This window comes from Mytilus edulis, chromosome 8, assembly GCF_963676685.1.
Source record: "Mytilus edulis chromosome 8, xbMytEdul2.2, whole genome shotgun sequence".
NCBI classification, from domain to species: domain Eukaryota; kingdom Metazoa; phylum Mollusca; class Bivalvia; order Mytilida; family Mytilidae; genus Mytilus; species Mytilus edulis.
In genome coordinates, this window is record NC_092351.1 from 45,967,188 (window position 1) to 46,039,276 (window position 72,089).

Consider the following 72,089-nt stretch of genomic DNA (forward strand, 5'->3'; position numbering starts at 1 on the left):
AACATTGCCCATGTGAAGACCTGTGCCTGCTTGAAATTGAGGACTTTATCTAAGAAAGCAATAGAGCTATGAATTGGTTGTGTACTTCCAATCGCGATTTTTATGTGTATGTTTTCACTTTTTGACCGTTTTCGCAATTCCCAGTTTGATTTTTGATATTGTTCGTATATTTGTTATCATAAAGAGGGTGTTTCGTCAGCATATTTAACACATGAATTAATATGTTATTTGCAAAGTAGGGACACCAAAAAAAAACCGATTAGACAATTTGTGCTTGAGAATAAATAACAATGCATATCAACAAGCAATGTTACAGAACCATATGAGTTTTGTAGTTCAATTCGCAAATTTTCAAATTAAAGTTAGTAGTCAAATGATTCATTAATAGGCATATGCAACTGAAAAAGTAGCACTGTCGGCTTCTCACAGTCCATTTTAGCAACAGACAAACACACTCATTATACATGTTTAATATTAAATTACATGGTCCCGAAATTCGTGTCTTCATTGTTTACGTTTGACCAAGGATCATAAAACCTCCTTGGTTAAAATCGTGATAATATTTAGTACAAACTAAATACATTATACTTCAGTTTCTTGAGTAAACACTATGTTTACAATGTCTAAACATTTATTATGTTCTAATCAGGACGACATTCAATCTCTTTTACACCGGGAAGTATATGTGATAAAACTCAAAATACTTATAATATATAAATCAGCTAAAATGTAATTGAAGTTAGTACATGTATTTTGCTTGACAAGATTTATTGAGTTTATACTTTCTTAATTTTTTTAAGCTTCATACATTTAGTTCCAATATGTTTGTTATGACAACAACAGTTTATTTTGGTTATGTATTACATGTCTTATCAATACATTTCATTACTTAAAAATACATATGTTCTTTTAATTTGTATTGTAGTCCTGTAATATTATGTTGTCATTTCAATGTTATATTTAACTTTGCCATTAAAGTGCGAGGATTGGCATGCCACAAAACCAGGTTCAACCCACCACTTTTATTCCCCTTTAAAAGTGTCCTGTACCAAGTCAGGAAGATGGCCATTGTTATATTATTGTTCGTTTCTGTGTGTGTTGCATTTTAACGTTGAGCCGTTTGTGTTTTCTCTTATTTTTGAGAAATTGAGATAAGACGTGGCACGGTACTTGTCTATCCCAAATTCATGTATTTGGTTTTCATGTTATATTTGTTATTCTCGTGGTGTTTTGTCTGATGCTTGGTCCGTTTCTGTGTGTGTTACGTTTCTGTGTTATGTCTTTGTTCTTCTCTTATATTTAATGCGTTTCCCTCGGTTTTAGTTTGTTACCCCGATTTTGTTTTTTGTCCATGGATTTGTTAGTTTTGAGCAGCGGTATACTACTGTTGCCTTTATATACCACACATCTGCATTTATAGCTTCCATTACCATGTACATGAATACGTTATAATGATGATGCTCAACGATTCCTGTGTTGATCAATATTAATAAAAATATTGGATTTGAATCTATTCGGTTTTTTAATTTATTTGTCTTTTGTTTATTTTAATTACATGTAGCATCAATATTTACAACCTAAGTAAAAAGTATAAATTTTGATATATATGTACTTCAATCATAGTTAATCCTTCACTCTATAACAGTGATCGACTGGATAATTGTAGATTATAACGAGTCGGATTTTATACCTTACAACTTTTCAGAAGTTTACGCTTTATGTATGGAGATTAATGTTCCTGTGTACGATATGAACGATATGCATGATTAATAACGATGTAAACTGTAATTATTAAAAAAAAAAAAGAGTTGAAATCCGACATAATGCGGGATTGAAAGACATTTAGTAAGTTTCGAAATTTTCCAACCACGCATCGGAAATTTATTTTTAGTCAGTAATATCTTCAAAATCAGGCAATACGAAATAATACAACTCTCAAAGAGTAGGCGATAATGAACAATTACAACCTTACAATAACACAGCTGGTATACAGTCTGCATGTTTATCTTGACCGACTGACATGTATTAGAATATCTAACTACTTTCAATCCAGATAAAACAAATCAGCATTACAATATGTTATTACCCACCATTCCATAAAAAATAAGATAAGACATGTTTAAAATCAAAACAATCGGAGTGTTACTAAATAACACAAAAAAACAATAAACAAAACAAATATGTAAAATTTAAAAATGTAGACAACTTGGCTATCCTCAATGAAGCATGACTATATTTAAAAAAGAAAAAGAAAGAAGAAACTCATATTGTGTTATTCAAGGTACTACATGGTATTCATATGAAACCATAATTTTATTTCTACAGTTCATGCCCAATTGTGCATTTGCATTTCTGTAATGATAAATCTCAGTTATGCAGTAATGTTAATCAATACGGAAAACTATTTAAAAAAGTCATTAATCAACAAAATTGAGAACGAAAATTGGTAATATTGGTAATTGGACCCGACCAAAATGCAGAAAAACTGTTTAAAAAATACGGAAGGGTTAAACATGATTCGTGATATCTCAATCGTCCCCTGTATCTCTAGCAAATTCAAACATTTCATCAACAATTTTCGTTTCAGAGTTATTGAGTTGCATTTGTGCACTCATTATTGTGAAAATGTGAAAAGGAATTTATCTTTCACCTCTATATTACAGAGAGGAAAATCTATTTTGACGGTTATACTTATAAACATTATAATAATAAATACTCTTTTGAGTATGATATGTGCAGCCAGATTAAATAGAAGGTTTTAGAGCATGACTAAAAATGGAGATCAATTGTAGTTCAATTAATACAGCTGTATACACAGCCTTTGAGTCAACTCCTACATGTAGTTGACTCATTTAAAATTTGGTTCGATGTTTTACTGATCGCTTTGACAAATATTGTGATTTTGTTGTTGTTTTTACAAAATAAAGTGACCATATATCACCACAATAAAGCAAATTATCGAATTAACATTGGAATACAAAAGTTTCATAGTAGAAAAATGATAATGCCCGAATAGTGGTTGCTTAGCGTCTACTAGCAAAGGTTGCATGCATGTTCAGGACGAGAACAAAGTAGCCATATATATATATATATATATATATACAATATGTAGATCCTGTAATTGGATCGTTCGAGATGAAAGTCGGTGAACTTTGGAATGCCAAAGAAAATGAGGGTATATTAGAAAGTGATAGAAAGTTTGCTTTGCAACAGGCTAGCATGGTACTCTTTATACATGAGGCCTTGGATTAAACGACCCTAACATGACCGGAATGGGCTGCAACAAAATAGCTTAGTGTGCGCTCCAGTCTAAAGAGTTGTACTACTGTTTGGAAGAAGTTCTCAGCGAGAATATTTCTAAACTTCAGGGACAGGCATTTAATTTTCTTTATACGTAAATCAATTTAAGGTTTAATATTTTAACATAACGTTAACAATGGAACACATGTAAATAATGGCGACGACAGAAAGACATCTTATAACTTATCAGCATTTAGTTTCATAATAGCTATAGAACCAGGTTTAATTCTCTACACAAGGAAATGCTGTTGCAAATGTAATACACATGTTGAAGTTAACTAACAAGACCTACAACAAAATCTACAAGAGTAGACTTATATTAAACAAGAAGTAATTGTAACAGGATGCTGTTACGAAGTCTCCCAAACAAAGCTCCCATATTAATTTGACTTGTTTAATTGTCCCATACAAGAATATATATGGTTTAGGGGTGGGGATCTTGACCGTTTACAAGTTTTCAAACAAGAGGGGTGGAGTGCCCCCATATGGTCTTCCCTTTTATTTCATTTCATTTATTTTATTGTCCCCTACAATAAAATTGAGAATGGAAATGGGGCATGTGTCAAAGAGACAACAACCCGACCAAATAAAAAAAAACAACAGAGGGTCACCAACAGGTCTTCAATGTAGCGAGAAATTCCCGCACCCGGAGGTGTCCTTCAGCTGGCCCCTAAACAAATATATACTAGTCCAGTGATAATAAACGCCATACTAATTTCCAAATTGTACACAAGAAACTAAAATTAAAATAATACAAGACTAACAAAGGCCAGAGGCTCCTGACTTGGGATAGGCGCAAAAATGCGGCGGGGTTAAACATGTTTGTGAGATTTCAACCCTCCCCCTATACCTCTAACCAATGTAGTAAAGTAAACGCATAACAATACGCACATTAAAATTCAGTTCAAGAGAAATCCGAGTCTGATGTCAGAAGATGTAACCAAAGAAAATAAACAAAATGACAATAATACATAAATAACAACAGACTACTAGCAGTTAACTGACATGCCAGCTCCAGACTTCAATTAAACTGACTGAAAGATTATGATTTCATCATATGAACATCAGACACAATCCTTCCCGTTAGGGGTTTAGTATCATACCATCATAACATATATGAGAAGAACATAACCCGTGTCATGCCAACAACTGTTTTTAGAATAAATGTGTTTAGTTCCGATGCAAAGACCTTACCAGTGACTCAATATTAACGCCAAAATATGCATTCTTTAATGACTTGACAACAGTATCGTAATTATATCCCTTCTTAATAAGTCTATTCAAAGGTTTTGTAAGTTTCTGAGGTGAATACTGACACCTTTGTGCTTTATAAAGAATATTACCATAAAAAATTGGATGTGAAATACCTGAACGTATTAGAAGTCTGCATGTTGAGCTATATTTACGAATTATGTCTTTATACCGATGATAAAATTTTGTAAATGTTTTGACTAGTTTGTGATATCGAAAACCCTGGTGTAATAATTTTTCAGTAATACATAAATTTCTCTCATTAAAATCTAAAACATTGTTACATACACGAGCGAAGCGTACAAGTTAAGATATATAAACACCGTAAGATGGTGACAAGGGAACGTCACCATCTAAAAACGGATAATTAACGATAGGAAATGAAAAATCATCCCTTTTATCATAAATTTTAGTATTCAGCTTTCCATTAGTGATATAGATATCAAGATCGAGAAAAGGGCTGTGGTCATTGTTAGTATTAGCTTTATTTAAAGTAAGTTCAACAGGATACATTTCATTAATATACATACTGAAGTCGTCATTATTGAGAGCCAAAATATCATCCAAATATCTAAAAGTATTATTAAATTTGTTTATCAGATGTTGTTTCGATGGGTCTTTGCTTATTTTTGTCATAAATTGTAACTCATAACAATACAAAAACAGGTCCGCAATAAGTGGTGCACAGTTAGTCCCCATTGGAATTCCGATAATCTGACGATATACGGAATCCCCAAAGCGAACAAAAATGTTATCTAGTAAAAATTCAAGGGCATATATAGTATCAAAGCATGTCCAATTAACATAGTTTTTTTGTTTATTCTACTAAAAAATGACCTAAAAGAGTTTGAACATATATATTCACATTCTGATTTTTTGAATGCCCATTTAATTAGGTGTGTGAATTTTTTCTTAATGAGAATGTGAGGCAATGTGGTATACAGGGTAGAAAAATCAAAACTTTGAACAGATTCAAAATCACCAATATAAGCATGCAATTTATCAAGTACTTCCAACGAGTTCTTGACACTCCAAAAGTAATTTATTCCACTATTTTCGAAGGCCTTATTTGAACAATTTATTATCAGGTTTTTAATTATACCAAGTGTGCTGGTAAGAAGAATAGACAATTTAGTAGTTGAACAATGGCTTGAAGACGAAATAAATCTATATTTGTAAGGGGTTTTGTGTAGCTTCGGAAGCCAATACATAGTTGGGACTTTCATTGTATTTGGCTCTGCTTGTAAAGCGGTGGCTAAAAGTTTATGTTTGTTACAGATTTCGTTTTCTGAAAATGGAGTCAGTTGGAATGTTGGTGAATTGGTGATTTCCTTTTTCAGAACCTCAATGTAAAATTTACGTCAAACAATAATAATATTATTAGCAGCTTTATCTGCCGGGACAAAAACAAATTCCTTGGCTAGTTCTTTTAGTTAATGTTTGATACGAGAAATAGGTTTATTGTGGTTATTGTTTATAGTAAAATATTCTTTAAAATGTTGAATACGTATATCAACTATCTTCATTACTGAATTAAAAAAAGTCCAAAGATGTTTTGTCAGCTTGTTCCCGTTTTATTCATTTCATACAGTAAGTATGGAGTGAGTCGTGAATGATATTACGACACTCATTCCAATTAATAATTGACGGGGGACGATATTTAGGTCCTTTACTGAGGAATGATTTTAACTCTCGGTCTTGAACGATGTTAAGATCTCCTGTTATAACATGGGAAATGGGTCCATAAATATATTCGGAATTACTGCAATTACATGAATTAGGTGTATTTTCACTGATATTAACATCTTTACACAATTGACTATAATTAAACACAAATTTCCGGGTAGATTTCTTGTAAATATAACAAATAAGAGGTAGCTCAGTATTGTCAAAATATCCAGGAATTTGTTCTTTAACAGAATGGTCGTTAAATATACCGGCAATATTTACAAAATCAAAGCCTTTATTGACATACTTAATTTTAATAAAATGTTTTTTATGATCTTCAGGGCGATCAATTTTGGGAAATAATTTAGAATAACAATATGCCATAATAATTTGAACAATTTCATACTTAGGACTGCTATATGAAATTGTGTTGCAATCCTCCAAAATTTTATTTAACTTATTAACCGGTAACGAACAGAGTTTTGTTAACAGATAATGTCTGCCGTTGTTTTTTGAAATAGAAATTAGGTCCGAAATATTGGTATGATTGGCCCGAAATTTTCTTTGATTGCGATTTGTTCTACGACCGTGAGAACGTTTTTTACGAACAGTTTTAGAAACTATATCCAAAATGTTAACGGAATTGGTTCTAGATATATTACCAATTCCCATGATATTATCATTTAGACCGAGAGGGTAAACTGTCTGTAATTTTTTAATCCAATTTAATTCAATTATTTTCCGTGATCGTACAAACTTTGAATGCGATTCACCAGGCTGCTTATTTACTACTTCTAAAGGTTGAACTGCTAAATAATTAAAAGGATGGTTGTGCTTCTTAAGGTGTTGGTAAATGATACTTTTGAATTTATTTGGTCTTTTAAAACGATACAGATGTTCTTGAGTGCGTTTAGATAAATAGCGTCCAGTTTCTCCTACGTACTGAATACCACACCCCGGTTTGTTTCATGTGAGTAAATAAATAATACTGTTTGTTTTTCAAGTTATATCAGTTTCAAAATTTAAAGAAAAGGTGCGACCATTAAACGTGGACCTTACCGTATTGTTGGTGGAAAGACGGGGACATGTAAGTCATTTTTTGGCATGACACTTATCGATAGAAGGGTAACCACGATTTTTATTGTTAAAAATGTTAGCGATGGTAGCATTTTTAGATAACCGATTTTGAAGATTGAGACGTGTGGATACCCTTTGAACAAGTTTAGTATTTAGTAATTTTCCATTTCTAAGCTTCATAATTGTTTTGTTAGTGAATTATATAATAAAGGAGCAAAGATTGGCGTCCAGAATATGAACCAGCATACAATAATTGAAGTTATATAAAATGGATAAATTTGTTCGGCTAAAAATGTCAAACGCTATCAGTATTAAATAGTAGAATGGGGCTGAATATTGAAATACTATTTTTTGATAAATATTCCTAAAGTAATGAATTAGAGCAGTTCTCGCTGGGACACACACTCCATTTAAGAATATATATGGTTTAGGGGTAAGGATCTGGACCGTTTACAAGATAATAGAACATTCTAAAATTGAGCGGGGTAGGGGTAACCCCCATGGACTCTCCCTATATTTCAGTTGTTGTGTTTTATTGTTCCATACATATATATGGTTTAGGGTTGGGGATAAGGACCGTTTACAAGTTTTCAAACACGAGGGGGTGGGGTGACTTCCTTTTGATTTTTTTTTATTAGTTTTATTGTCCCCTATAAGAACATATATTGTTTAGGGGTGGGGATCTGGACCGTTTACAAGATAATAGCATTCTCAAATTGAATGGGGTGGGGGGTGACCCCCCAAGGACGTCCCTTTAATTTCATTCTATTTGTTTTATTGTCCCCTACAAGAATATATATGGTTTAGGGGTGGGGATCTGGATCGTTTACAAGATAATAGCACATTCTCAAATTGAACGGGGTGGGGGCGACCCCCAGGGACTTCTCTTTTACATCATTAAATTTGTTTAATCGTCCCATTCAAGAATATACATGGTTTAGGGGTGGGGATTTAGACCCTTTACAAGATAATAGCATATTCTCAAATTTAAGGGGGTGGGGATGACCCTAGAGATTCATCCTTTATTTGCAGGTTTGTTATATTGTCACTTGATCATTTGTGAAGACTGTGTGTGTTTATCACTTAAAGTTTTCAAGTTATATTCATTTGAAAATTTTCAAAAATAAAATCCCAAAGAGTTCTATAGTAAACCCCTCCCTTCTTTCAGCCCTCCAAAATACCCCTTAATAAACCCCAAGGCACAAACGAACATCTAGACATGTTAGTCTAATATTTTATGAAATCCTAAGTTAATCTGACGAGCGGTTTTGGAGAAACGCTGCGGACAAGTTCATTTTTAAAGTGGTGGAAGAAGAGGAAGAGGAAGAAGAAGAATAATAAAAATAATTAAAAACCAATTGTTCAGAGAACAATTGAAGGTCTTTCCATCAAAACAATGTATTTTGATATGAAAAGTTGTGAAACTAAGTTTAAAATGTCATTTCAATCGTCAAATGATAGCTCCTAGTAAGCTGATTCCAAAAATATATTGTTTCCATACATTTTTTTTTAAATAAGGGAGATAATTTGTTACTTCCGGTTTGAAAAATGTTACTTCCGATTATATTTGAATATTTACTTGACACTAATTCCAAAAATATCTGGTTCTATATACTTTTATATTAATAAAGTACAAAAAAATAGCTACTTCCGGTTTACAAAAGGTCACTTTCGGTTGTTTTTTTCAAGGTTAAATGGTTTGATACCTTTTTCTAAAAGTTGTAAATCTTTATCATGTAAACATATAGAATAAAAGCAAAGGTCAAAATGTAGAACGTCAAATTAAGCTATGACCTTGAGATCAATTTCAAGGTCATAAACCAAGGACCTCAAATCAAAAGACCTATGGTCTTAATTATATTTAGTTAATGAGTTATATCACCAAACGCGTATTTTTAAATACAAGAAGGGAGAAAACTCCCTTTTACATTCAACGTACGCTTGCAATCAAAATTAACATCTTACGACATGTCGCAACTAACAATTTAGTAAAAATAATTTGTTGATATCTTATACAGTCTTTGGATATAAGTGAAAATAAGCCAAATTCAAATATTAGAATATGACCTTGACCTTTGACCTTGACCTAATTTTCATTTTTTGGGACCAAGGACGTCAAATCAAAAGATCCTAGGTCTCTATCACTTATGATTTATAAGATAGAAATTCATATCACTTATATCAGATGCAAAAGGGGAAATAACTCTCATATGGAGCGGTCATATCGCTTCGGTCAAAATAGGACAAATCATGCCAAGGATATAACGAGCAATTTTGTAAAATAAATTTGTCATAATCTTTTACGGTTGCGAAGGAGATGCGCTAACAAGGAAAACAGTGTTTGGGGAGATAACTCCTACAAAGAAAAGTATTCGTTTACGCAGGGTAAATTTCAAAAGCGCATAAACTGTTCGATATCATATACAAAAAATTTAAGCGACATATTGCGAAACAAATGTTTATCGCAAGAACAAAATTAGGCGGAAGAAAAAAAAAAAAAAAATAATCAGAAGAAAAACAATAGGTCTTTCCACAGAAAAGTGGAAAGACCTAATAAGAACTGAGCAAAAACAATAAGTCTCCAAACTTTGTTTGGGAGACTTAAAAAAGATTACTGTATACTAGAATGTACCATGCTTCGATAAACAATGATTAAGAATCATAGCAAAAACTTGATAGAAAACATATCAAGAAACAGTTATCTATCCTTAACTGGTAGAGTAAGCATAATGATAAAACCACCATATCTCTAATATTTAGGTAGCATGTTAATCTATTGTAATAAAAATTCATAATATCTAATAAAATGTGTACATTTAGCTAACAAAGGTCTTATATTTGTATAAAGTAACAGTCGTTTAAAGTGGAAAATTGTTTTGACGTTGAATAAGCTACAATTAAAAATTGCTTGCTAGTCTCTCTCCGGGATTAATATTAGACTAGAACACACCGGCGAAATCGCGGGCATTCAGAGCGTGGTTGAAAGTATGTAAAGTGTTGTAGGAAGATTTAATGACTTGAGAATTTCAGGAAAAGGTACTTGGGAACATGAAAATATCTTTTTTATCCCTTCTTCTTTATTTCAAAAATTCCCATTTTTTTTGTTTTCTATTAATTACAGTGTGAACATATATTTAGTATATTATGAACATGCAAGTCAGGAGCCTGTAAATAGTGGTTGTCGTTTGTTTAAGTGTTACATATTTGTTTTTTCGTTCATATTTTGAACATAAATAAGGCCGTTAGTTTTCTCGTTTGAATTGTGTTACACTGTAATTTCGGGGCCTTTTATAGCTGGCTATGCGGTATGAGCTTTGCTCATTGTTGAAGGCCGTACGGTGACCTGTAGTTGTTAATATCTGTGACATTTTGTCTCTTGTGGAGAACTGTCTCTTTGGCAATCCTATCACATCTTCTTTTTTTGTAATCAATGAAATTTTGTAAAAGATTTAATGACAGGAGAATTTCAGAAAAGGTATCAAAAGTCAAAAGTCAAAGGTACCTTCGGACAGGACACTTGTTTTCTAGCCCGGCTCATCCTTTTTTATTCAAATTATTGAAATTTACGAGTTTCAACAGCGGTATACTACTGTTGCCTTTATTTAACACCACCGGACCGGAATCTCTGCTGGTGGACAATCTGTCCCCGAGGATTCTACTAGTCCGGTAGCCTAACAGCATGAAAACTAGTAGAGTATAAAATATTATACTTGATGACACGCCGCCCAGGATAAAAAGGTGTCAATCGGCTGTTGTCAAGGACACAACAACACCGATTTTATCAGACGACCCCAGGATCATCTTAAATGATGTTATGAAAATGACAGATGTGCAGTCGTCTGAATCCTCATTGTACAATAAATATTTTAGATTTCAATGACAACCATCAATATTGCTCTATTTCCAAATGTAACCGTAAAAATTGTAAAACCTGTAATAACTGATACCCTCTTTCAAAGTAATTTAACCACCAAAATTTACAATACACATAGCCATGAGGATTTGAATTGCACCGCTTCCAATATTGAGTACGGTATTGAATGTACTCTTTGTGGATTGATATCCGTCGGGGAAACTCGACAAAGACTCAATTTTAGAATGAATGATCATCGGTCTATTGTAAACGATCCTAATAACAACAAATTTCTCTATAAACATTTCAATCAGCTTGACCATTCTATTGTTTCAATGAAAGTCCGGATTATAGAGAAAATATATCATCCAACAAATGACCCCACATTGAATCACCATGGAATAAATAAAACTACTGGTAACCCTACATATTCTTTAACATCATTTACCAAGGACGAAACTTTCCAAATCATAAATCTGTCCTTCTTTCTTTTGGTATCAACATAAAAAAAAACGAAGAAAATTTACCTTCATTATACCATTATAATGGATACCTAAATTACACAAAACTCCATATAAAGAACGATACATAGCTGGGTCTTCAAAATGTTCGACTAAACATCTTTCTAAAGTACTGACTACTTTTCTTTCTACAGTTAAAGATGGACTGCAAAAATATTGTGATGAGATATATTCTACTAGGGATGTGGATTCTCAAAAACTCGAATAATCTACTGCTTAATCCTCGATCACAATCTTTGCAATTTTGCAGCAACATAAAGACTTTTGATTTTTCTACGCTATACACTACTATTCCCCGTGCTCAGTTGACAGATCGACTTCACCATCTCATAAAACAGAGCTTTTTTTATATATATAAAAATGGGAATCGTAGATAAAAATTTCTTGTTTTGGGTTACAATAATTCATATTTTGTGAAGAATCACATTGACTCTTCCAGAAAATATACTGAAGAGGATGTTATCAAAATGCTGGACTTTTTGATCGACAATATATTTGTTGAGTTTTGAGGATTTATATTTCAACAGACAGTCGGTATTCCAATGGGTACTAATTGTGCACCCCTGCTGGCCGATTTGTTTTTGTACTCGTATGAAGCAGAATTCATTCAGAACCTTCTAAAAGATAAAAAGAAAAAGCACCTTGCGACATTCTTTAATTTTACTTTCCGATATATTGATGATATCATTGAATACTTACATCTCATATATCCCAGCGAACTTGAAATTAAGCATACTACTGATACTAGAAGGACTGCTTTATACCTTGATATTTTCCTCAATATTGACACAGATGGACGACTTCACACGAAAATCTAAAGTAAACGGGACGACTTCAACTTCCCAATTATCAATTTCCCATTTCTCAGAAGTAACATACCCTCTACCCCTTCGTATGGTGTTTACATATCACAATTGGTACGTTATTCTCGTGCTTGTTCACACTATACGGACTTCATATACATGAGTGTGCTCCTTACACAGAAACTACTCCAACAACGTTATGAGGAGGACAGATTAAAATTGACTCTCCGTAAATTTTATGGACACCATCACAAATTGGTTGATCAATACGATGTATCTTTGACCAATCTAGCTAAGGACATTTTAACCACATGGTAGATTGTGGTTTATCATTACGTCGTCTAATCTTTTAATTACCGAACGTGACTTATTCCCGATTATGACTGATTTGCTGAGTGTGAATTCGCATTACTATCAGGCGTGTTACGGTACTTATCTATCCCAAATTCATGTTTTTAGTTTGATGTTGTATTTGTAATTCTTATCGGATTTTGTCAAATATGCTGACGTTTTTTCTATTATATTCATGTGTTATGGTAAAGAAAATTAATCACTGCCTTCATTTATTTAATTTCATTTTGTTCAACGTAATCTGTACGATGTTTTACGTTTGAAGTTAGATTCAAAACAAACCGGACATAGCTATATAATATAATTAATTGCTACCTCTGTTTGCTATTATTAAGTATTGCAATGTGCATTGTTATTAAATGTAATATCAGTATTCAGTTCAAATATTATTTTGAATCAATCATAATTCTATCTTACTTTTGAGATATAGTTTTAGTCATACATATGTGACGTCATTTTTGTGCTGTTTCAGAATTTCAAATATGACGTAATTTTTGTGCCATTTCACCACTTTGTATGTGACGTCACTTGTTTCACTTTTGCCTTGACTAAGTCGGGTGTGTCTATTTTTTGTGTTGGTCTTTGTAATGTATCCGGATTTTGTTTTCTGTAAGTAGTTAATACTTCAGTTTTATCATGTACTATATCTTTTATATTCATTTGATAAGATTTACTGTTTGCAATAGCATAAATTGTTCTAAATAATAAGGATGTTCTTATCCCAAGCAGAAAACCCTAGCCGTATTTTGAACAATATTTTTGAACTTTTGATCCTCAGTGCTGTACAACTTTGTACTTTTGTTGACTTTCGAACTTTTATATCTGGGGGGTCACTGGTGAGTCTTGTGTGGACGAGGCGCGTTTCTGGCGTATTGAATTTTGAACCTGATGCCTTTTGTTCGCTGTTATTCATGTGTTTCCTTGTCTAATATGTTCTCCAGTTTATTTGTATTGCAGTCCTGTAATATTATGTTGTCATTCTAATGTTATATTTAACATTGCCATTAAAGTGCGAGGTTTGGTATGCCACAAAACCAGGTCCAACCCACCATTTTTTTCTTTAAAACTGTCCTGTACATATTTAGGAATATGGCCATTGTTATATTATAGTTCGTTTCTGTGTGTGTTACATTTTAACGTTGTGTTCCGTTGTGTCGTTTATTTTCTTTTATATTTAAGTGTGAGTTCACATTACTATCCCAAATTCTTGTATTTGGTTTTGATGTTATATTTGTTACTCATCGGATTTTGTCTAATGCTAAGTCCGTTTCTGTGTGTGTTACATTTTAATGTTTTGTCGTTTTTCTCCTCTTATATTTAATGCGTTTCCCTCAATTTTAGTTTGTTATCCCAATTTAGTTTTTTGTCCATAGAGTTTTGAACAGCGGTATACTACTGTTAACTTTATTTATAATGAACTAATAGTAATAAATGGTTAATGTACCAAGTCAGGAAGATGGCCATTGTTATATTATTGTTCGTTTCTGTGTGTGTTGCATTTTAACGTTGAGGCGTTTGTGTTTTCTCTTATTTTTGAGAAATTGACATAAGACGTGGCACGGTACTTGTCTATCCCAAATTCATGTATTTGGTTTTCATGTTATATTTGTTATTCTCGTGGTGTTTTGTCTGATGCTTGGTCCGTTTCTGTGTGTGTTACGTTTCGATGTTATGTCGTTGTTCTCCTCTTATATTTAATGCGTTTCCCTCGGTTTTAGTTTGTTACCCCGATTTTGTTTTTTGTCCATGGATTTATGAGTTTTGAACAGCGGTATACTACTGTTGCCTTTATTCTTTATTCATTTCAATGGATGGAATGAAAAAGCTTGGACATAGTTTGTGAGGACCGAATGGATAATTTGGTTTTCTTCTGCTCAAGGTCAAATTTAATACTTATATATCTTGAGATTTTTTTTTAAAAAGCAACACAATGTTATACAAATCCCCTTATTGAAATTTGACTTTTTTTATACATCATTGTACATATAAAACTCTCTGTATAGATATTTAAATTCAGACCAATTAACATTAAATGCTTACTTTTTATTGATAAATTTACATGAATGTGTGTTTCTCCGAAAACAGTTTTTTGCTTTATATAGCAGAAGGGTTGCATTGTTTTCTGGAAAGAAAAAATAACTCAAATGTCCGGTAATTAGATTAAATATATATTATTTTACCTACATCCTTACCCAAATTGTTTTTGTTTTTTCTATATATGTTTAATGTTAGAAAATGAATGAAAATTTGCAAAATTCAAAATGTTTTGTTTTAATCTTTGCTCTTTTGTCTCTAATCAGTAGGCTATTTTCCCATGGAAAATTCCTCAGGGGATTGTACACTTCGTTAATGCAGTTATTAAGAGTTCACTTTCATAATTAACTGACAATGAAAAGTAATTCATGTATAGCATTTCATAGTGCATGGAAAACCATGTACTATGAAATTTAGAGGGGGGAAAACTGACTTTTTAATGGACGAGAAGGGTTGAGTTTGCCGTGGATTCCTTTTCTAGCATCAACGCTTCATTATTCTTTTAATTCAAATGAGCTCACCAAATTGTATGTGCCTAATTAATTAAATTTCAATATGCCAATTTGCTGATTTCTGTTCACTTATGAAATTTATTTAAGAAAAAAACATTTCTTCAATTTTTGTATTTTGTATAAAATCATGATAATGCCATTGATTGGAATCAATAGTTATCAAAGGTACCAGTATTATAATTTAGTACGCCAGACGCGCGTTTCGACTACATAAGACTCATCAGTGACGCTCATATCAAAATATTTATTAAGCCAATCAAGTAAAAAGTTGAAGAGCATTGAGGATCCAAAATTCCAAAAAGTTGTGCCAAAACCCCTCCTGGAAATGTGTTCCGTGTAAACTACACCGACACATTCACAAAACCTCTGATAAGACAGTTCAAGAAATTTATTCAAAATTACGACAAGAAATAAAACAACAAAAATATTTTCACGGTTCAGCTTTGACTGTTTCATTTCAAGCTTCCAAAATATCATTAACAAGAATAGAAATATAATGGAAAAGGAAAGAAACAAAATCTTGAAATTGTTGAAAACCTGTTTTCAAACTGTGACAAGCTATATTAAATTGACGTTAGTTGTAAACCCGGTTTGGAAACCTTTAAATTACTTCAAGATGAGGCCAAAACCGTGGCAAGTAATCTGTAAGGCGAATATAAAATCAATAAGGTTGAAAACTGAGCACTCCGTAAGTGCATATTAAAAACAAACAAGAAAACTACAACTCAGACACTTTTCAATTCATGCCTTAATTGTCAGCTCATCCATATTATCAGCCATGTCCTACCATGCAACCTGGTTAACTGGTGAACCACTTTACTGAGTTATGCCAAGAAGCGGTTATTCACAAGTATTCCAAAAATGTGCCTTTTGTGGGTGTGGATGTGGTTCAATGCAACATTGGAGAAATATATATCTCTTAACCACGAGATTAGGGCAAACCATATCGAGACCAGAATTTTCGAACAAATATTACGCAATACAAAAAGATCTCCCCAAAAAAGTATGTGGACATAACGTTAAACGAAATTCAATGATCACAAAGCAAAAAAATAATATAGAAGTAGTTAATTAATGCTTGATAAATGTCAAATGTGAAATATTTTTGTTAATAACCATACGTTTAATTTAGGAAGTATAGCAACATCGACGTTACCAATTTCAATATGTTCAATATTGTTACTTGTAGATACTGAAATCAGATTTGAGCACTAACAATAATATGTGTCATATTTTATAAAACTATACTCTTTTGGTGAGGTTTTTACATAGACGAAATTTGACCGCTGTAATTTTGAACACTTGCCTTCTTGTTTAAAATATGTATGCATATCCTAATCTTACCTAAATATCACAGAACTATTGCAGTAGTGATACACTGAGCCTTAACCATGTGGTCTCAGATATACAAAATTTCTATGAATTAGCATTGATTTATGTTTGACGATATGGATAATAGGTCGACTGATTTTCGATTTTATTTTTGTCAATCGCAGGACCATATTTGGATGCTGGGGAAAAATTTGAATATTGAATACACCAAAAACAAGTTCTTCTTAAATTCTTCACTATGATACTAAAAAAGGTTTTTTTTTGGTTTTTTTTTTAACTTTGCACTTTCCGAAGTTTGCCCCATACCTAATCCAAACTCATAATTTTTGTACGCAATTCAACACAATTTATCCAAACAGATTCTCTATGAACTATTCTGTTCTAGTGAAAGATGTCTCTCCTGTAATAGTCGAACGCAGTGTTGTTTTCACTTCGGGTTTACTGCTGCTTCCCATGGAACCATATATCTGAAAACCCTCATCTTCAATCATTATTTCATCACTCTTTTCGCCAAACGCAGAAAATCTATATTTCAGATCCGTGCTGTGTCGCTTATTTCTTATGCTACTGAACCATTCATCTTTATGCGTGTCGTGACCAGCCTTCGTTAAGCAAATACCAAGAGTGTTGCTAGAAAAGTATGGAGATTTCCAAATGACGACAAGGCGCTTTTCTGTGCCTTCTATTAGCCACGAAACGATTCCACTTGATCCGGTCATTGTATAGCCGTGTTTATGTGCTATCTAAAATAAAATAAAATATAGATTTTATCGATATAGATTTTAACGAGATCAGGGCTGATATGTATAAAAGTACTTAAGTTCAGATTTGTTCCTAACTGACTGATTTGTCTGTATGTCCTTTATTCGATTGATTTAAAAAGTGGTTTAATGCATACCAGTCGTGACTCGTAATTAAAAGTTTGTGGATATTACTTGACCGTTATTCATATTAATTGTCACTGGTTATCTATAATCAGTCAGGTGCATTATACTTTAACAGGTAACTTTTAAAATTACATATTAAAGTTATGTTGAAAACGAGGCTATTTTGAATATAACTTGATATATAAGTAGCTTTTGTAAATATTATTTTTAAACATTTCTAACTGTACAGATTTTATTTTATTTAACTTTTCAGGCAATTTGGTAATTTTCCCCATCTTATCCTTCTGAAACAATGAATGCCTTTCTGACGCACTTATCATTCATATCGACGCTTTTGGGTCAAAGATTGGTCCTTGGGACCATTAACATATCATTATTCCTATATTGAAGGAAGACAGAAGTTATTGATTAACTGATTAGATAATTGCCAGTTTACATTATTAATGTATGTACAAGCATGTTTATCTCTTGCCAATAAAAAATCTTAAATACTGTCAAATAAAATAGTAGATGTGGCAAAGTCAGTCCTTATAGTACGGTTACCGAGTAAGGAAAAGTCGCTTATTTAAGGATTTTAATTGTCATTCATACTATATGGCTATATATCACAGTATTGGTAGTTCAAAGGTCAAACTTAACATTTTGATCTGTCGTCAAAAAATCGTCCTTGCAATTTTTGTAAAACGGGCTTTGAAGTACGTTAGTTTACTTGAACAAATTCGACTTAGAAACATTTTGAGGTCTTCATTGTAAAAAAACATCCGTGATATTACTCCTGTTATTATATACATTGTTGTTACACCTTATTTTAACGATTTCAAATAAAGTTTAGCAAACGTAATCCATTATTAAAGAGTTAATGTCACTGGGGTAAAGCTGATGACCGTAACTGCATTCACGGTCATTCCAAGATGTCGGATGAAAAATTAGGTCAGTATCTGTATTGTCTGTTACAGTGTTTCTATATCATTTTCTTTACAAAGGAGACATTGATACGATGTAAATGTATAAAAGATTCACACAGAAATCACAAATTACTACCGAAAAATGTTTAGGAAACGCGAAATTCAATTTGAAAAAATCGCTAAGATGTCCGTAAATCATTATCAAAATATTTTCAAGATGACCGTAACATAAAACAAGGATGGCCATGATAGGTAAACAGATGACCGTAACTTGTAAAAAATTACCGTAATTTGTAAAGAATGACTGTAATTTATAAAGGATGATCGTAACTTTTAAATGATGACCCTCAATTCTAAGAATATCCGTATTTGTATTCATACCTTTTTGTTGTGTTTGTCTCAATAGGGACTTAGTTAGCGGATATAAACATGTTTCATCAATTTATCTTAAACTATTTGAACGTATTTTGAATTCATGACAATGATAGTAAATTGCGGATTTCTCGTAAAAAAAGATATATTTATTGATAACGACTTTAAAATTTTTTAATACAAATTGACAGAGATACGACGAAAAGTTGAAGAAACATGAATGTGTCCCTCTGAGTTGTCTCTGGTACATGCCTCATCTACACTATAATTTTCTATGTTCAGTGGACCGTTAAAATGGGAAAAAACTGTAATTTGGCATTATGATTAGAAAGATCATATCATAGAAAACACGTGCACTAAGTTTAAAGTTGATTGGAAATCAACGTCATCAAAAACCTCCTCGACCAAAAACTTTAACCTGAGGTGGGACAGACGGACGAACGAGCAGACGAACGGACGAACAAACGAACGGACGCAACAACGAGAAAACATAATGCCCATGAATGGAGCATAAAAAACACTAATCAAACATATGAATATCTGGTAATCGAGCCTGTGTGTATGGTTCCAGAGGAAGCAGATTAAAATATTAGTTTGTCTTTATATATGAATAACATTGCTGTATATACAAATTGACAAGGTTCCCCTCAGTGGTGGATCCAAGGAGGGGTCCGGGGGTTGGAACCCCTTTTTATTTACCAATCAGTGCATTTGAATGGGGACACATAGTTTGAACCCCCTTTACCCTGGGTTGGGACCCCCCTTTTCCCCCTTGTGATACGCTATACGCACAAGACTATTTTAAAGATCTATTTTGCTGGAGCTCGCCTTCACTAGTTGGTCGTAGCATTTTAAAAACAGGTTCTGTTATTTTACTTGCAAGACAAAATAGAAGACAAATCAAAGACGATATAATATCAATGGGTGTACATCCACTGGCATTATTTTAAAAAGTGCATTTATTATATGTCATTACAAGGAATTGCAGAAATAAACAAAAATCTTTTGGCTTTTAGTTGGATGCTGTGCAGCACACTGTTTTTTTTTTATTATACTTGTAAGGTGTCATTTAATCGCGCTTTTGTTGCATGTTTTCCCCACTTTTTCATGTGCATGTCTTGTAGTATGTTCATTTTAAAAAACTATATCCTCTACCGTAAAAAAAAATATATATGGTGAACTTTGTATTTAAAGCACGTCTTATTTCCTCCTACCTATAGGATAATACTCTCATATAAATACGTTTTATATCAACACCATTAATCATTTGATGCAAAAAAGTAGTTATACAAATACGGAAATTTCTTGGAATTGACGATCATCCTTTAAAAGTTACGGTAATCATTTAGAAATTACGGTCATCCTTTACAAATTACGGCCTTTTTTTAACCAATTACGGTCACCCTTGTTATGAATTGCTGATTCTGTTACGGTCATCTCGATTGTGATTTACGGTCATCTTAGCGATTATTTCAAATCGAATTTCCTGTTTCATGCACATTTCTCGGAAGTAATTTGTGATTTCCGTGTGAATCTTTTATACATTTACATCGTATCAATGTCTCCTTTGTAAAGAAAATGATATAGAAACACTGTAACAGACAATACAGATACTGACCTGTTTTTCATCCGACATCTTGGGATGACCGTGAATGCAGTTACGGTTATCAGCTTTACCCCAGTGTAATGTGAAAGATTAACACTAAGAATATTTTGCATTTAATAGAGTTAATTTGATTTCATCATCTTTTTAAACGCAAAATGTAAAATACCCGGTAATTAATATTTATATGATATTTCCTACCTTTATTAATCCATTATATCAAATTCATTTATTTTAAAAGCATTACTTCAGCAATTCAAGCCAGACACTAGTCATAACGCTCATATGACGGAGCTATCCGAAGCTCATATACCGCCTCTTATAGATACATATAAGCAATTGGAATGTGCTTTATCACTTACATTCAGATACTGGGACGTGTTCCTTGAAGCAGTAGACATTTTGCTGTCAAATGTTAGAGCAGAAAGGGAGAGAAATTAGTCACGTCCTTGAGATCGTCATCTCTAATGTAACCTTCAGTTTTTGTAACCAACCGTACCAATCACTGAAGGTGGATGTCAGTTAACATACTTGATATCCTTCAACTTTATGAAAATTTTCGACCACATTTAATAAATGTCTACTTTGCTTTTAAAAAGACTCCTGGACATTTTAACGGTACATGGGCCGACACGGCAACAGAAATGACCGTTATAAAAGCCTCAAGGGGATCAGGTGGCACTATATGCATAACAAATCAAAAGTCTGCGCTTGTTAGATGGACCCTTAATAGACACTTCCTAGAATCCTTTAGTCGTGTAACGCTGAAAAGGGCTGTAATTGCTGCAAATAATGCAAATTCAAAAGAGGAAAACAAAACCAGCAGCAATGAAAAAAGACGAAAAACATATCATTGCCATTGTGGACCATCTGAATGATCCATGACTGATCCCTTTGATGTGAAATCCCATCCTCCATGTCTTATCAATATCCCTTCTGTAATGCAATTCTATAAGAGATATTCAAGATGCTTTGCTCACAACTGTAGAAGAAGGTTTAACATGACTAACAAATTTATCAGACTAGTGCTCTTTCTTTAGATCCAGTCAAAGTGTTTTGATAGTCCAATATCAAAGTCAAAACTAAAAACGTTTGAAAACATGACCACAAAAACAAACCTTAAATAGAAATCGGGGGAATCACTTTTAGGTCACATAAATCACTTGTATCAATACGTGCACTGATTTTGGTAAAATGTAGAGATGATGGTACAATAGAGCATGTGCTGTCGCACCCGGTAGGTCCAATTCCAATTTCCCTTTTTTAAGATGACGGCACCATGAGAAAATCAAGCAAGTCTGATTTGGTGAAGCAATTAGAATCTGAAGTCTCTGGTGCACTTTCCCTACATTCATCCAAGACTTACATCAGAGATGGTATAGCATTGGTTAAATATATTGATAATAAGAAAGGTAAAACATTCGGTGACCTTGCAGCTGACTATTAAAAAACTATGTCCAAATGAATTTCTATAACGCACACAGTAGCACATGTTTTTGATCGCTACGACATGAAAAACGCAATAAAGCCTGCCGAAAGGAAACGCCGCACAAAGACTACAGCTTTAACCAAAGTGTACCAGATTATTTAAGGGAGAAGAATTCCTGACTGCCCTATGTGAGCTTTAAATAGCCAGAACGTAGTTAAATTCCGAAATTTTCAATGTTATTTATACCAACACTGTTAACGGCTGTCGTAAATTGTTTAGCACTCAAAAGGAGGCCGATACTCAATGCCTTAAACTTTGACACGAAGTTTTGAGAAATGGGAAAGTCACGGAAAAACAATCAAATGGATCTCTAATACAAATGTGATTGTTCTGTGTGTTCACTACTACATGTATATGACATATACAAGCGAGTTGTGGGTGCAGATGGGAAACATTAGCAGTGTAAAGGATGGACAAATATATTCACCCATTCAATAACTATGTGTCTCTCTTTACCCAACAATTTGTAAACTATTGTCTGCTGTACATGCATTTACCGGATGCGATACAACTTCGTCTCTGTTTGGAGTAGCCATGTAAACAAACAGTCTACAAGACTTTGAAGGACACGCACGACTATTTCAGTGGTTTTTAGAGTTTCGGTAATATTGACAAAAATGAAGCCCTTGATTAGGCATGAAATTTAATTTCAAAGCTTTACAATAAAAAAACTCTTTACAATAATAATCCAATGCGCGTCAAGCTGACCACCAGTAAAGATGTAAGTTTAGTGAGGTTACCTCCCTGTGAAACGGCACTAAAACATTTTACTTTCTTCGTTTCAAACTAAAAATTTCGTCAGCATTGTACATTGGTATAAAACTTTCTATTCCCTTAATTTTACGATACTGTTGGTGAGAGTTAAATGATTCATTAATCTCCCTGTATTTAAAAGGGCATATGTCAGCAGAATTCTTGCAGGATCTTGTGTTTTCATTGAAGGGAAAATCTCCATGTAAAAAAATCATGTTTTTGTTCACAACAAAACCCTACATATCCGGAGTTTTGCCTCCGTAAAGGTGTCAGACCACCAATTAAAAATCCCTATCTGTTCAACCAAATTTTGCAATTTTCACAGCTTTCTAAATATTTTACCTTAAGTTTAACTTCATAGAAACCAGGTATATCCTTAATTGTACATGTATCAGCTTTTTACATGCCAATTTTCACCATACCTTTAAAGCCGTCTAACAAAATAACTGACCATCACACAGAGGTACTCCTAAACAAAAACCTGGTTTTCTGGAAATCTAAAATTAGTATACTATGGAGCGCATTAATCCTCAATTTTTAATGCAAACTCATAGACAAGTAAATTTTGGCTCAAAATGATCTAGATATATTTCTCATTCACCAAAAGTTTCATTTCTGCAAATTTGTTGGTTAGTTTAAGTAAACAAGGACATCAAAAGCACTATTTTGTGTCAGAGTAGGGCTTCTTTTACATACGTTCTAAATTGGAGGGAGTAATTGGTGGTCTGACACCTAAAGAGTCAGATTTATTTAGAAATTTCAAATCATTTTCCTTGACAGATGAACCAGAAGATACTCCAGGCATGATTCTGTTGTGTACATCTCTTTGATTGGATTTTTGAATTGTAACTGTTTTTGAAGTCTTGATTTTTAATGAATTGCATGAATGAAATTATGCAAAATACGCCTTCATGTTAGTAGGCTTTAGGTAAAATTATGATATTTATCCTTTATTGCTGAGGTTGAATGTCAGCTGGAAAGGAAACCACTGTAACTTTAACAGAATATAATAGATAAAGTGTTTTGAAAAACGCCAATTTCCAGAATAAATCGATTTCCTAATTAATTTTTGTTACATTTTCGAGATAGTTCATTGTTAATTGATTGAAAAAAATGTCTGTATCTGAAATTTAAACTAAATTGTTGTATATATCTTCGAATTTCAAAAGTATGGAAGAAAAATAGAAAAAAAACAGAATTTGATCTTTGACCTTATTTTATGCAAACCTGTTACCACATTTCTTTTTGACGACATCGATATTTCAAAAGTAATCATTTTTCCGAATCCAATGATATATAATATAGCCATATACATGTAGTATGTTTGACGATTAAATCTATAACATATTGGGTCTGGTCACCGTACTATTATATTTGAATAAAATAACATTCAATTTTATTGGAAAATTGTTTTAACGTGAATTACCAGATTACACTCTATATAAAAATTGTTTACTAGCACCTCTCTCTGAATATTGTTATGTGACGCTGGTATTTGTTCTTCACATTGTATCATAATGGGGAGATAATATAATTCGTTTTCATTACTAGTCTTTTTCAATTTTTTTTTTAATTTTTCGTGTAGGTTCAATCATAATTCTCACTAAAGCAAAACCTAATTTTGAAGTTTAAAATAATGCAGATAAATAAAACGAACTACTTCATTTAAATTCCGATATTGTAAACCAACGAATGTTTTTACAAGTATGCCATAAATGTAGGTTCCACCACTGCAACAAGTGTGTTACAATATTTCTCTATTCGAGACAGTTCAATTTTAATTAATATTTAAAGTGTGAGGCTTGTCGATTTTTTTTAAATACCTTTATTTAGATTTGAAGACAGTTTTGTTCTGTAAGTGTGATTTCCTCATGCATGGTCGCCCTTTTCCTGACGTCGCAATGCGAAATGCATACGAAATCAAGAAAATATAATGTCATAAATAAACTTCGACCAATCATTTGCTGAGATAAGAAAATTTTTCTAGTGAGGAGCAATATTTTCTCACACTGCTCAAGAAATGTGAAAATAGCAAAAACATTAGAGAACGATCTGTCGACTATACCTTGGCATTGCCAAATGTCATGTTTTTTCTCTGACTGTCTTTACACTAAATACATTGGATATAAGATGTGTACTGATTGATAAATAAGTCTGAGATGCATGATTTTTTTATTATTAGTTGTTACTGGTTTTTGTAAAAGCTGTCAGTAACTGTGAGTACTTTAGATCTGTACTTGTTTTGAAATCGGAACCCGGACATTTTGGAAACTGAGTTTTACTGCGTGTAACCTGTGTGTTTGCTTATTCTTAATAGGCTAGAGATATAGGGTAGGGTTGAGATCTTACAAAACATGTTTAACCCCGCTGCATTTTTTGCGCCTGTTCCAAGTCAGGAGCCTCTTATATTTGCTACTTTTGTATGTTTTATTTTTTATTTAAGTTTAATTTACCGAGTTTTGTCTCTTTGACATATTCCCCATTTCCATTCTCAATTTTATCATAGTCGTTTTGTTGTTGGCAACAGTTCGTTCTTATGTTGTACTGTCCCAGGCTAGCTAGGAGAGGGGTTGGATTCTGGTAACCCCGCCAAATTCTGAATGTATGTGCCTGTCCCAAGTCTGGAGCCTCTAATTCAGTGGTTGACGTTTGTTGCTGTAATACATTTTTTTTTTCGTTCATATTAATTTTGTACAATACCTTTGACGTTAGTCTTTTGCGTTTGCATTGTTTTATAATTATGATTTTGGGAATTTCTACAGCTGACTTTGTGGTAAAGGCTTTCCTCATTGTCGAAATCCTTACGGTGACATATAGCTGTTAATTTCTCTGTCATTTGGTCTCTTGTGGAGAGTTGTGCCATTGGCAATCATACCACATCTCCTTTGTTTATGAATAATAAGTGTATAAAAGTAATAAATTCCAAGCTTAGTTTGAGGTATATGTCCTATCTATACTCTAATAGTAGATAGCATATTCAGGCGCAGTGGTTTTTAAACGATCTTGACTACCCACGAAGGTTTTGCAAGATCGGGGGTAATTTAATGATACGATGTACCCCAATAACATTCATAAAAATATGAAAAATTATTTATACTGCTATACAATAATTATTAAACGTTTCAAAACCAATTAATGAAATAATAGATATACAAACATGTCTTTAATAAATACTAAAATTAAAATTGAGAATGGAAATGGGGAATGTGTCAAAGAGACAACAACCCGACCAAATAAAAAACAACAGCAGAGGGTCACCAACAGGTCCTCAATGTAGCGAGAAATTCCCGCATCCGGAGGCGTCCTTCAGCTGGCCCCTAAACTAATATATACTAGTCCAGTGATAATGAACGCCATACTAATTTCCAAATTGTACACAAGAAACTAAAATTAAAATAATACAAGACTAACAAAGGCCAGAGGCTCCTGACTTGGGACAGGCGTGGTTAAAGTAAACGCATAACAATACATGTTTATGCATAAAGACGAAATTATAAACCTGTTCAAGGGATACAATACTTGCATTGATAGCCGTTTTAGTAAATTACAAAGGGATGTCACTCTTAAATTCAAATTACACATTAAACAAATTAATCATTCCAATATCCTTGCTCCAGCTTCATTGAAGATTCTAACTATACACATAATCAATAGCTAATAATCTATTGGTTAGTGACATATTAGTTTCAATGCACTTTCCGTGTAAAAAATGTTTTGGGTGGCTAAAAGTAACCGTCAAATCCACAATTGACATGTCGTAACTAAAGAGAAGATCATCCATATTGGATCAACACATGTTTAATTAATATAATTGTATTGATACCTTTTTCATAAAAGTACGAATAGTACAAAGGTATGTAAGTTTTCATTTGTATGACGTCACGTTTAGCCATGATGTTTCGCTCAAAAATCATTTTTGAAGTTTCGCGAATTTTTTTAAAATTTCAAATCTATACATTGTGCAGGCTCTAACGTGTTTTATCTTTTTGCAATACATTATAATCGGAATAACAGTACTGTAGTTGGATGGTTACCACCGTCAATTTCTTAAGAATGCTTTACACAGTAAAGTATGTATTTGTTTGAAATACTCATAAAAAGGCACGAACTTCAAACTTACTTGTAGAGCTAATAATCAACCTATTTACACACTGAAGGGGCACTAGTGTCACATTCATGTTCACCGATTTGATTCTCATATTCATAATCAATACATACTAAATCATATATCCAAATTAAAAAGTCTAAAATAAACAATTTACGATGCACATGATGCAGAAGCTCGAAATAATGTATTAGCCTTTCGTGTGTATTTGAGTCTAGACACTGTCTTATTAACCATCGCGGTGACATTCGGACGATTTCCGACGGTTATATTACCCGTTGTAAACAAAAACATATATATATTAATAAATACCGAACTCGTGCCCATGGATTTATCTAGGTCTGTTTGATTTCATATTATAGGTAAACCAATATGATTAATATATATTATAATTGATTTTCAACTCTATAATTATATAAGAATTAGTTTAAGATCGAATCAGGCCGTGTTCACACCAAATTCCATGTACAGTAAACTTGTTTACAATTAGTTTAATGAACTGGACATTTGTTTCACATTAAATTTGTTCACATCTATACACCTTGTTTAATTACCTGTACATAAGATTTGTTCACATTTGTAAACTCTATGTCATTTAAAAATGTTTATTACGTAGAATCGAATGAAACGTTTTCGGACAACTTTTCTAGCAGCAAGGGAACGACCATTTGACTCTAAATAGGGGGGATGGAAATATTCCGAACCCCAATTGGATAAAGAAAACAATTCTGGTTCTACAGATGATAAAAAATATTCTGAATCAAGAGTTTCCCCACACATTATAGTGTTAAATGTTGAAGAGAAAAAAATTGATTACCAGCATCGAAAAAAAAACCGGAATAAAACGTTTGCGCGGCAAAATTCTGATAATTAAACAAAATGCCCCCCCTTTTTTTTAAGTTAAGTGGTTGCTTCTTTATGAAAGCCATTTTGATGATTTGCAGTAGTTTAAAGATACTAAAGATGTCTCGATTAAGCATTAGAAAACGTAGGCTGCAACAGCGTGCTTACAGACGAAGAAGGATATATTAGGGATCACTATATTTCTATCTTTTCTGTTTGTTCAAATGGTATTTCTTCTCCAAGAAGTATTTGGCAAAGGAAGGGGGTAATGTTGGTTTTTTTTACTTTTTAAGTGTAATTTCACGGATCCGAGATACTAGACAAACAATACATTTACCTCACACTTTTTAAGTAATGCATTTATGAGTGAATCGTTGTTTGAGTAAAGACCAGTGGCAAATATTTCTGTGTAAGTCAAGTCGATTCGGAAAGACCTTAATTTTCAAATGAATTATGTGTTTGGCAATGATGCTGATTTGAGTCTTGATAAGGGCTTAATAAAGCTACGTTAAGTTTTATTTCTAAACAAAACAATAAATATATCAAGTTGAGACAAATATTTTTGTAAAAAACTTCATAAATAATTGCTATAAATATCAATTTTATTAAAAAAAATCGTTTCTTCCTTAAATATGCATGGTGAAACTAATGTTTTAAATGCCTAGTTTTGTGTACACTTAATCTACACAAGGCCTACATCGAGTATCGACTGCATGTAGACAAAACATGATTTACACTACATGTAAACATTGAGTTTTATCAATGGGAACGTAATTTTGTTTAGTTTACGTGTGAGTTACACTTACACAACACCGAGTTTAGGTCAATGTGAACACGGCCTCAGTCAATCAACTTCACTTTTAATGTTGACATCTTTTTCCCTATACTTGGTGAACTCGCCTGTTCATTCATAACCCATCTCTAGCCAGGAGGTTCAATTTAATTTCACATGCATACGTATTAGATGATGTCGAATTATAACATGCAAGTGAATAATTCATAATCATTGTTTCTTTTGTTTCATATTTTTATAACCAAACAGCTGCTAAAGCTAGTGGAAGATATTAGCAAGCAAAATCGAGGGAATTATGCAAATGGTGATACAAGCATGAAAATTACCACAAAGCATCATTATTATATACTTTTATAAACTTAAATTTTTAGAAATAACTGCTGGCCATTGAAAATAATATTTTTTTCAAGATGGCCAAGGCCATTTTCTAAAATGGCTGTTTTCTTCAGTTTGAAAATATTGATTTTTTCTGGAAAACTTTTCTTTGACCTTCTTTTAGTAAAAAACAATCATCAGGTTTGGCAGCTACCTTCCTTACATCATATATTTATTAAAAATGAATATTTGACATTTCCAGTATTTGCGCATGCGCGAAAATGTTACAAAATTCTTTCAAAATCATTTGAACTATTTACTATATATTTATTTTTTTTGGATTTCTAATGATATTGTGAAGTGGTTTAATAAAATTTTCAAGGTTTTGATACACATGTGTTTAACACTTTTGCGCATGTGGAAACTATTTATAGACATCAAGAGCAATTTGTATGCACTACCAGGTTATTCTCATGTATTCGATGGATCAGGCGAAAATGTGGTGAATCCCGCAGAAACATCATGATCAATTGTAACTGCAGATCAGCCACTTTTGGAAATGCCTGAGCAAATTCACTGGGAATGGCCTGATTTCTACGGAAAAGATAGGTTTATCGTCATGTTTGGTGGATTGCACATTGGAATGACTTGTTATAAAACTATGGGTGATATATTGCGTGATAGGGGATGGACATGTTGTCTTACTTAAGCCAATATTGCAACACCAAGAACGGCATATTCTTTTTATGTATGTTCAAATGTACCTAGGACTAGACAGGCGCATCAGATAACTGCATGTCTTTTGCTTGAACTGTTAAATACGGATTATGAAAGCTAAACTCAGAATATATAATTATGTCATGGCTCTGTGACGTTCAATGACTTTAAAGACTGGTGCGAAGAAATAGAGTCATCTCGACCACAGTTTCATTCCTGGCGTTCAATTATAAAATAAGAACTTCTTCTGATTTTAACATTATGCTCATTTCATGAGTGAGATTTCGTACTTTACAAGCAGCCCATATAACGCATGATAGGGTACTGATTTAGGTCTTGATCAAGTAAATTATGCTCGATCGTTACCGACCCATCTCCAAGATATGACTTCCCTTCGCGAAAATCACCTAAAGGTGGCAATGGAATTTGAAAATGATACTTGTACTGTACGTAAGACCAGCAAATTTCTTTCTTATAACACAATTGATCAGGCACAACAACAGAATAATACAATTGTGAAAGGCGATATTGGTGCTTTAGGATTAACCGAAGATCCCATTTAGACAAGTGGATGGATGAAGTCAGTATACATGAGGTCATTTGTAAGATCTTGTGGTTTGGGTCATTCTATAACAGATGAACGACCTAATGAAGACTCTACAAAAAACACAAAAAGATGCCTTTAAACAGCTTTGAAGGCTTTGTAAAGTGATGAACAAGTTTAGAAATTCATTTCTAGAAGAGTTGTCAGATTTGTATAAAACAAATACTCCATTTAGGAAATTGTTGAACAGGTAAGATATGTAAATAAATTTCAAGATATTGGTCCAAACAATACGAAGATCTTTTGAAGCAAATGCAAATAACCAAATAACAAATAACCAAATAAAAAATAACCACTTCCTATTTTGGCTGCAAAATGACACTGGAAACGTCTTTGTCAAAAACATACCTAGAGAACCTTAAAAGTGATTGGGAAACTTTTCTAAACCTTTCATTTCTTCTCACAGTTGACACTTTTACTTGGAATATTTCTGTATCTATAAAAACCAAACTGCTCCTCCGTCTTTATCGCAGGATATTTCCTGAAATAGTGGTATTAAATCGCCGCAAATGGGTTTACTTGAAACATTCTGTGATTTGCTGATCCAAATTCGGACGCATTTATCGTCGGTGGGGCAGCAATGGTTCATTCCAGGTCACAAAGTTGGGCAAACATAGTTGATGATTATGCAAATAATGTCATACTGCCTACATATAATCTGGCATCGATAAGTATTCAAGAGTAGACATTGTATTTGATGTTTTCTAAATGAATAATTTCAAGGCTGTGACAAGACAAAGGCAAACTTAATATATATTATAATAGATTTTCAACTCTATAATTATATAAGAATTAGTTTAAGATCGAATCAGTCAATCAACTTCACTTTTAATGTTGACATCTTTTTCCCTATACTTGGTGAACTCGCCTGTTCATGCTTAACCCATCTCTAGCCAGGAGGTTCAATTTAATTTCACATGGCTTGCATAAAGATTAAATGATGTCGAATTATATCATGCAAGTGAATAATTCATAATCATTGTTTCTTTTTTTGATATTTTTATAACCAAACAGCTGCTAAAGCAAATTTTTATTCCACTTTCCACTATCATTATGATTGAACAAAAAATCGTATTTTTTTCTATATCTCGGTGATAGTGCGCCTTTACCACAACATGGGTATTAACAATATAAGACTCACTACAGATCGGATACTTGCAATAACTTAACCATATAAAGATATAATTAAAGCTTTAACATTTGTTTTATCCATGTCGTTTTTTAATATAATTATAACTTCCTGTTAAGATTTGACTAAATACCCATATCCTGATATCGTCTGGTAAATACGCTGCATGTCGAAAATATACTATTAACAATAATTTGAAATTCCTGCAACTTCTTTCTAGTCCAAGATTATAATGTTAATGGTTTTACGATTATATGAGACAACGACTCACAATACGTAAAATGAGTATAATTTTGTGTTTCCATTTTGCAGATATTTGTCGAGTGAGTTCTCGAGTATCGTTTGGTAAATCTAACAAGTTTTCGACTAGTAAATGTTCTCGATTTGACATTTCTAAAATAGATATAAATAATTCACCAAAGTGGCATGAAAATTAGTTTAAACCTTTTTTACCCAAACATTCGACATGTTGACGACGAACGGAGAGAGGATTCGGACAGATCGATTGACAGTCTGATATACGAACGGACGAACGGGTGGTATTCGCAGTAAACAGAAAAATCACAAAACACACGATCACTAAGAAATATTCAAAACGGAACGTCCCTAATCAAATGGCAAATTCAAAAGCTAAACACATCAAACGAATGGATAACAACTGCTATATTTCTGATTTGGTACAGGCATTTTCTTATGTAGAAAATGGTGGATGGAACCTAATTTTATAGCTAGTAAAACCTCTCTCTTGAATGATAAATGACATGTACTTACCATTGCTTCCTTGTGTGCAGGTCCAACTGAAACAGCGGGGCTTGAGATGTATCCTGAATATGTTTTCCATTTTGGTTTGGTCAGATGATTCTTTGTTAAGTTTGTAATTTCAATACCAACAACAATACTGTAATGTTTATTCGTCATTAATGTTGACAAGTTTGTTCCCTGCAAAGATCGTCCGAATTGTGTTGCTTGTTCATTAGAGTTGTATTCTGTATGACAAGAAAGCGGTTAGTTTAGTAGACTGTGTTTGTCAATTTCAAAAAAAAAAACCATGATATGCTAAACATGCTTAACGTTAAAGGAGTCGTACAGTCGTTCTGTATTCTTTGCTATCAATTATTAAAAGCTCGCTCAATAACGTTATTTGCCTATCTTTAACACAAATGTTAATAAAATCTAGAAACATCTAAACATTTTATGTAAATCTCTTTTAATTCTGTAATTGTACTTGCATAAGTAGTCCTATATATGTTGTTATTGTATTTTTTATTAATAAAATTTGAGAATGGAAGTTGGGAATGTGTCAAAGAGACAACACGCCGACCAAAGGACAGAAAACAGCTTTAGGTCACCAATGGGTCTTCAATACACCCGGAGACTTGGACATCATTCGTAACTCCGAAATATATAAAGGAAACTAAAATTAAAAACCATACAAGACTAACAAAGGCCAGAGGCTTCTGACTTGGGACAGTCGCAAAAATGTTTTTGAGATATCAAATCTCCCTTATCTCTCTAGTCAATGTAGAAAAAAAACACACAACAAAACGATAAGACGATAAATTTATGAAACTGTTTTTTTAATCAGTGTTGTGTGCACAGCACTCTACACATAAACATTAAAACTTTGTACCTAAAATTATTGCCTGTATAATCATATGGTGATTGACATGATAAGACGATAAGTCTACGAAATTAAGAATTCGCTTAAAGAAAATGAAAAAAAAGATAACTATCAATAAATCATGTTCAATTATATTATAAATATCAATGTCGGCAAAACGTTATAAAATTGATATCTTTTACAGAATATTGATGGCAAAATCAGTATCATAAACCCTTTCTTTTTAATTTATTCATGTGTCTTTTGCAAATGACAAAATCAAAAGCTTTAAAACATCTAACGAATGAATAACAACTCTCATATTCCTGACTTGGTACAAAAATGTCGAAAATGATGAATTGAACCTGATTTATATATCGATAACTATACCTCTCACCTGTATGGCAGTGGCATAAATCTCGTTATATTGATACTGATAAGTTGAAAAAACAGACTTTATAGGTAAAAATCTCAGTGTATATGTTGTTTAACAACAAGAGTAATGATATATATCAAAATTTTCTGTTTTTACTATTTATTACTAGTATTCATAAATGCTTTGTGAACATAAATTAGAACGTGGTTAACATTTAAAAGTCCTGATTTAAATAAAAGATACATCGGTAACCAGGTATACTTATCATATATCAGTTGTCAATAATAGATAAATTTGCATCAAGGAGAATATATTTACCAATTCTTGTTTCATAATTGTCACTGCCACCTTCTCTAAGGTTTTTGAATCTGTTGCGACGATTATAAGAACCCATAGCAGCCATTCTACCATACACAGCCTGAGAAAATTATATATACCGATTTGTGAATTGAAACCTTTTGAATTCATTCAGAAGGATAATACTCTTAAGGTTTTTACTACAAATGAAATTTACTATCCACATATTAAGTCAATTCTAAGTGATTAATGTGCATCATTGTCTTGATTCAGATCGAAACAAAAAGTAGAAGCGGTCATATATTGCATTATGTAAAATATATAATAAGCGAGCACTATAATCCATTGTCAGATAGTATATTTTTGTTCTGGTGATAAAACTAACCAATTTAATATGCAGCTTTTGTGTTAGTTGATGAAAAATATTAAATAGATCTGGAGTTTACCAATAATTGCTTAAATCATATAACAAAAAAGTTGCTCTCTTTAGAAGAAAAAAAGAAGAAAAAATAGCGCGAGCATAAGACCAATGACTGGACACCAAAATATAGTTGCTTATTATTTGTTTGCATTTTAATTAAAATAATTGAGTGAGAAGAAAAAGATAATGATGATTTTTACACCTTTTATTAAAAATATGTAATTGTGCGTAGATTCTTGCAATCGTCAGTTGAAAACAATGTTGAATAGTTTTGAATAGCAAAATGTATAGATACAAATTCAATTTGAATATTTATTTTAAAGCTCAACTATCTTATTTTTTACGTGTGAATGAAAATCATTTTTTTTTCGCCACAATTTTGCAAATTCTTGTTTGCGTTCATGAAATTAGATATTTTGACAGAAAAATTCTATTAAATGATTTTTTTTTTCTGCTTCCGAACTCTTTGTATACGACTTTCTACTATGCTTTCTAAAAACAGTTGTTGGCATGACACGGGTTATGTTTTCTAAAAACAGTTGTTGGCATGACACGGGTTATGTTCTTCTCATATATGTTATGATGGTATGATACTAAACCCCTAACGGGAAGGATTGTGCCTGATGTTCATATGATGAAATCATAATCTTTCAGTCAGTTTAATTAAAGTCTGGAGCTGGCATGTCAGTTAACTGCTAGTAGTCTGTTGTTATTTATGTATTATTGTCATTTTGTTTATTTTTTTTGGTTACATCTTCTGACATCAGACTCGGACTTCTCTTGAACTGAATTTTAATGTGCGTATTGTTATACGTTTACTTTTCTACATTGGTTAGAGAGATAGGGGGAGGGTTGAGATCTCACAAACATGTTTAACCCCGCCGCATTTTTGCGCCTGTCCCAAGTCAGGAGCCTCTTGCCTTTGTTAGTCTTGTATTATTTTAATTTTAATTTCTTGTGTACAATTTGGAAATTAGTATGGCGTTCATTATCACTGGACTAGTATATATTTGTTTAGGGGCCAGCTGAAGGACACCCCCGGGTGCGGGAATTTCTCGCTACACTGAAGACCTGTTGGTGACCCTCTGCTGTTGTTTTTTTATTTGGTCGGGTTGTTGTCTCTTTGACACATTCCCCATTTCCATTCTCAATTTTATTTGATTGAAACACAAAATATCAATTGATAAACGATCAGAACTAACCGGTTTATATGGGATATAATATATTTATAATCTATGTTCAGGTTTATTATCACAATGCAGATCATCGTGTATCAAATACTACACACACAACACGTACATGTACAAGGACAGTCTCAACGCATGAATTACGAACATAATCATTATACTCGATATTAAGTCAACAGTCACATTATTGAAAACACATAAGTTCTGCTAAAAGGTAAATAGGTTCTTACATATAAATGTTATTTTGACCGAAATCTAGTCTTCATTGTTTTAGTTTCCAATTTTGAATCTCATGTTGTACCATACCCATACTAAGAGAGGGGCCATATCAAAGACGTTCCATACTGACGTTACAATAAAATATTTTGAAATCGACGACCAAATTAATGCTTATCTTAGTAACGTTCTATTTTTTGGCTTCTTTTATCGACGTCCAATTTTAGCCTCTCTAGTCGACGTCAATTTTTGACATGATAAAAACTAGAACTGAACTGATTTTAACTGAAATATTATTAATAAGAATACGGTGAGGTATGAGTGCAAATGAAACACTTAAAAAAATACCAATGAACACAGAAATAAACCACCAAAGGTCATTGCACGGCTTTCAAAATATTATAAAATCCCAAACCATAGTCAGCCATAAAGTACTCCAATATGACACATGCAAAACAGTTTAAGGAGAAAACCAATGGCCTAATGTATGTACAAACAAAAAAATGAACGAAAAAAAAATATGTAACACAGCAACAAGTGACAACTACTGAATAAAAGGCTCCTGACATGGGACAGGCACATACATGTATAATGTGGCGATATTTAACATGTTAGCAAGAGTCTACCATTAACCTGGGACAGTGTTGTTACAGTATAACATAAAAACGAACTATAAAAATTAGAGGACGCTATCCTGTGTCACAAATGAAATCTATCAGGAAGAAGTATTGCTTTTGTTTGTTAATTTTTATACTTATGTTGAGGAAGACAGGTTGTGATATGTAAATTTTAAAGATCACATAAAAATAAGCAGATGTGATATGATTTTGAATAGGACAAGACAACTATTCACAAAACTTATGACTATCATAAAATACAGGTTTTTCAACAATGATAAATACTCATACCGCATAGGGAATAAAAGGCAACGAAATGAAAAATGTAATTAACAGTAATACAAATCAGAAAATTATAACAATATAAAAACATAATGCCATTTCAATGTCGAAATCATAATACTCACAATTTGCCCTAATTCTTTATGTTGCGTATTGTTTAAGACCGACAAATGCTCTCTAGATGTCGTTTGGTTGTTTTTGTCGTTGGGTTGTTTTTGCATTGACTTACACTTACATGCGTGTCGTTTATTCATTTGATTATGAATGACATACTTAAATGTAGATCGATTAAACTGGATTCTTATCAAATTAAATATCAATATTCATGTTACAAATTTCAGGTTGAAAATAGAACACATTTCAGACAATATGGTAAGTATGTATAAATGTATTAGTTGTCGTGATCTTGAACCCTACAAAACATAAATGTACGCTCAGTAATAAATCAGACGTCATTTAAGCAATTCTAACAATAGATGACGTAAAATTGGACGTCGATTAGAGTATATAAAATATTGAACGTCGTTTAAAGAATGTGACGTCAGATTTGATGTCGATTTGAAGAACTTACGACTATAAGAGACCAAACGTCGATTTGAATCTGATGCAAAATAAGGTTTGATGCACACGCAAATTCAATTATTATATGAATGAACTCTGACCAAACAAAGAATTTCTTCGAAATGAGTTGTCGAAAGCAAAAACAAACCCATCTTAATTATTTTTAAAACAACATAGAATTAAGTATGATTAATTAGAAAGTAGAAAAACATGTACAAATCTCAAAAATTGTTTCAAACACATGTAACAGATTTACATTAATGATACTGAATAAACACAGAAAGGAGCGTGGTCGGGTTTGTTGACAAGGCATGTTCTCACGCCGTCATCCTCGGGAATAGAAAAACATCAATAAAGTTAGAGATCAGACCACCTTCTTGGTTGTTGAATAGCTAAAACCATGAAAACATGTAACCAAAGAGCAAATCAAAACTTAATAAGCACAACTTTTTCTTAGTAAGATATAAACATTTTCCAGTGTTGGAATTGGCAAGTCAATCACAAAGCAGACACTTAGAAGTATGAAACTTTGTGTGAATAAGGATTTTGTTGCTGTACTTTATCTAAGGGGATTTCACACTGAATTACTCGTAAATATTACATCTTGTAATCCGAAGTTAAAAATGCCGATTTAAGCGATAGCTTTGATGTTCAATAGTAACAGTGAAAGATCCGTATGTGTGATGTGTTAATCTAAACTTGCTCTTACGATACGTTTATCGTGAAGGAGCTCGATGAGGTTGATATAAAAACATCAATACAAAGATGTAATGGCGGATCGATAATCAACCATATTTTATCAAACTATATATATTTGTTTCTTTATCAAATGTATGACTAGTTTTGAAGTATCTCAAGTGTGTCAAGAGTACAAAAGTATACATGTAGATTAATCACAATCACTTTTGTTCAAATATCACAAAATGATATGTACATAAAAATGATTGTAAATTGTTTGATAAACTGTCGATTGCTTAAAGTCCAGTGGCAATTAATGCAAGCATATTCTGAGCGATGAACTATTTACAAGTATTGAAGTAGATAGATTCTGCAAGTTTGTTAGTACGGAACAGTAAGGATTTGGCTAAAACTTTACGGATCCGTAATCAAGTTGTTGCAAGATTTATTAACGTGTAAAAATTATCGCACTTATTACATGATGTATTAGGTTTAAACTTTCCAGTTCCTTACCAACATAAACGCGAAGCCCACACAATCATACATACAGACTACTCTTGCAAGGATGTAACTTTATAATTTGGTCGTTTTACTTTTTTCTGAAACCATTATATATATAGCAATTAAACAAATTATTATTTTTAGAAAGTTTACCGAACACGTTGAGGACGGTGATTAATATTGAACTAATTTCATATGTTCCATTACGTGAGATGAATGCATTCAATTGTATGTTGGACTTTCGTGGCAGTATGAAAAAAACTAGCGATCGTCTTCAACAAAAGTGTCCAAATAAAGTACAAGGTTGAAGAGCATAGATGATAACAAATTCCTTTATGTTTTTCCATATACAGGTGAAGTAACATATTCCTATGTATAAATACATAATTAATTCGAATGGATCAAGTTCTTATAAACACTTTATTGATAATTATGACAACTAAACGATGTGATGAATAAAAGGAAATGTGTAGAAAAAGTTGATGAGACAGCAACATTTTCATGCCGTGGGTACTGATTGCAAATACGATTTCACTAAATAAATATATTTTGAATTCAGCATTCCACTGAAGCAACGCAAATATTTTTGAGCTTTACCGATCGTTTAAAAATATTAATATTAGAATTTAATTCAATAATAATTAAATTCAGTTATTGTAATTATATAACTTGGTATGCCTATCATTGATTTAAATTGACGGTGTGTTCGATTCATTTTATACTGGTCACTTTAATATGCTAATTAGTTTAGCCCGCGAAATGTTAGTCCGTGCAATTTACCTCGTGTGGTTTGGTCATTTGAATTCAAACCTTACACGGAGCTTGACCAAAGCTATAGAATTTAAAACACAGAAGAAAAGATGAGTATTCTTTTTAGTTTTAGAATTAAGCAACATTTTATAAAAAAATAATAGCTCAACAATTTAAACTGTTAATCTGGTTTTTCTTTCTTAAATAATTTTAACTTTGTTAAATGCTTTAAATAGTAGTGAACTTTTTCTTTGGTGTTATAACTGAATTTAAATTCTATCATTGCGTAAATTGTCAATCTTTTCTTGGATATTATTTTATATTTATATTTGTAAATTGAGAAGATGGTTATACTTATTGTGCGAGTTGTTATATCTAATTGTTTAACTGTCTTAATACGCTAATGAACATTTACCATGTTATTTATTCTTAATCCAAATCCAAATCTTGCAGCGCGAAGTAACCGCTGAGTAAGCCACATATCAATTTCAACATAAATGTATATATAAATTCTTTTTAGTCCTAAATATGCATGAAATAGGTGCCACTGGACATAAAGAAAACAATCTATGAATCTAGGTATGGCAACGAATGCTATTCACATTCAATGCATTTTGAACTTCAGTCCTGAATGAGATTGGGTTACAGATTTCACCGTATAAATATTGTAACAGATATACAGATATGAGTTTACTTTACTTTTATACATACAAGTATTTTAATACATTTATCTGACATAATTATTTGTTTGAAATTTCTGGAATAAGAATAATGTTATATTATTTTCATTGTTTTTCAGTGCAACAGGTATTTTAGTCCAGTAGAATAATTGTTAAAAGGTTGTTGTTTATCTTTATTTATTAGCATTCACTATACATGCTATATAAGAATAAGAATATTTCATTAAATGTTAATGAAAAGGGAACATTCTAAAACTATCATGACAATACAAAGACAGATGACAGATTTCAAATCTTTTCTTGTCTCTCATGGTACAACTGATTTTTATAGTTTGTTCTTATGTTGTACTGTCACAGGTCAGGGGGGGGGGGGGTGATTGGGCGCCTGCTAACATGTTTAACTCCACCACATTCTATATGTATGTGCCTGTCCAAAGTCAGGAGCCTGTAATTCAGTGGTTTTCGTTTGTAGATGTGTTAAATATTTGTTTTTCGTTCATTTTTTGTACATAAATTAGGCCGTTAGTTTTCTCGTTTGAATTGTTTTACATTTGTCATTTCGGGGCCTTTTATAGCTGACTATGCGGTATGGGCTTTGCCCATTGTTGAAGGCTATACGGTGACCTATAGTTGTTAATTTCTGTATCATTTGGTCTCTTGTGGAGAGTTGTCTCATTGGCAATCATACCACATCTTTTTATACACACACACAAACACATACATTTGTATATAAAGAGTAATATTTCATATTTTGTTTCTTTACATTCAAATGTTAATAAAGTTTTACTTTACATTTTCAATATACCAACTGATGCTCTGAAAAAAAGGAATAAACAAAAATCGTCATGTTAGGTGACTTTGGACGATAGAATTCCATGAGAGTGGTTGACACTTTCATGCTTTAAGCTTCTTTTTTGACCAAAAAACTTAATATGGAGGATTGAAATTGACTAACAAGATGTAAAAGAAGCAAAATAAACAAAAGCTATAACCCAAATGATTAAAAAAAAAAAAAAAAAAAAAAAAAAAAAATATATATATATATATATATATTTTATTAATTTTTAAAGAGAGGCAACAGTTTTTCCAGTGTAGTAAAAAATTACCATTTTGAAAATTTGCTATTTTTTCGTTGTTATTATGTGTATTGATAACAGTGAAACTGTTTTGAAAATGTCTTCACAATGCCTTTAAAATGAGGTCAAGTTTTCTTAGATCAGTTGATTAATAAAAAAAAAAAAAAAAGGATGTTAGTTGACTATTTAAATATATATACTTTTCGATTTAATTGTTTCATAGTTTTCATGTATTAGTCGATTATAGGATAGGAATATTTCTCATTAACGAAGGCCACTTCAAATGATATTCGGTAGATACAATAATTATTTTCTTTTATGACTTTCGTTATCAATATGATATTATCATTATGAATATACTTGAAATATCTGCCACTGGACATTGACACCACAATCAAGCATTTGCGGTTTTTTCTACTTTGGTTATTGCCATTGTATCTTAATACTAATTAGTCAATGGTAAAAATTGAAATATTTGTATTTCAATATTGATTCAATTGTTGATTAAGGGATGTAACATTGACAAATGATATACTATTTTACTAATGCATTGACCAACATTGTAATTATTTGTTTAAGCCAGTATGCCGAGAGGAAAAGGGGAGAGGGTGCTGCCAAACCGTGCTGTACGTAGGCAAAATCAAATACAGCTACCGGTAAACAGAAGGCTTCGCCCAAAGAGAGCTGAAATTGTAAGACAAAATATAGCCATGCCAAAACAGCCGTTAATACCACCACAACAGCCGTTAATACCACCACAACAGCCATTAATGCCACCACAACAGCCATTAATGCCACCACAACAGCCATTAATGCCACCACAACAGCCATTAATGCCACCACATCAGTTATTGCCACCACATCAGTTATAACCACAACAGCCAATTCTACAATCACAACTCATTTGAACTTCAAACTTCCTCTGCAGCCTGCTGAACAACAAGTTCCTGATCAGGGATGTGTACACCCAGGGCAGCCCACAGCTCGTAATTCTGTACAAAACGGTGAGATTTTAGTTATACCTACTAGTAATGATGTTGATGTGTTTGTACCACAAAAAAATTATAAACCAAATATGGAATTTAGAATATGTTGATTTGGCACAATCACTTTACAAAAACAATTTGTTTCAAATATTGATCAACCGAAAAAAGTGCTCGGTTTTAATGAATATGGAGACATTTTAATTGACAGAAACAAATATTCAAAAGTAAATCATTATCTAACTTAGGTGAGTGGACTGAAGGGTTTTTAAATTATATGAAAATTTTATTGCAAAGATTCCCGGAATTGGCAAATGAATTGATTAGCTACATGACGTTTATAAGAGGTGTACCTTTTGAGAACGTTTATAAATTTGACATGCAATTTCAACTTAGAAAAGCTCGTGTTCATATGCGTGAATGGGACGTCATTGATGGGCAGCTATGGCTTCAGTTATTGCAGTAGGCATAAATCCTGTTCCAGACATATTCTTGTACTTCTCACACAGTTATTAGTCCTTGCTACGATTATAATTTTAAGGCCGTTTGTACTCGTATGAATTGTGTATACAGCCATGAATTCATGTATAAGATGTAGCCAGTTCCATCCTTCGATGTACTGTACAAATTATTCATATAACAAGAATAATCCTCGAAGTTCTGTAACTTCGGACTATTCTGCTCCTAGGTATCAAAACTACCCTAGGGCACCTGATGCAAACAATTTTGTACCAAGGTATCAGTCCAGTGCTAGAGCAGTCAAACAGGTTTTTGAATACACATGGAAATTTTAACCCAAATACTCGTTTTTCGATAAATAATTAAAGATTAAAGATTTCCCTGTCAGCAGGCAAATGTTCCACGGATGCAATTTAATCATTTCAAATTTTATAATTTTGTTTACAGCTTGCAATCACCGTATGATATTTGGTATTTTTGGTTGTTCCCCTGTTAATACTACGGTTTAAGGGAATATGTTGACCGACTACCCCGTTAAAATATTGGCAAATTTATTATATAATGGTTTTAAATATGGTTTTCGAGCAGATCATACAAGCAAAACATTAAAGTCTGTTTTACAAGATCCAAATTTAGCTTGGAAAAATCATGAGTGAATTGAAATGGTAGAATTGCGGGGCCTTTTTATTATTGACCTATTTCTAATCTACGTGTTTGGAAAATAATTTTAGAAATTATAATGGCATTTCTTATATTTTGGGTGACAAGTGGTTGTCGAGTTCTGTTTTAAATCTCTTTATCGGTAGTGCAAGAGTTATTCAAATACTTGGCTAACGTATCAAATGGACTAAATTAATTTCAAAACTTTAAACATAAACTAAACCTGTATCACGTATGGCCATGCCCCGTTTCACATTTAGTTAATAGTAGCTGACATGTTTAAGGATGAATATTCTTATTCCACTGGGAATGCGTACCTTTCAGCATTAGGTTTAATCATAAGATCAATGGTTTATTGGACAACACTCATTCTTTTATTGTTCAAAAGATGCTCAGTGACATAAGCGACAAGTCTGTCGTAAGCCTATTACTATTGGTATATTAACTAGACTTTTAGATGCGCTTAATTTAGTTTGTTATTCAGTATATGAAACATGTTTATTTAAAGCTTCATTTTCAGCTAGAGTTTTGGGTTTCTTAGTTTTGGAGAAATTGCAAATTCAAGTTTTAATGAAAATCTTATTGTAAAACGATCCAAGATATAATTTGATGCTTATTCAGGGTCACTTATTATAAAAGTTCCTTCTTAGAAAACAGATCAGCTGGGTAATTCAGTAACGACAATTCTGAAAAAAGAATAAACTACTTCAATTTGTCCTGTCCGGTTGATGTCGGACTACATTGCTGAGACACAAAGACGATGGACATTTTCATACATTTTATAAAAGGTTATGTAAGAACAAACCTTGTATATTTGAAACACTTAAATTCAGGGTACCTGAATGATATTTGGGTATTGGCTCTTTTATTGTCATAGGAGCTGTCATATACAGCTTATAGGTGCATCGTTCGGATTAGAGATAGTTGGGTGTATTCCTAAATCAGATTCAAGGAGCTCTGAAAATGTTATGTATATATTTTCTTTAAATTTCCTCATTGTTTGGTTTTCCCTTACAATGAATAACATAGCTTAGATGTTGACAGTATTGCTTTTAGCTGAAGTTTATGTTGATGTTGCCACATGAATATCAATTTAATGAAGTTCAAAGTATTGAATTTAAGTTGATGTTGAATTTTTTGATGTTTGTGTTGAAGTTGATAATAATGTTGAAGTTGATAATAATGTTGAAGTTGATAATATTGAAGTTGATAATAATGTTGTAGTTGATAATATTGAAGTTGATAATAATATTGAAGTTGATAATAATATTGAAGTTGACAATATTGAAGTTGATAATATTGAAGTTGATAATATTGAAGTTGATAATATTGAAGTTGATAATGTTGAAGTTGATAATGTTGAAGTTGATAATAATGTTGAAGTTGATAATGATGTTGTTAATATTGTTGATGTTGAAATTGATTATGATGTTGAAGTTGATAATGACATCGAAGTTGATAATGATGTTGAAGTTGATTGATGTTGATTCTTGCTGTTAAATTTGTCATGCGGTAAATTTTATGGCGGATTAGAAGTTGTGCAACTAGTTTCTCAACTTGTAATTTTGGCGGAATTTACTTTAAGCTGCTATGGACTACCCAGTGGCTCCTGATATAACTTTGTTACTGCTGGATCGCCCTTCAGTAATTCAATCGTCATCAAGTTTTGATTGACAAGTTGATTGTGTTTCTTTCTTGCAATAAATGCCATGACAAATTTACAGCCAAATAAAACATAATTTCTTTAATGATTTTGATTTATAGTTTATTCGTTGGATTCATTAATTACATCATGAGGTCAAACAATGAGAATACAGATTTAAACAATACAAGTACACTTACATTTTATCTAGACCCCCCTTTCAATCTATGTGTGTGTATATATATATACAATAATAGAATTTAATTCAATAATAATTAAATTCAGTTATTGTAATTATATAACTTGGTATGCCTATCATTGATTTAAATTGACGGTGTGTTCGATTCATTTTATACTGGTCACTTTAATATGCTAATTAGTTTAGCCCGCGAAATGTTAGTCCGTGCAATTTACCTCGTGTGGTTTGGTCATTTGAATTCAAACCTTACACGGAGCTTGACCAAAGCTATAGAATTTACCCGCCCTCCCTTTTCCCCATTATGAATATTTTCTGCTGCTTTTCATTTATCGTTTCAGTTTTGGAAGAATGATTATAGAACCAGCGTCATGGCATATATAACAGACTGAGTTTGGAGCTTTTTTGTATTGTGAATGGACAGGCGGAATTTACTTTAAGCTGCTATGGACTACCCAGTGGCTCCTGATATAACTTTGTTACTGCTGGATCGCCCTTCAGTAATTCAATCGTCATCAAGTTTTGATTGACAAGTTGATTGTGTTTCTTTCTTGCAATAAATGCCATGACAAATTTACAGCCAAATAAAACATAATTTCTTTAATGATTTTGATTTATAGTTTATTCGTTGGATTCATTAATTACATCATGAGGTCAAACAATGAGAATACAGATTTAAACAATACAAGTACACTTACATTTTATCTAGACCCCCCTTTCAATCTATGTGTGTGTATATATATATACAATAATTGTTGAATATTGATGCAGATCATTTTCTGCAATGTTTAGAGGTTTTCCGATTTTTGATGTCTTTACCATCAGATATTAAACCTTGATTCTAGAAAAAGATGAATTTCCATATTATTTTGAACATGTAGAAATTAAACACAATGAAGCTGTCTAGCAAAGCTTATCAAAACGTAAAAAAAACCGTTTAATAATAAAATTTAAATCGTAGTACAGTATAATCATATTTTGGTGAAAATCTGTTGCTGACTTTTTTATTTTTTCTATTATACAAATGCATGAGAAATTCGTGCAATTATTACAAGTTCGTAGTGTTGTCCTAATTTGTCTTTTCTATATTGATTTAACAAGATTTGAACATCATTAAGCCAGAAACAATAATTGCAATGTTAGGAACTGAAAAGAGGCTAATGAGAGATTAACATAGACCATATTGATGATGTTGCTTAATGTATCATGCTCGTGTAACTTCTCTAATTAAAGAACATGTTGCATTGTCATTTTACAAAGGACCAACGAGTGCTGAAATATAATATATTTGGTTTCTGTTTGTACTAGTTTCATATCAAAAGCACTTGTCTCATTATATTATGATACGAGTCTCCTTATATAATTAGGAAATAATTCCTTTATGTCATGTTCTATGCTCATTTTAACATGGGTAGGCATTATATTTGTCGATATTTTACACGGAGCGCTAGCATAGAGCATGACATGAAGGAATTATTTCGATTCTAGTAGGACAAACACGGTATTTGTATAGGTCGAAGCGTACGAGAATACTTTAGGAATGTTTGGCTGTTCCAATTTCCTCCCAAATAAACGTGTACAAAATATACCGGAAAAAAGGGTTCCACAATGGAATTATGATAGAAACAGATATAAAAAAACTTTTGATAAACAATTTTAACATTTATTATTCTAAAAAAGAACAATTAGATATCAAACAACAAGTTTTTGTTTCTGTTCAGAGATTTCTTTACGTCACAGCTTACAACGATGGTGGGAATGGTGGTTGACGGTTGCATATGAAGGTAAGACACATTTATTCCTTATTTATCACGTTAATATGGATTGTTCCCCTAGTGATTGTAGCATTGGTGAAAATATTTAAGTCAGACAGTGGATTTTTCGCTAAAGAGGAAGAAACAGCGAGCTGGCATGAGTTATTCTGTGCAGATGTGGCGAGGGCATTTGATTCTGTTTTTTTTTCAATTAAAGCTAAATCAGAATTTGCGGTTGCAACTCCCTGTAGTGCATTGGAAAGCTCTCTGCGTTGTTTGTCGGTTGGACCTTCAATGTAGCTCTCCTAAGATTTGACATTTCGGTGTCCCGTCACAGACATTATAGCCCGGTCATCGACCCCCGCTCTTTTTAATCTTGTGGCCACAGTGGCTCGCAGGCAGTGGTTTGTATATCTTATAGATAGACCGGCTTCGTAAGATATTCTTGACATCATACTGGCCAATTTGTTTTTGCCAATAGGTTGAGCTGCATACCATACAGTTGGTTTGAGGTGCTGGAGTGCTTGCTGGAAAATGCTCTACATCTTGGACTAAGCTTTCCTAGATAAAAGTCCAAGCTAAACACAGTGAATATTCCCAGATTTAGCATACATTCGTTCGTCCCTTGAGTTTTCTTTCGAATCTACACCATGGTGTGTTTTGTCACATTCATTATAAGTCATTTTGTAGTATTCTTGACCTTTGTCATCTTTAGATTTGGCATAAGATGTTTTCTTTAATTCAGCAAGCCCCTCCTGTCCCCTCCTTCCAAAATTGAGCATAATGTCCCAGAAAACCTTATTTTGAAGAGTTACTGGGTGATCAGAACTGAATATACCACTGGAGTATAGCTTTTGCATATCACCCTCAGCTACAGCCTTTTAAAGTACTGTTATGTCTTTTCCTTCCCTTTTCAATTTCTTCATCATACCCGTGATTACATGATTTGATGGCATAAATGATTTGTCAGTTATAATGTTAATGTCACGATTATAAGGTGGACCAGTTATATGTCTTGAAATAGCAGATCGAATACCGACGAGTGCTGACTTTGAATAATCATTGCCTTGTTTGGTCTGCAAAGTTGCATAAAAGTAGCACAATCTGTCATTTAGGGTAGTTTCATCTAGTTCCTCAAAACTGCTGCTGTACTTGTTTTCAGTTAGCCAACCTGAAATTATTTGTACCATTTTTTTATGTATTCAAGTAATTCTTATAAATATTTTATTCAATTGTGATGAATTTTATATGGTATAATTTATTTCAAAGACATGATTCATTTAAAATAAATAACAGAGGCCTGCATGTTTTAATTTAACGTTTTATGCTCAAAGCATGTTGGTGTTTGTGTATACTTTGTGCATGTAAGCGAGAGCGACCTATGTATATACATGTACAGTATTCTATCAATATTTTTATTTAGACTAAAAACATAATATTCAGCTTGTCTTCTTTTCATGTACCAACATGTTCGTGTCATTCAAAATTTTGTAGTGAAAATAAGTTATGCTTTTGCTGCTGTAATAATTAACAAAACATTAAACTCTGGTAGAATTTTGGAAGTACACCTATCTGTAGGAAGGTTGGGGTTCGATTCCCCATCGGGGTGTTTTGTTTACTACTTCAGCATGCTCATAACTGTTATAATTATTTCTTTAACATATTTTGTTTTTAAGTATGCTTGCATATACATGTATAGTAAATAACACTACCGTATGTACAGAAAAATAAATATCAAGGAATATTTTTATTTTTAAATCATAAAATTGAGAATGGAAATGGGGGAATATACCAAAGAGACAACAACCCGACCATAGAAAAAAAAACAAAAAAACAAAAAACCAAAAAAAACAACAGCAGAAGGTCACCAACAGTTCTTCAATGCAGCGAGAAATTCCCGCACCCGGAGGCGTCGTTCAGCTGGCCCCTAAACAAATATATGCTAGTTCAGTGATAATGAATGCCATACTAATTTCCAAATTGTACACAAGAAACTAAAATTAAAAATAATACAAGACTAACAAAGGCCAGAGGCTCCTGACTCAGCATCTTGACAGTGACAATCGAATTACATCTCATTTAATTGTAAGAATACTACAATTTGTAATTTGCATCATTTGATTTTTTTTTATTTCTTGTTTATTACGTTATAGTCCCTAACACTGAAGAGTACATTTTATGTTTGAAACAGTACAAAAAATATTGCTAGGTTGCTGACTCATTGCCGAATACCAATTACCTCACGATTTTCTAGGTTTATCATTAAAATGATTATATTTTCCCATCTACGTAATATTTTTGCATTTTATGGTTTTTACCTCTTAAAAGTTTTACACCCCATAATGTCTGCTGGTTGGTTCTTGCCTCAGTTCTTGCCAGCGCTAACTTTTCAATTCCTTCTTTGCTAGGCAGCTCCTTAAATCTGGGCTTTTTGGCAGGTGGTTCTTGGTTTATACAATTAGCAGTTAAGTCTTCGTCAATCTGGGATAGTTCCTCATCTGACTGTGACTGTTCATTATTTTCAAAATTGAATATGGTGTCCTCTGTCAAATTTGAGAAAACTGAACTAACTCTGGCATCACATATCTCGTGTCTGAAAACCCTTTTTGTTCCTCCATCAGCCATAGATTGTATTATGTATTGCCTAACAGCATTTTGTTCCATGAAGTGGTCTGTTATTTTATAAGATGCCCCTTTATAATCTACTCTGAGTCCAATTTTCAACGGCGATACTGTGTATCTATTCATTTTGACAGCAGACGATGAGTCATCGAACATGTGCATTTACATGGGAGGTTTGCTAAATGGACGGAACAGCCATAACAACTATACCGGTTGCAGCCATTTGCAGGCATTTTCATATTAAATAAGGTTTTAAAAACTACTAGAGGGCAATTATATAAAGTTTTATGTCAATAACTAATAGATTTTATGTAAGCAGATAAAATATATGAATTTTTATATGAAGATAAAAATAAAAACAACGAGAATGCAAATAGTCAGTTTATGCGTATGTGTCAAACATATTTTTTGTGCTGAGTACACAACTTTGTTTACAAAGCGTAATAGGGACGTCATATTAGAATTAATAAAATGAAGGGCCACTTTCAGAATATTTAGCTGTAACAAACTTCTAAGGCATTTCATAAAAAACTTTTTGTTTATATTTTATTTAAAAATTCTGTGGTTTTGCTTGCTTTCTATTTGCGTAATAATGTTTTTCACGGTATAATTTATTCAAACGTTTTCATTCTTTTCTAAATACAAAGATATGCACTATGTTGTAGTTAAGTATATAAACAAATCTGTTTTTTTCTGTAAAATAAACTCATCAGAGATACCATGATTAAATAACAACAATTTTCTTACACAGGAAATGCGTTGATCATTTATCTCAGTTGTCACTGCCCTACCATAAATCTTTAGCATCACTTCGCACAGTTGCGCTGGTTCTTGTATACTACAGAAACATGTTGATGAAATTGGAGAAATGCATGCGAAGAAGGCAGCGAATACAAATTTGCATTAGATTCTGTCACCGTCCCTAAAAAGTCTATACTCAATAGTATGATAAAAAGGAGGATAGAATACGAAGACACCAAAAGGACAAGAAAAGTTGAAGAAAAAAGGCTGTCATTGCTAAAAATTAAAACCGAGGAATTGACAACTTGTGTAACCTCTCTCGCTTGTTGTGTACATATTGTAAATATTTATTGTTGTATTTGTTATCTCTGTACCGATTTAATACATTGGCTTTATGAGAAATGAAGATACAAACAGAGTTTACAAAGCACTTCACAGACCACTACAGACTGAGAAGCTATAGACCTTTTATAAACACTTTAAATAAATGTGAACTCTGAAAAGACCCTACCTTCCCCAGGTGACAAAACTCCTCTTCAGTTTTTGTAGATAGAGATATAACATATCTTCAACAAACAACTTTATGTATGGTTTTGCGCATGTCTCAAGTATTTAAAGAATTAATATTTTTTTATCTGTCTATAACAGATTTGTATTATACAATTAAATTACAATTGATTAACAGATGTTGTGTTGCTTGATATAGTCGAGTGTTTGTCGTGTCAGTACGTATGGACTTCATCCTTTTTGATTTTATCTTGAATGTCCATAATATTAATACCGCTGTTTGTTTCAAAATCATAGCCGATCAATAGTTATCAAAGGTACGAGGAATATAATTTGATACATCAAACGTGGATTTCGACGAGAAAAGTTGAACAAGTATAAGTTGAAGTGCATTGATGACCAAAAATTTCAAAATATTGTGCCTCATACGGCTAAGATAACCTGTGCTTAGGATAAGAAAATCCTTAGTATTTCGAAAACATCATACTTTTGCAAACAGTAAATTTATAAAAATGACCATATAATTGATATTCATGTCAACACCAAAGTGCTGACTACTGGGCTAATAATACATTCGAAGACAAAACGTTCAACAGTAGTGACAACGATTCAGTGATGTAAATAGTTATCAAAGGCACCATACTGATAATTTGATACGCCAGTTGCGCTTTTCTTCTACATCAGACTCATCAGTTACGCTCAGATAAAAATAGTTAGAAATCCAAACGAGAACAAAGTTGAAGAGAAATAAATGGTCCTCAAGGGATTAAGCGATGAAAATTGTGTAATTACAGTTTGTAATAGCCTGCTTTGCTACTTCATCTTTTGCGACAGTATTATATAGTTGATTATATTGCATATAACGTTGTTCCGTTACATTTTCTTTTGTTTATCGACAATTACATTTACCATTATGATTAATCTTTTGTCTGTAGTGATATTAACTATGTCTAGATCTTGCTAAAGCTACTTTTTATTGAAGATAGTTCAAATGATATCCCTTTGTCAGTTATGAAGTGTCTGTATATTACATTGTGACATGTTTTAATCAAAAAGAAATTGTCTAACTTATTGCGTGCATTAGTAAGTGTGTTATTTTTGCTCATACATATTTAAGTCGATCGTTGCAATTATAATGTAAAGTAATAAAACTTATAAATTGAAAGTACATACATACAAAAATGAATTGGATATACAAAGAATGGTTGATGTCCGTATTTCTTTTGTTTGATTTACATACTAGACGATTCAACGTAAAATTAATATAAACAAATAACCAGTTGACACATCTCGGTCCGAACAACTGGTCAATTACCTACCTTCCTCTAAACTGTCGACAAATTAATGTTTGAGTGCTAAGTGAATGAGTAGGTTAATATCATGAAGTTGTAGTATATCTGAACAAAGGTTCTAGGTTTTATAAGAAATGATGTGCTAAATGTATACGTTAATGAAGCACCAATCTAGCAACATAATCTTAAACATTAACAAAAGATTACAGTAAATAAGTATTATTAAACGCTATCATCATTGAGGTCCTTGTCATGAGATTTTGATCAAGTATCTATAATACTAAAATAACGCGGTCCAATTTGTCAGCCGTCATGGGGTAAAAACGACAAATCAAAGAATTCAACTTTATATATAGCTAATATATGACAGTGGTGTTGATTAAAAATTACACCTTTCCAGACCCTTTTGTTGTCCACATAACTAATATTGCCAATAACTAACAAATTCTGGTTCGAATCCGATACCGATACCAATAGTATATTCACCTGTTACCTATTACCTTATCTGTATGTTTCGCATCTGGCAGGCGCACCACCACACGGTGTATTTAGGATTTTGCTATATACACGGTCATTACCACAGGGTTGACAATACTAAATTCAATCATTGTCACATTGTAGTATTTTAATCAGCATGACTTTCTAAGATGACAATACGAATACTAAAAATCTGGACTTAAATTAAGGCGTATAGGTACAGTTTTCAATTGGTTAGCCGGCATGACATAAAACAGCGAATCAAAGAATTCATCTTTATTTATAATTAATATAGGACAATGCTGTTGATTAAAAAATACTCCATTCCAGGCCTTTGTGTTTTCTAAATATTTAATATTACCAATAAGTTCCAGGTCAACGGGTTCAAACAGAAAGATTTTGAAAGTAGAGAAAACTGTGCATCTTATAATCGGCATGACTTTATCAGATAATACGCATAGTTATATACTTGAAGTCAGTCACGGACCCGTGATATCACGGGTGTGTTTTAGTATGTTTAATAAACGTCCAATTTGTATCTTAATTGAAATATCTGTAATAGAGGTCGGTCATTTAAAGACGTATAAATCGTGTCATATACGTTGACGTATTAAAATTAACTTGTATCCTTAAAACAAGAAAACTTAATATATGAGTGAAAAACGGGTGGCACATGTACGTTAATCAATTACAAAGGAATCAATTACTGTTCAAATATGACAAAGAATGATTTCTTAAATTATATAACAGTAGTATACCGCTGTTCAGAATCCATAAATCGATTGAGAAAAAACAAATCCGGGTTACAAATTAAAACTGATGGACAAACATCAAATATAAGAGATCAACGACACATCAGAAACACTAAAATGCAACACACACATAAACGAACTATAAGATAACAATAGCCATTTTCCTTAGCTACTTTGAACATTGTTACATAAGGATTTAAAATAAAGCAGAACTACTAACTTGTAAATTTTAATCATCTTAAATGTCATAGAGGCGTATAGAATAAAGCGCTCGTAAACTACAAGCAAACTGTATTATCTTCAAAGCCTTGTACATTCAAAACGAACAGCACGTTAACTTTGTAACAACAGATACTATCTTTAAAGACCATGGCACACACTTTATTCTTAGACGGACAATTGGTATCATTTCGAGTGGACGTCAATTTTAGCTGTTTGACATGAACGGTCATGGTGATTATAGCTGTAATTCAACAATTTGACAAATTACCTTATGTTATGTAATATAATCTTAGTCGTCATTTTATCGATAAATTGAAATGAGAAAAGAAACGTTTCTATCATTACGTCGCGTATATTATCAATATAAAAACAGAAGATGTGGAATGATTGCAAATGCAACAACTCTCCACAACAGACCAAATGACACATACATTAACAACTATATGTCACCGTACTGTCGTCAACAATGAGCAAAATCCATACCGCATATAGTAAGCTATAAAATCCACAAGTACGCATTCATAGGAAGAAAAGTCTATATCTTTTGAAAAATTAAATATTTCAACTATTCGATTTAGAACGCCAAAAAGGGTAATTCTGAAATATTTTTAAATTGTTTGAATCCCATCCAATTAAGGGAGATAATATTTAAATAGTTACATAAGCCAGAAAAGTACAATTCACACATGGTGAATCTTAATGAAGCATTTCTTCTTTCGGTTAGATATGTTTTTTGCATTTAATAAAATTAATCTTGCATTTAAATGGGGGTCATTAACATATTAACATAAGTGAAAACATACTGAACATCTATGATACAATGTTTATACAAAATCAATAAAACAAAGGATAAATAAATAAATAAAGGCAACATCAGTATACCGCTATGAGCAATGATGAGATGTTAAAAATTTAAAAAAACCAACAACAATAACCTTGAAGAAAAAGCCACTATATATATTAATATACAAAGGTAAATAAAAATACAGAATGGAGAATGGAGAATGGAAATATGGTTTACCAAAAAATAATTGTGATGTACATAGGACGAATAAGTGAAAACTTATCGTAATGCCAAACACTTATCAAAGGTAGTGTATAGACGAGATATAATCCAGAATATGTAAATATTAAATAAAAAAGCATTACAAATAGTATCAACAGGTCAAAATATAATAAAGCTCTATTCATCTAAAGTTTAATTTTTGAAACACTTTCCCGACATTATCTCATCTAACACCTCCAGTACTATTCAATGTATAATTAGAATTACACATTAAAATCAACTTAACCAAGGTTAGTATCGTTAAATTTGGTAAATAAAAACATGACCATTTAACAGGTTTTTGATTTCAGCAGACCGCATTCTATACAGAAATAGCTTTCAATCATTAGATATTTTCAAAGTATGCATATCAGAGAGCCAGAAAGAATTACCGTATCCTGTTTCATCACTATCACTGCTGATATTGTCTTCTATATTGTTTCGATTTTCAAATCTGTTATGACGACAAAAGAACTACTAGAAGCCATTTTACCACTGACAACCTACAAGGTATGTATATGCAATATCAGTGACATTATTGAAGTGTAATAAACATAATGCTTTTTTAGAAAAAAAAACCATAAACTGTTTCAAATGAAAATTTTCTTCAACAAAAATTTATTTATATGTATTAAATGTTATTCGTGATAATGCTCTAGATGTTTTTTTTTTGCCATAACGGTTTAATGAACTACCAGCAATAAATGCAGAAAGCAACAAGGGAATAAAATAAACAGTCAAAGTCTACCAACATCTGCAAATGAAATAAAAAATTATAATTATTACAAAAAGACGATTTAAAATCATAAATCGAAACATCATAGTGTTCTTTTATTTGTATTTCTAAATTATTACTGTTACTGCTAAGTCTATTTTGGAAAATATCTAATCGACGTGGCTAGGTACTTATACATCCCGTCATTGTGTGTGTATTTGTTCTATGATTATTCTTTTTATTCTTGTCATTCGTTTTTGGTAATCTGTTTTGTCTATGTCTATGTCTTTTGTCTATGTTTTTGTTTTTTTCTTTGTCGACATTTTTGTTTGTTTTATAGTGTTTAAAATAATAACACAATGTTGACTGTTGTACCCTATTTGTCATATTACTTATTATGTCTGTTTGTTTTGTTCACACATTGCTTTCAATATAATGGATTTTTTTGCGAATGTCATATAAGTGAGAGGTAAAGGTAGTTATTAAACTCGATTCATTTTCTACATGTGAAGATGCCTGTACAATGTCAACAATATGACAGTTGTTATTCATTCGTTTCATGTTTTTGAGCTTTTGATTTTGTCATTTGATTAGGAACTTTCCGTTTTGAATTTTCGTCGGAGTTCGGTATTTATTTTTTTACTGTTTAATATAAAACTATGCCAAATAAAATAAAAAAAAAACGGACGAAAAGAGAAATAACAGTTACTTTATACAAAACGCTACTAAGACAACTTAAGACTGAACAACTAGATACTGTCGGGAAACTTTTTATAAGCCGAAGTAATTAAAATGTAAGCTAACACCTTACCTGTACCAGATGACAAAACTATACTGTTCAGTGTTTATTAGTTAATATATATCTTCCGCATACCAGTATAACTTCTTATATATTTGCGCATGTCCTTATTTAAAATAAATATCTTTTTTTTGTAATTGATATTTAAAAAAATATTTGTAGAATTCACGAATAACTTTATTATGTTTAAACTTCAACATAACAATCTTTTTATTGTTAATAAATAAAACAGAGATGTATCAAAAACTTCCGTTAAGTGTTAATCTATATCAAAAAGATGATGTGGTATGATTGCCAATGAAACAACTCTTCACAAGATACCAAGATGGATACAGTTAATAAATACATCTAACAAAAACACTGAGTGGACATGGCCGGGTACTTGTATATCCCAACCAATACAGCTTTGAGAGTACTCACAGTTACTGACGGCTAGTTCGAAGAAAATAACAAGTAATAAAGTAAAACAAATCATACATCTAAGACTAAACTATCAGTCAGTACACGTCCAACATCCAACAATTTAGTGTAAAGACGTCATAAACAGGCAGAGAAAAACATGACATTGTGAATGCCAAGATACGGGTTTCGACAGATTGTATATCCGTGAAAGTGCATATGTATATATAACAATATTATTTAGTTTGCTTTTTATTTACTGATAACAAAATCAATATTACATGTAATACCAATAAAAGAAAGTTCAAAGATCTAAATACAGTGTTGAATTGGTTATCTTTTAGAATAAGCTTATTTAAAGGATCGATAAGTTTACTAGGATCGTTTCTACATTTCTGGGCACGATAAACAAAATCTCAATGAAAATGAGGATGTGCTATGCCGTTTGAAATAAGTTTTCTACAGGTACAACCAAACTTCAAAACTAAATCTTTATATCTATAGAAGAATTTAGTAAAGGTTGTAAGTAATTTGTGGTAACGAAATCCCTGACTTAGTATTTACCTGTAATACATAGATTACGTTCATTCTAAACCGTCACATCAGACACGGACATAGCGAACGAGTTGTGAAATATAAACAACGTAAGATGGTGCCAAAGGAACATCACCATCCCAAAAGGGAAAATTAACAATAGAGAACGAATAATCGTCCCTTTAGTCATAAATTTTAGTGTGGAATTTCCCGTGTAAAACTGCAATATCAAAATCTAGGAAAGGACAGTTATTACCGTTTACCATTTACATTTGATTTATTTTCCTTTGGGTTAATTTCGGAATTATATTTAGACAGTTCTTGATTATTTAACGAAAAAAACATAACGGCTAGTGTTGTTGAATTTATCAATCAAATGCAATTTAGACGGGTCTTTACCGAGGTTGGTCATAAAATATGTTCATAACAGTACAAAAACAAGTCTGCTATTTAAGGGGCGCCCATAGTGCCCATAGGGATACCTACAATCTATCGATAAACTTTGTTGCCGAAACGTGCATAAATATTATCAAGGAGAAAATTAACAGCATCAATCATCTCATCCCACCTTCAGTTAGTACATGTATATCTAGCATATTTATCTTTCTGATTAGAGAAGAAGGCTTATATAGAGTATCCATTTATGATACACAATCAGTACATGTACAGCAAAAACAAAAATACACAAAAGGCAAATTAAAGGAATAGAGCCACTATTGCTGGTCTTCATCTTAAAGTCAAAATGAAGCCTTCAACACGGAGCAAAACAATATCATCTCATTGCCGGTTAAGGACGGTCCCTAGCACCGGTTTCTATGCAAGATGATTCGGATAGACTTTGTATGATATGACACCACCAAATAGTGCCGGTTAAAATGAACAAACCGGAAAGTGATACATGTACATATATGATGATTGCGTCCGCTGACTACCTTAATGATAGCCGATGAAATTACCTTGTTCTCAGCCGAAAAATCAAATGTAATACATTATGTTTGTGCCTTTCTCAAGTCAGGAGAATGTAATTCAGTTGTTTTCAATTGTTGCTGTATATCATATTTGATTTTTGTTTGTTGTTTTGTACATACGTTATGTCTTTAGTTTTCTCGTTTGGATTATTTAACATTTGTTATCGAAGGGTCTTTTACAGTTTGCTAAGTTATTGTGTTTCGCTCATTGTCGAAAGCCGTATAGTGACTTCAAGTTTTTAAGTTACTGGTGAAGAGTTGTGTCATGGATACAGTTTAAGCATTTGTTTGTGACAATGAAGATCTCATTTTTATATTATTGATCATTTTCTAAGGGTTGCCTCAATACTTGAACTACTGTTTGCCACACACAAATATTGGTCCCTGATGACAACAGGGTTTTTAGTTCCTTCCTCTTTTACTCTCACAACCGTCAAAGAACTACAAAGAGACCATTTTCGTCTCTCATTATTAACATAAACCACATATATGCATCATCCTATTGCATATATTTATAGAAATCTGATTCATATTAAATCTATATATTTTTGAAATTCATATGTTCAGTAAAACATCAGTATTACCAATAACAGAACTTTTCGTTCCTTTTTCAGAAATAAATACTTTAAATTGAAATTGCTACATCATTTATGACAACTAACCTACCACAATTTGCTCTTATTCCTGAATAACTCCCTTAGGCAAAGTTGACCTGACATATTAGACTGTAAGTTTCCTTTTAGAAATATAGCTTCTCGTGTATTACTGCATCCACGGCTTTCGTTTTTTGATTTGGGAATTCCTTCTGATGGTAAATCCCAAAATTGTCATCATGCGTATCAAATTAATAAACTGTTAATTTAATTATTAGCACTTTTTTGGCGCATAACCAGTAAAAATGGGCTTGATTTCCATATGATGAAGACATAATCTTTCATTCAATTTAATTGAGGTCTGAAGCTGGCATGTCAGTTATTCCTAATAGTCTTTTTTTACTAATTTATACATCATTGATTCTTCTGTTATAACATCGGACTTGAATTTTTTTTTTAAGTGAGTTAAACTGTGTGTATTCTTGAGTGTGTGTTTATTCTACATTGCATAGAGGTAAAAGGTAAAAGGGGAGGGGGGGGTTGAGATCTAACAAAACATGTTTAACCCTGCCGCATTGTTACGCCTGTCCTTAGTATGAAACCTCCGGCCTTTGTTAGTCTTGTATATTTTTTTTAATTTGGTTCATTTATATGCTTAGGAGTTAAGTATGACGTCCATTTTCGCTGATGCATTTGTATTAAAAATCAACTGAAGCCCGCCTCCAGGAGCATGATTTTCTCGCTTTGTTGTAGACCCATAAGTGGTTTTTGTGCTGTTTTCTGCTCTTTGGTGGGGCTGTTGTCTCATTTCCATTTTCCATTATTTATATACATAATATAGATATCATGTGATATAATATACAATTACGTCCTTGTCCTTATCAAACTTCGGATAGTGCCGGAAAAGATAAAATATTTAAATTACCGAACTCCAAGAAACATTAAAAATGGAATGTCCTTCTTCAAATGGAACAATTAAAGGATGAAATACATCAAACGACTGGAGAACGACTGTCAGATTTTTTACTTGGTACAGCCATCTCAATATGTAGAAAATGGAGGATTTAACCTGGTTGGTATGTAGCTAAACCTCTCACTGTATGACAGTGAATGTTTATTAAGTTTGCATGCATGACAAAAAAAACCTGCTGTTGATTTACAAAAGAAGTAGCATGTAAAATGATACATGTACTTACATGTACTGTTACCCAGTATGTTTGGCTAGAAGTGCACAACAATGAAAAATATTCTTAAAAACTTAATAAAAATATCATGTGATATGATGTACAATTATGTCCTTGTCATGACTTTATTTGAAATGTTTACAAAACAGTAAATGTGTATTTAAATTGAAAATGGATCTTCTTGACTTCTTTCTTTTGGAAATTGTATTACTATTCAAATTAAACTGAAATTGTCTTTTTGTACACGTAAGCCAAGGAAACTTTAGATTAGGATGACATAAACTTATTATAATAAGTAACAATTTGCATTAAGAAAAAATAAAACGGCGCTTTCTTCATGGCAATGTTTGAATTAATATTTTATTAGTCCAATTTTCCTATACAATTTTAGAAAGATAACGCCATACAAAAACTCCCCAAAATTAGGTATAAGGACATTGGGGTAGTTAATCTCCTTGCAAATTACCATACGTTTGGGAAGCACAACAACATTGACATTTTCTATTTCAAATTTGTAATTTGTAGATAAAATTATATTTGTGCATAAATCATTTCTGTCATATGTTATAAAATTATAGTCTTTAGACGAGGCTGTGCATGGTTGTAATTCGACCGCATACAAGATTTGGTGATATTTAGAAATTACACTGGCCTCTTTATTCTAGAAAGATGTGTATAAATGCTGAAAACCTTTTCAAAATCGCACATAGTTGCAGTTATAAGACAATAAGTCTTTATTACAAATGCATGATTTGTCATCAGAAAGTCAAATGTAAACATTGACAAATGTTTGACAATGTATATTACAGGTATGGCTATTTCGTCATTCAATAATATTGGATAATATTTAGAAGCTGGTGAAACTTTGCAAAATTTGGAATATTAAAAATACCACGAAAGTCTTAAAAACTTCCGAAAGATTTACTTGTATTCCTTATAAAGTCATATACTTGTCCTTGTGAAAAAAAAAATAGAGGGGAACCTGAACTAACTATTACCGTTTTTATGACTGGTACGAATTCCTGCTCGCACATCCAACAGCGATTATTTTGAGAAAGAAAATAATAAAATGAAAATGAATTAGTTCAATATCTAACTTCTACGCTTAGTTGTATATTATATAAAATAATGTTGATGTTTTTCACTTTCATATGATTGTTAATATCTGTTTTCAGTCTACTCCCACGCAACTGAACACACAGATACCAAAAATGTATTCATTATTTATTGTGGTTTTGTAATAGATAAGTCATGTGTCATTATCGGACGCAGTGTTATTTTAACTTCTGGTTTACTGCTGGTTCCCATGGAACCAAATAACTGAAAATCGTTATCTTCAATCATTATTTCATCACTCGTATCGCTAAACGTAGAAAATTGATATTTCAGTTTTTCATCCTGTTGCTTGTTACTTATAATATTGAACCAGGAATTGTCATGAGTTTCATTACCAACCGTCGTTACGCAAATACCAACACTGTTGCTTTTAAAATATGGCGATTTCCACACGATTGCAATGCGCCTTCTGTTGTTTTCTATAAGCCAAGAGACAATTCCACTTGATCCTGTCATGGTATAACCGTGCTTATGTACTATCTAAAAGTGAAACAAAATATTAATATAAATAAGAGAAATGTATATTAAATGAAAGTATTTTTCACGACAGCATTAATCGATAACCATGCTTTCTCATTAAAAACATTAAACTAGACGAGAAATTATTAAGTACACAATTGATTTATCGATTATTAAAGATTTTTTATATTTTTTCAAGATTTTAAAACTTACATCAGCACTATGTTCAATATGTACATAGAAAATTGCAAAAGGCAAGCTGCAAAAAGAGATACACTGTTTAATTACTGCTGTCATACTTTAAAAAAACAAAAATACTTCTTTTTAACGTTCTGTCACCAGAATAACTGATGATGTTTCCTCTAGATCAAATAATGTTTTCAAACTGAACAAAATAAAAATCATATATATATTTATTTATAGATCTACATATTTAAAATTAAAAACATATTAACACAGAAAAAACGTTTTGCTGTTAGTATAACTGACAGGCAGGGGAACGGCTTAAACAATTGCCTCATCGATTGGGTTTTGAGAATAATCTTGTTTATAAAGGTGTTCCTTTAGTTATTGTCGCCTTATTCCCGGCAGTGATGTATTGCTAACAATAATGTATAAACGTAATATTAAACAGAATGATTCTTTTAGAATGATTGGTGGCATGCTCTGAAATTGAGATATCAAAGAGTGTGGATTAAAGATAGAAAAACATAATTTTCTCTCATCAAAAACCATGAAAAGTTTTATGAATTCGGGAAGAGTTTTATAATGCATTGACAGTTTTACTTAATGTAAATCTGTGGGATATTGTATAGCATGTCTGCAAGATGTCTCATAACCGTTGATACCCTGCGTTGCATATATTGGTCTTCTTTGACTGTCCATGACGTTAAAATACTAAATCCCTGGGATGTGTTTTAGTTGATTTTAGTCTCTGATGCATGATTTTTTATTATTAATTGTTTTGGCTTTTAACGAGCTGTCAGTAACTGCAATTACTCTCAAATCGTTCTTACTTTTTAATTTGACCTGTTGATACTATTTGTAATGCTTTTTGTTATTTAATGTTAACTTATATCTGGTCTATATACCAGTTTTGATAAGTGTTTGGAATAACTATAAATTTTCACTTCGTCGTACTATGAACATCAAAATTATTTCCTTTCTCCTTTTATACTATATATGATACATCCCACCACCGGCACCTGTACTTGAAGAACACGAAGTTTTATCGAGCATCAATTTTATAGTTTAATTATTGATATTCACCCCATATTTACCTAGTTTTAGAATAGTTTAATTGTTATACAAGAAATTTCTTGGTGTTCTTAAACGTAAGGTTATACAGACAGAAGAAGAAGTATACTTATCTACAAAATGATATTTATTTACCTGTGTTTAATTTTGATATTACAAATGGCGTAATTGTTTTCAAAGCTGATGTTTTTCTAAAATTGTTCAGCATTTCACAGCGGTATAATATTTTTACTATAATTATTCATCCCTTATTTTTATTAACTTTGTATTTGAATCGTATCATAGATCTAATTTATTCATTCAGTGTATGTTCATTTGGTCACTACGTCATTTGATTAAGTTAAGCCATTCCAATTGATATTTTATAGTGTCTTTCTATGATGTGATGTTACTCTATTGTTTTAGATAAGGGTGAAGGTTTGGTACCATTAAAACGTTTAAACCCGCTACAATTGTTTGCACCTGTCCTAAGTCAGGAATCTGATGTTCAGTAGTTGTCGTTTGTTGATGTGGTTCATAAGTGTTTCTCTTTTCTCGTTTTTTTATATAGATTACACCGTTGGTTTTCCCGTTTGAATGGTTTTACACTAGAAAATTTTTGGGGCCCTTTATAACCTGTTGTTCGGTGTGAGCCAAGTCTCCGTGTTGAAGACCGTACCTTGACCCATAATGGTTTACTTTTATAAATTGTGACTCGGATGGAGAGCTGTCTCATTGGCACTCATACCACATCTTCCTATATCACATTGTTTGTGCCGTCGATCACCTGTGATTTGATATCAGTATTCAAATTCAATGATTGTACACATACATATACAACATTAGTACTAGTAAATTATATGTCTAATTCTATTTCTAGTTTTTTATTAAACAAAAAAAATGATTTCTTAACATTCTTTCAAAGGCTGTTTGAGGAAGCTCGCGTGAATCTACTAAAATAATAATAAAATATCTAAAAATAAATGAGAAAAAATGATCAAGAATTTTTAAAAACAAAATCATTATATTAATGCGGGAGGGGAAATAAGATGAGGAGGTATATATTTTGCTGGTGTAATTTTCATTGTCCCTTGTTGCAAGCAGTTCTATCACAAGGACAGTATCAACGTCATGGTTGTATATTTGTTTTGTATATTTAGTGTTGTTTATACTTAGAAATATTTTAAAATTCCTTAGGTTGCCGCCCCTGTCATGTCTGGCCTGAGCCAGATAGCTATAGGCACACCGATTGGGATATTCTTAGTTTTCATTGGTCTTTAAATTCATTATAACATTGTATAATGCTTGCTTTCAAACTGTACTGATTAGTGCGCCATTTTGAGTTTGAAGACGAAAGGCACGTCTAGTTCGTTAAATTATATTTGATGGCTTATAATTACTTTTGGCTTTGTTGCTAGTGTTATAATATACGATCTTGTACACATTCCCTTGTGATATCTAATTGATAAAATGGTCTGATGAAACTTTATGTCCAGCAATATGACAAATAAACATAGATTAGAACAAAGTAGTAGGGTAGGAGTGTTTTCTTCTGTCCTTTTGCAATATATAGTTTGACAGAAATTATAAAAGATATAGAGAATCTGCAGTGAGCATAATGATCAGGATGACAAACTGGTCCGAGACCACAATTGTCGTCCCTTGATTTTCCCTAGTGTCGGCAGTGGGTTACTTGCCATTAATTTTTATACCCCTTCCAAATTTATTTCTCCATGTTTAATACCTCAAATTGCAAGAAGGAGGGGGGGGGGTGAAATTACACTGTAAAAAGATTTTGGTTCAGAATTTTAAAGTAAAGTAGTGATTTGGTCCAGCTGAAAAAAAGGTTGAAAATTAGCACTTCGGAAGCTGTCAAAAGATTTCAAGACGCCCTAAACATAACATTGTCCATATTTTGAGTTAGAGCCGATGAAGTTTTGTATTATTTTGATTTAATTTGTCCCAAAAGTAGTACAGTACATTGTAAAAATTTCATTGAGAAAGCGCAGGTGGGATTTTTTTAATTTTCATTTATCTGCTAAAAGAAATGTACTACGAAATAATTGTGGTCTCGGACCTAAGAGGTGAAATCTGTAAATATGAAATCTTTACTATGGCAACTTCCCTAAATGATTTGATGGTGTCAACTTGTCAAATAGCATGAAACTAAAGGATTTAAACTTTTAGTTTTATAGATTTTTATGGTCAAAATAGGCATTTTATAGCTTTTTTAATATTGATGCATAAATGGCATCCTGACTTTCTATCTGACAGGTTTTCATGTGTCAATATTTGTGTTTCTGTGCCTTAATCTAGTTCTTTTACTTATTTATGAACTCTGAATCTACAGAAAAGAAGATTAGCTCAGATAATATATGCAAAATGTGTTGTTTAAATAACCCTTGTCTAACGCCCTGTTTAAATGAGCTCAAAAGTTGGAAGCTTGGTACATAAAATTTGAAGTCCATAATTATTAAGGACCTCACTAAATTTGTATCAAAAGCACTTTAAAATGTCTATTGTACCTGTTCCATTTCACATAATATCTCTCTTTTCTTCTGTAGGATAGCAAGTGGTTTAAATAGAAGCCTTTTGAGACTAAAATTGCATGCAAGTTTTTCACTAAAAAGGCAAAAATCTTTGTATCAGACCATACTGTCTGCAAGAAAAGTTAATTGCCAGAGTCATTTTGTGCTAATATATGTTGTATCATGTCACATGAGTATAGAAATGATAAAAAAGACACATTTTTTTTGTTTCTTATAGCCTCAATATGCATTTTTTAATGAAAATATGTGGCACGGCCTAATTGGACCCTAAATTTTTCCAGTCTTACTTGGTCTAAGACCCTTTTAAACTAATATAATATGTTATTTGTAACTTTTCTTTCCATTTAAAGTACATTCAATACATATGTAAGGATTATTTATAACCAAAAAGCTTCACAAATCTAAAATTGCTGGAAAATATTACATCTTCATGTAAGGCCCCCTTCATTGAAAAACCTCAATTTTTAGGCGCAGGCTCATATAAATTTGACTTTTGAATAATTATGCTAAGTCTGATAAATCAAATGAGTATTCTATTGCTTTGAGTACATGATAAATGATATATTAAGGCATTTAAAAAGTATTATTTTGCAATATTTTAATTTTTGAAGCCCCAAATGTTGATAGTTGAAATTTTTCAATTTTAACGTCAAAATTTAACACGCAACGATGAGTATAGAATTTAACATGTTGTCTATAATATATATCCTATTGTTATGAAATTTTGTAAGAGTGTTATAATTTATTAAGCTTTGGTCATACCAAGTTTTTTTTTAAATTGGTCAACTCTTTCTATACTATTAGGTCCGAGACCACAATTGTCGTCCCTTGATTTTCGTTGTTCACGAATATAGTCCCTAGTGTTGACAGTTGGTTACTTGCCATTAATGTTTATACCTCTTTCAAATTTATTTCTCCACGTTTAATACCTCAAATTGCAAGAGGGGGGGGGGGGGGGGGTGAAATTACACTGTAAAAAAATTTGGGTTCAGAATTTTAAAGGAAAGTAGTGATTTGGTCCAGCTGAAAAAGGTTGAAAATTAGTACTTCGGAAGCTGTCAAGAGATTTCAAGACGCCCTAAACATAAAATTGTCCATATTTTGAGTTAGAGCCGATGAAGTTTTGTATAATGTTGATATAATTTGTCCCAAAAGTAGTACAACACATTGTAAAAATTTCATTGAGAAAGCGCAGGTAGGATTTTTTTAATTTTCATATATCTTCTAAAAGAAATGCACTACGAAATAATTGTGGTATCGGATTAACTGTTTATACATGTCAGATGATAAAACCCCAATCATCTCCTTGTAGAAGGGATTCTTCTTGATTCATTATATTTCCTCATTTTTTTTTTAATTTGGCTAAAATTAAGTAGATAATGAGAAAGTATAAGAGTAGAAGTGATCAGCAGCAAAAGCAAGATCTACAATAAGTTGAATTATGTGGCTAGGCTAATTTTTATGAAAACCGATAGCCATGCATGCCAACCCCCAAAATAAATAGGTAACCATTACAAGAAATTGATTCAACAGTGGAAGACAATCATCAAATTTATGACAACATTCAATTAATCTCAGAAGAGCAAATAGACCGGAAAAAAGCATGAACATTAAGAAGCATCGGGTTGAAAACTAGATAATGATGACACTTTCTGATCACTATGTGATTTTTGGCGTTATAAGATAAATATGTTTACTAATTTCCAGCCAGGAATATCTTGTGCCGGTTGTACCTCGTGAATGATACAAAGCGGATTATAAAACTGCAACTTTGGGGGAGAATTCGACTGCTAATGGCTGCCAATGGCTGTGTCAGGACGCTCGCTGAAAAATATCGGATATTTTTCGTGATTGAATAATAGTTTTTCAAATCGTATACAAACAAGCCACGAATCAGGGATGGAAGTAAAAATTCTCAATGTAAATTTGAAGCTGGAGTTTTTGTATATTTTTTTGACATTAAACACAAGAAACATGCATGGGCTGACATATCATAACATCAGTTGTGAAATGGCAGATGATACATTTGTATATTTGTACTTGCAATTACAATAGAAGATCAACGAAACAGAACATGATAAATATTTACCATTGCATCTTTATGTCCAGGTCCTATTGAAACAGCAGGTGTTGATGTTGTACCCTGAATAAGTCTTCGTTTTTGGTTCGGTCAGATGATACTTTGTCCAGTTCGTGATTTCAATACCAACAACAATGCCATATCTTTTATTGGTCATTAATGTAGACAAGTTTGTTCCATGCAATGATTGGCCGAATCGTGTAGAGGCACTCATGGACTTCATCATGTGTGAATTCCAAGTGACTCGATCCTTATTTTTTTGTTCAGTGGAGTTGTTTCCTGTATGAGAGTGGAAGAAACAATGCTTGTCAATTTTGAGTATTATTATGCAAAACATTTAAAAACCTTTTAACTATATTGGGCGTGTAGGGTGTGTGAGTTTGCTCACTGAATGTTCTTTGAATTACAAATCATGGTAAACATCAGCCAGTTGGTATACAAGATTATATCCGTCTTCTGTCAAGACACATTAACTTCAAAACTATTTTACACAACTATTCATTTAACTCTCCAAAATATCTGTCTTTTAAAGTGTCTTATCCTGTTTTTATAAACAAAGGAACGTATATTGACCGAAATTTGCTTTATCTACTTTTATACAGTTAAAGTTGTAAGGGAATATTTACCCGTATTAGTTTCATCACCATTACTACTTGTAATGTCTGCCATACTGTCTTCATTTTTGAATCTATTCTGGCGACTATAAGAACTCATTGATGCTTTTTCACCGTTGACAACCTACAAATTTGGTTTATAAAATTGTATTACTGTTCATTTCTAAATTTATCACCCAAAGCGCATCATGCTTAAATGAAGAGTACGATCAATCATATAGCAACCCTCCAATTATGATAATTAACTATGAAATATCAAATTATATCAACCTATTCGTGTGTTTTCCTATGAACTTCTGTAACTTTGAATTCATTTACAAAACTTTAAATTTTTGAAATATTAAGGCTTTTCTACCTCAGGAATAGATTACCTTAGCTGTATTTGGCCCACCTTTTAGGAATTTATTGGTGTTATTCACTTCAACTTCGTACTTTATTTGGCCCTTTTAACTTTTGTTGATTGGAGCGTCACTGATGAGTCTTTTGTAGGCGAAACGCGCGTCTGGCGCAAATACACAATGTCAATCCTGGTATCTATCATCAGTTTATTTGTTATGAGAAGCAGGAACAATCAAAAATGTTGTATTTTACATTGTTTTATAAGAAAATAAAATATTATTTGGGAATGCCTTTCCATTGTTGTCTAGAAATTAAATTTACTAAACAGATTCCTAGGGAAAATGCATTTAATGTAATTATTAGAACGTAAGGGCGGATCTAAAATCGACTAAATTTTATCATATGACATATAGTCATTTCTTTATCATATTTAATTTTATTCAATTATTTTCAAATGTCAAGGATACTATCATGAGTATATTATCAATGGATTTATAATCAACTGTGTTCGGATAACACCAGATATTATTGTCATTCAAATGATTATAAATTGATTGTTGGGTTGAAGCTTGCTTAAATTCAAGTGGAAATAATGTGTGCATACTCAGGACGAAACTATTTTAATTTATATAAACGGCAAATCTGTTACAAGTCGGAAAATTTTGACTGCCTTTAAAAACATTGGTATGTTTGAAGAAATATCTATATGCAACAGGTCAAATTAAGAACTCACCAAAGCGTTGCTGCAAGGTTTCTTAAACGTGCAAAATGAGAGGCACTCTCTCTATACTAGGTATTATGTATTGAATTGAAGGTTGTAACTCTGATCGGACCTTTCTTCGAATTGATACATCACACACACGACAAACGGACGCCCGAAATTGGCAAATATTTTACCGCTGGTCGGAAGAAGACCGGCTTTACAATTCCTATACCCAAGTCATACTTGGGTTAGATTGTAATATGACAATGATTGAACTATACTTAAATAATGTTTATAAACAAATGATAAAGGACAAGAGGCTACTTGACATTAATATAAAAAAAAAATTGTTTTGCCAACCAATTTATCAATTTGCAGAAACTGGTTCTTTAAAGAATCTTTACCAAGCTCGCGCAGGACATTGCTTAAGACAACACGATATTCTGTTGTTTCCAAACGGTTGATATATCAATATTTGTTGTTGTGATTTCATGCGACTCCGTCAAGCGAAATTGAACCTAACAGTTTGACTTTCCTGTATTCATGAACATACCTGTAATCACAACGACAGATGCAAAAGTATCTGTGTTTTAGAATCCGTTATAACAATTACGTTTTTGCAACTTTGTGTATGGTATACCAATTGAATGTTTAATGCTGTGGCAATGGATTTAGCAATCGTGTACAGAATGTTTGTATCTGATGTACCAATTGCCTTTTCATTACTGTGCAATGAGTCTATCAATCGTGTATAGCAAATTAAATTTGTGTTTGTTGTATTGGCTCTTTGCTGCTGTAGCAATTGATCTAGCAATCGTGGACAGCAAACGTGTATCTGCTGTATCAGTTGCTTTTTTTTTTAAAGATGTAGCAACAGATCTAAAAATCGCGAACAGCCTATGTTTTCTATTGTACCAACTGGTGTATCAATACAATAGCGAAGGATCTAGTGATCGTGTACATCACATTTACGTCAACTGTTCTAATTGCCTTACTATAGCAATGGGCGACAGGGGTCACTAGTAAAACAGCTAGATGTAACAAACGAGAAAAGAGAATTTCAAATGCTAATTAGATATTTATTTTTGGCAATTCGTATCGTTACATGTTAATTCATTGTTGAATTATGATGAAAGTTGTTTGACAAATAAATCTTCAATTCAGCCAAAAAATGTTTAATATCATGTATAGAATTTACAACACATTTGATTTTTTCTCTTGCTTGATATGAAACAAGACAAAAGTTTTAACATATTGTCATATAAGTATCTTCTGAATATTTAAAACTCGTATTTACATAAAAATACATTAAAACATTTCATTTACTGAAAAATATATGTTCATAGCTTTTACCTACAGTTCATTCATAAAAAATAACAATTGTGATATAGCATTATCAGACCCGTCAAGGTGAACGATACATTAGATAAGACAATACTTATAATAATTATACTTCTTGATTTATCAAGTGCAAAAAAAAGAACAGGTCATAAATTGGACATTTAATGGTACAATGTAGTATGGGGCAGCTAATTTTCTGTTTACAGCCCCAGTTTAACCATAATGAACCTTCTCTAAAATACGAAATGCAGTAAAATTTTACAGAGTTAGTCCCTTCAAGCGCTCGAAACTTTTCCAAAACACTATAGTTGCATTGTTTTTTTTTTCTGTAATCAAAATAAACTCAAAAGTAAAATAACAAAAATACTAGACTCCGAAGAAAATTCAATACGGAAAGTCCCTAATCAAATGGCAAAATTAAAAGCCCAAACACATCAAACGAATGGATAACAACTGTCATATTTTTGACTTGGTACAGGCATTTTCTGATGTAGAAAATGTTGGATTATAGCTATTTTTACCTCTCACTTGTATGACAGTCGTATAAAATTACATTATATAGACAACAATTATATATGTGAACAGAACAAATAGAAATAATAGGTAAACATGTCAAAATTAGGGACAACAGCAGTCAACATTGAGTTATAATCTTAATTACTTTAAAAACATACGAATATGTCATTTTTATGAATCTGAAGCAAAAAAACATGCATTTTAGAGTCGGCAAACATTGACTAATAGATTAGAATTATGAACAAATATAGACAGAGTATACCAACGGGCTAAATATAAGAGAAAGGGCAATACAATATCTAAAGTTGAATAGTAGACGAAAAACAGTTTATAATGCACTACAAAGAAATCTAAAGACCGATAAACACAATTTGCAATACGAAGTTTTTCATGTGTTTATAAATACTTTTAATAAAAACAATGAAAACACCTTACCTGTGCCATGTGACAGAACTATTCGTAAGTGTTTGTAGAACACAATACAACATATGTTATTATATTTGTGCGCATGTTTGTTTACAAAGAATGAACTTTGTCCTATTGTATCTTAAATTATTTGACATTATTATAAACATTACGATAACTTTATAATCATTTAACCTAAATACAAAAGGTGTTTTTTTTTGCGTATACACATATTTATGAACAAATATCAGTAAGGTTTAGCTACCTAAACAATCAGGTATAATCCACAATTTTTTGTCGTAAAATAACCTGATCACTGTACTTCATCCGGAATAGGACAGTTGTTTTCCAGTCGTTCCGTTTTTTGATATACTCATGCGTTTATTTTTGTCAGTTTTTTTTGGGACTTCCTACATTTTTAACTCACCTTGGAGTTCAGTAATTTCGTTATCACATTTTTAAAATATGATTTAGTTTATTATCTGCTGGTTTTGTAATCATGCCCGATTCAACGGCATTGTTCTCATGAGATAAATCGATGCAAAATATTTTCATAATTTTGTTACAGCTTGCTGCACTATTTTTTACCATGGTAGTATTGACTTGACGATAAAACATATACGTTTTAAGTTTTTGTCTTGATTGGACAGAAAAGTCTTCTTTACATCTTAGAAAAGCTAATTTCCTTCTAAAAGCGTTCAAGTTGTCTCCCATTGTCAGTAATTTATCAAATCTGTGTACTACAGTATGACATTATCTTATCAAAACAAAACTTTCTTAATCATATTTAAGTGCGTTTTCGGTATTCATTTTGCAAACATGGTCGTTACAATTCGAATCTAGAATAATACGAGAAGTAAATGTATAAATAAATAAATAGATAAATAAATAGACAAAAAAAAACTAGAATGGATATTTAACAAAATGATTGAAGTCTTATTTGTTTCGACTTTTGAGATAACGAAGTGTACCGTCAAGTCATTGGAATTCAGATGTGTTGGCACATTTCTTGTCTTTAGAATCAATTCTTTTTTAGCATATTTCTTTTGTTGGTTTATATGGAGTTGGAAATAACATGCCTTGACTTTTAAATTGAATTTCCCGGATGTGATTAAGATGAGTATATGCGGTTTGTCGTTCTGTAGGCCGATTAGGTATATACTGCAATACCATGGTAACATCTCGTTTCATGCATCTTGGGTAAAGGCTTTTTATTTGCTAAAACAATGAAGCAATTCAAGAAGAGATTGACGTTTAGTTATTCGGGATGTATGAAATGCTCAATAACGGGAAGTAAAATGTCCATCCGCTTTTCCCAATAAACTAAGATTGCAGAACTTTCATTTTTTATTTATTGTTGATTTATTTTCATTCTAAATATGTATGAAATATTTTCCACAACAATCATCCAGTCATTTAATCTTTGAACATAAAGTATGAAGAAACCATTGAAAAATGTAATACTCTTAATAGTGGAAGAGATAATAAAAAAAAGATGTAGCAAATACCGAACTCCGACGTAAATTCAAAAAGTCAATCAAAACTGATAAAAATCAAACGTTATCAACCACCAAAAAAAGTGGGAAACAACTGTCATATAATGAATTATTAATCAACGTGAAAAACATGTTTCTTTATTTTCGTTGTCAGATAATTTATGATTTTCAATTTGCAATATGCGATTATGATTCACAAAATGAATTTAATATCGGTTTGATTTTTAACCCA

At 32.1% G+C, this 72,089-nt stretch overlaps 1 protein-coding gene, 1 long non-coding RNA gene and 1 pseudogene across 2 annotated transcripts; 1 reads left to right on the top strand and 2 right to left on the bottom strand.

Moving 5' to 3' along the window:
- Window positions 1–16,915: 16,915 nt before the first annotated feature.
- LOC139485701 (tereporin-Ca1-like) lies at window positions 16,916–50,073 on the bottom strand. The gene is made up of 4 exons (XM_071270344.1): window positions 50,028–50,073; window positions 33,512–33,611; window positions 31,989–32,203; window positions 16,916–17,445 (listed from the first exon to the last, which is right to left on the bottom strand). The coding sequence occupies exons 2-4, from the start codon at window positions 33,594–33,596 to the stop codon at window positions 17,074–17,076; spliced, it is 672 nt and encodes a 223-aa protein (XP_071126445.1). The 5' UTR covers window positions 33,597–33,611; window positions 50,028–50,073; the 3' UTR covers window positions 16,916–17,073.
- Window positions 38,608–41,506, top strand: LOC139485702 (uncharacterized). The gene is made up of 2 exons (XR_011655369.1): window positions 38,608–39,542; window positions 41,039–41,506. It is a non-coding gene; the product is annotated as an uncharacterized lncRNA (long non-coding RNA).
- Window positions 50,074–60,043: 9,970 nt separating the features above from the next.
- Window positions 60,044–70,400, bottom strand: LOC139484128 (tereporin-Ca1-like; annotated as a pseudogene).
- Between the last annotated feature and the right edge of the window lie 1,689 nt (window positions 70,401–72,089).

What these genes read in the sequence shown, in the direction of transcription:
- LOC139485701 (XM_071270344.1), bottom strand. Translation starts at nt 33,596, where the DNA reads ATGGCTGCTATGGGTTCTTATAATCGTCGCAACAGATTCAAAAACCTT. An exon ending in CAATTATGAAACAAGAATTG is followed by an intron (nt 32,204 to 33,511) that starts GTAAATATATTC and finishes CTTGTCATACAG; the next exon opens with AATACAACTCTAATGAACAA. An exon ending in CTGCACACAAGGAAGCAATG is followed by an intron (nt 17,446 to 31,988) that starts GTAAGTACATGT and finishes ATTTTATTTTAG; the next exon opens with ATAGCACATAAACACGGCTA.